This window comes from Castor canadensis, chromosome 13 (genome assembly GCF_047511655.1).
Source record: "Castor canadensis chromosome 13, mCasCan1.hap1v2, whole genome shotgun sequence".
In the NCBI taxonomy this organism is placed as follows: Eukaryota; Metazoa; Chordata; class Mammalia; order Rodentia; family Castoridae; genus Castor; species Castor canadensis.
The window spans coordinates 98,686,106-98,758,194 of NC_133398.1; the positions used below are offsets into that span (position 1 = coordinate 98,686,106).

Consider the following 72,089-nt stretch of genomic DNA (forward strand, 5'->3'; position numbering starts at 1 on the left):
TCAATTCACAATCTCTGGGATAGTGTCATCCTTGCCAACCTGCTGCTCTGCTCATCTCTCCACCTCTGATCCACAGGAGAGGAATTAAAATATGTTACAGGACCACAGGGTCAAGTGCTTCCCCTTTCTTAAATATTAGTTCTTCCATCTTTCTTGAACTAAATGAGGTCATTAATCAAATGTTATTAAACTTGAAGACATAAAATTTTTAAGTTTAAGCTGACCTAACCAAGAAAACATATGGAGTTTTCTTCATCACAAATTTCCAGTAGTTAGTAAATTAATGATGTGCTTTGTTTTTCCTCTTTAAATATTAGAAGAAGCATAATCCCAGTGTATATGGAACAATTTATATGGCTAATGTATTAATATTTTATTTATTCACAATTTTTCCACCATTACCTTTACTTTAGTGATGAATGTTTTGATGCTAAACCCCTTTATAAATAAGAAAAATTACTAATGAGAAAATTTTGTGCATTATCTACCCATGACAGTTTCAGAAACTGATCTTTTATGTTGAAGAAATGGTCACTGACCAGATCCTCGTGGCACATTCGTTACTTCTCAACACATTCATCAATTTAAAGGCCTTGATGGTGACTGGATCTAAAGTACTGTGCCACTGCACTTTCTGAAAATGCATTACTGTATATAGACTACGTCTTCCCAAGCTTATCACTAGGGAAATCAATTGTCTTACCTGTAAGTATGTATGATAAAAAAAATGCAAATCCCTAGAACTGAAATATTATTGTAGGCAATCATTCAGGTTAAATATTTACTTCCTTAATAGAATTAATCTTAAACTACAATATAGGCAGGAACAGGTCCTGTTTTAAAATATTTCTGGGGAAAATCCTTAGTCCATTTAAATAATGCTGTATATGAATCCAATTCTTTTTCATGTCCAGCTCGTCTAATTTTCTCTGTGCTATTTGAATACAAAGTTAGTCATCTAAACTTGAAACTCCATAGAAACTAGTGTTCAGGAAAAATGGTTTCTCTGTCAATAGACTTTGGATTTATATTGCAGCATACCATATTCTTGCCACATTGCTATTTCACTGAAGTTCTATATGTCCAAATTGGGGGAGCATAGGCTCCTAGATCACAAGTATAATGCAGTCATGTTGCTTAATGATGAGGGACTATTCTGTGAAAGGTGTCATTAGCAACTTTGTCACTGTGCATGCATCATAGGCATCCTGGCCTACTGCACAACCGGAATATGTAGATGAACAGTCTCAAGACTGTAACAGACTTGAGAGTTGCTGAGGCCCTTAGGAGGGATTCATGCCTTTCTAGTGGGAGTAAGGTCCTGATCTTGTAGGACTGCTGGAATGTTACCATGGGAATAGGTTATTATGATACAACTCTGGAACCACCTTTTCAGTCTTTATAGAGTACATGCTTTTCTCATGTGTGCACGTCTAAACACTCTACTTTTCTGCATTTCCACCATGAATTGAACCTCCATGAGTCCCTCGCCAGTAGGTGACACCATGTCCTTGAACCTCCAGAAGTTTTAGATAAATAAATTTCTCTATAAAGTACCCAGTCTCAGATATTTTTCTTATAGCAAAATAAAGAAATGGAGACAATCACTGAACTCAGGGTACTCTTGGAAGTCTGTAAGTCTCTATTGTTTCAGAAGGAAAAGACAAGGGTGATAGAGATGCATTTGTTTTGATCAAGACAGTCACCTAGAACTTTAAGTGTAGATACCACTTTCTTCTGTCTTTCTTTCCTTTTATTTAGTGAACTTTAAAAATTCTCAGTTCTTCCCCTGGCTCTCTAAATTGCCCTTGCAATAATCTTAGGACTGTGTCCTTCAGATTGAAGAGTTAACTTTTTATAAAAGTTATTGGTAGACAGTTTTTCCATAGATACCATTTTAATGCCCGCAAGTTTTATTATTCTTTAGTGTGTGCTAGTAAGGAGGGCATAAATATAGTGGTCACTTTTAAATTCCCCAAATCATCTTCAGATACATTAAATATGGTGTATTGCTCTGAACCACACAACTGACTCCCTCAAAGACCGAATGCTGAGTGCTATGAAAAAATACTCATTTTAGAATTACTTAAGGATTGAACTCCTACAAAATCAATTGATATTATAAAGGATAGCCTGTCGTTGAATGCTTTTTATTTATATTTCGGTTCTTGTCCCAGTTTTGTTATTACATAAGCCACTTAAACACATCAAAGAAATTATTTCCTGATGGAGAAAATATGACTAACACCAGTTCTTTTTCCGAGTCATTTACACAAGTAATTATAGTGACTAGTTATACAAATCACAGTTATCAATTGATCCAATGGGTTATGTTGGGAAATATTCTGTCTTCATTAAAATATTGGCTTTGAAACATGTAAACCATCACAAATATAGCTTCTTATTCTTATTTAACTATGAAGAGACTAGGAAAGACATTATGGAAACCAGAAGGCAGAAAAAAAGAGAGAAATGGAATTGAAGAAATAAGAAATGAAGAAAACTTCCTGGGAAGAGCTGGCTTATCCAATATTCACTTCAGGAAACTTCTCTTAACTGCCTCATTGTACATCTCTGTTGCAATGTAATTGAGCAGTGTAATGGCTCTAATAAGTTAATGAAGAATGCAAAGAATCTTTTCCACAGGAAGATGAGCATATGCTCATATGTTACTTCACTTAAACATAAGAATTTTAGCATAATTATGAAAAATGAATGACTTAGTTTTGCTGCCTTGTATTGGAAACTATTAACCAGATGGAGGACATATAATATCTGTGAATTTTTCTTGAATTCCTTTCTTCAATCCTAATTCTTGTGTCCTTGTCCCAGTGATTCACTTTCTGTGACTTTCTTGTGAATCACTTAGGGATACTTTGGGATCCTTAAGAGTTTGGCATAACAACACCCTACAGAGTTGTCCACTCATTAAATTAATTTATCCAGTCTTTCCATTTTCCACAAATATAAAATGGCAGTGTAGTCAGTGTAGTTATGTTCATTTTGTTATGCAGTTGTTTATTAAAGAACAGAATATGTGCATACTTTGTTTTAATTTCCAGCTCTATAATTTACTAATTTTGTGAACTTGGCAATGTATTTTACCTTGTCCCTCACATTATTCATCTATTGTGTTGGTATAATATATAGTGGCAACTTTAAAGCCTTCTTAAGGGTTAGTAAATGAGATGTTATATTGCAACTGATTACTATAGTGCCCTTCATTGCTACTGCAGTTCCACTACTATTATGTAGTTCTTGTTGACTGCTAGAAACTCTACCAAATATTTTTCCATGAAGGATATTTGCCAGAAAATTTATAAAAATCTCAAGAATATAGATTTTTTGTGAGTCTCATTTTACGCTTTGTAAAGGAGGTATTCTTATATTGATCTGATTGTTCATTTGTTATTTGTTCATTCATCCAGTAGGTAATTATGAAGATATTATACATTCTAGATGAAGTGGTAGTTCACCTGCACTTCTGATGTTTTATGTCTTTCATCTGTAATCAACTAAACAAACCTAGGAAATCCACATCTTCCCAATCCAAAGATTTAATTTCATATGGCATTAGTCAAATGGAAATGGTAGCTATAGTTTAGACTTACAGTTTTCAAGTGAATTTTACATAACCAAATGTCTTTGGATTTCACTATTGTTTTTGGTATATTTATTATGAAATTAAAACGTTGAAATCACTTTGTATTGGAAAAAGTATCATTATAGGAAGCAAATTAATGTGTTTCCTACCATCTGTTAGAAAACCCAATGCTACCAGGGGCACGGCCTGGAAGATTATATAAATTGATGACATGAGTATATGTAGTGACAATGGTTAGGAATTTGCTTGAGTTGTGACCCAGCATGATGTCAGCCTAGTTACATGGCTTTTTTGTTTATCCCAAAGCAAACTTGTCTGGATGATCTATCAGGACAGAAGATCAACAGTTTGCAGCCCATGAGTTGAGTTACAGACCTGTAAGAACTCTTAGAAGTTATCTAATCTTGCATCTCTTAAGAAAAAAGTGAGTTTATTAAACTTTCAGCTTTGAAGACATGAATATTTATGAAGACCACTAGTATATTCGTTCAATTTAGCATATGTGTATGACTCTCCATTCCTGAAGTTAGACTCTAGTGCTTTAAATATACCAAGCCTTCTTTTCTAACCGTCAGACACACTGGGATCTACCAATGAAGAAAATACCAGCTAAAAAGACAATGCAGTACCTCCCTTCTAATCTCTGTGCATTGCTATGAACCTAACATCTAGTTTTCTAGGTAAAACCAATGACCTTTTTGAGGGTTTTAACCAAGAGGGGAAATACATGCCAGAAGGAAACTCCTCAGAGTGACATTTTCATGAAGTTATTGGAGCTTTAGAATGAAGGGCTGAATCTACCACAACTTTTCCAATCAGGATTGAGATTAAAAATTTGTATAGTTTTTATAGTTACATTCCTTAAACAAATCACATACTTCTTTTGATATCAAGCATTTTGGTCACTTTTCTGGTGATATATTAAATACCTGAGATAATCAAATTAGAAAGAGAACAAATTTATTTTGACTCATAACTTTGGAATTTCCAGTCTATGATTTGGTGGACCCATTGCTTTCAAATCCTCCAGTAGAAGGGCAATACATCATGGCAGGAGTGTGCTGCACAGCAAATCTGCTCACTTGATGGTCCTTGGCTGGGGTGGAAAGAAGAAAGAGGAAGAGAGAGCATGGTTCCTTTCAAGGTTATGCCCACAATGACCTAAAATCTCCCACTGGGGCCCATGTCTTTAAGTTTCCACCAAGTCCCCATGAGGCCAAGCTTGACACCAGGCATTTGGGAAACATTGGAGATCCAAACTGTATCATCAAGTGTTTTGTAAAAAAAAGGAGATGTAGTTTGCTAAAAGATGAAGTAACAACTAAATTTATTACAGCACGAATAGCTATGATCTAGTATAAAAAAGAACAATAACAACAATAACACTGGCCTTTCTACTAATAAATAGAGGACTAAATCTGCTATATTAATTAAAAGACTCTTTTTAACATTGAAGAAAATGTAGTGGATTTTTTGGGGGTGGAGATAAAAGCATACAAAAAATCATCTGGTCTAAGAAATTATTTGAAGCTATTTCCCTTAAAACACCATTACAGTTTGCAGATAAGTGCTAAGGAATGTAAGTCCATAACTGAAGAATCTCATGTTCATTGTAATTTTGGTTTCATTGCAAATTTTGTTACAGAAGTAATTTGACAGAGGTGCCTTCAGAAGATCATCAGCATCTTCCTTGGCTTGTGAAGAGAAGTTTTGATTATTATTGAAGAGTTAGGTATTGAAGTATTTCCTTTTAAAAGTAACAATTTATAAAAGGAGTACATTATCATATTTTTTATGAAGGAAAAACTTATTTGGATACATTCATGAAGCCTACATATTTCTAACTCTCATTGAGTTTATGGAAGAAAAGGCTTTCATTTTTATTATTAGAAAACAATTATTGCAAGACCAGTAATTATACTACGCAAATGTATTAGAGTAGATTCCATGCTTCTACATTATCCCCAATTTTAAGAATTTAAACTAGATTTAGATGCCATATTGGCAAATAACTTATAGAGCTCAAGGCTGTCACTGTGACATTAGTGGTTAGGAAGGGCTAACATCACATAAAGTATAGATCATGAAGCTATGATTAATTAGTTCATTTGAATCAACATACAGAACTAGAGGGAACCAGACACATTTTCCAAAAATGTCAAAAAACAAACGAAAACCTTTAAGTCAACATTTACAGAACCATGCCCTTCTTTGAAGAAATAACTTTCAATTTCCATAGACTACATGATCATCTTATTTAACCTCATAAGATATGAGGATAAACAAACTGATCAATTTTCTTGATAATGCCACTCAGGCCAGCAGATTAGGGTGACTTACGCAGGTAACCTGTGAGGAAAGTGTAGTACAGAGTATGGTTAAATTGGCCTTGATATCAGCATGGCTTGAGCTCATGCCTTGGTATGAGCCTACATATTGAGGTAAAGAAGGCTCTCTCTTCTTATCATTTGACACATCTGATTAGATACAAGCATGTGAGATGATTTGATCCTTTAAACTGGGCTTAAAAAGACTCATCTGCTCCTATTTATGAAAAAGAGAGAGAAAGAAATCATTCTCCCAAAAGTATTTGATAAACTTAAGGAGTTTATTGGACTCATGACAGCTGATTTGTTATTATTATACAAAATTCAAAATGAGTTGATTCTGGTTGCTATTGTGCTCTACCAAATAGTTTCTGTTTATAGTTCATTTAAATGTCATGTTATATTATATTTCAAACAATTTCCTGGCAGCAATACTTTACAAGGTGTCATTTAAGTATCTGACTTGTATCTTAAAATGTCCAAGCACCAATTAACCTATCCCATTATGCTTTCATGAGTGGAAAATAGTGTTTTACAGATTTTGAGATTTGTGTTACTCATTTGTAAACATCAACATCAACCAAGATGCAACTGTATATTTTACTTTGTTGAATTACAAAAAGGAGATTAAGTTACATTGATAGGCATAACCTAGTGTGTCTCTGCTTGTTTTTCCAAGAACACAGATGAACTCATTTAAATGTAGCAGTACCAAGGAATCATCAGCCAGAGAGAAAACCATGGCAGAGAATGTTTTCCCTCACAGATAAATGAATCACTGTGGCTTTTAAATAGATTTTTCTCTGATGTTGAATGAGACATTATTTTCTTTGCATCAATAGAGTAGAAGTAGTTATATTTTTGTTTTTGTTTTATACTTGCATTTCTATTCTTAAGTCAAACTTCATTTCTTACTGTCATGGTCTGATACTGTGCCGAGTAAAAAGCAAATTTAGTTTGTTATAATGTATTTAATTTTACAAGAGTCAGAAGAGAGTATGCTTTTTTAACTTATTACTACTGGAAGCATGCCAAATGTTGTACTAAGTGTTTTGCATGTACTATTTTATTTATCATCAAATAACCTGAAATAGATACTACTAATTTATTTATATTCTACAGTATTCATTTAATAGTCACAACTAAAACTTATTAGTATGATGTTTCACAATGAGAAAGTAAAGAAGCTGGCCCTAGCATGTGTTCTAAATTTCATATGATAATCAATTAGGATACATTCTTTCACTCAAGGGGAAAAATGGGCACACACATACACACACAAATAGAAAGATAAGCTCTGCTTTATTTTATCCATGGATTTTTAAATTATTTATTTTCATTATTTCTATACTGGGAGTGCATTGTGATATTTACCAAATTTCTTACAATAATTGTAATTGAATTCACCCCCTCCATCATTCTCCTTTATCCTCCTCCCTCCATTCATAAAAGAAAATACATAGTAGAGAAGAAATTTATTCAGCTGATGATAGAAGTAACAAGATAGAAGTTGAAACCATAAATGTAAAATCTGTATGAATTTTAATTTTAGCCGTTGTATATTTTCTGGAACCTCAAGTACCTATGATAAAATATGAGCACACATTACTTTGCTAAACTGCATCATATACAATTTATTTGTATGCCACTTTAAAACTTTATTTCTCATATTTTTCCTGCCCCCTCCTAATAAAAATAATTTACAAAACTGAAAGTACAGCCTCTAAAGTATGGGGGCTTAGAGACTCTCATACTGATAAGTGACATTTCCATAAAATGAGAGCTACCTATGTAGTTATCATACAAAATTCAAAATGAATTGATTCTGGTTGCTATTGTGCTCCACCAAAATCATAGCTACTGTTTAAAGGTAGTTTAAATGTCATTTTACATGACGTTGCAAATAACAAATCAGCTGTCAGGAGTCCAATAAATTCCTTAATTTTGTCAAATACTTTCTGGAGAATGTCTTCTTTCTCTCTTGTTCATAAATAAGAGCAGATGAGTCTTTTTAAGCCCTGTTTCAAAGGATCAAGTCATCTAGTGTCCTTGTTTTTAATCAGATGTCTTAAACAATAAGAAGAGACAGAGATCTTTATCTTAATATGAAGGTTCATATCAAGGCATGAGCTCATCAGGCTTATATCATTATCAAAATTAAACCCCTTTGTACTATTAAATGTATGCTAACAAAAAAAGAGAATCTTCCTAGAAAAAAACATTCTAATGTATATTTTCCACTTATGTTTATGAAAGGGGTTATTTTCAGATGTAATTATATGCCTGAATGCAATTGGATGTAATAATCAACAGAGAATAACTTTGCCTGGACCTACAGCCAGTGTCCCCCCACTACACAGTTCATTCATTAGCTGTAAGAAGAGACATTTGCCAGTATTTTAAAATAATATTCTACTTTCTGTCTCGGCTATGAAAATTAGTTGGAGTGATTTCAATGTTTATTCAGTTAGTACTTATTTATCCACATTATCTTTCTTTTTGTAAATTGTTTGAGTGTAATGTTCAATTGAGAAAACCCTATAGAAATCAGTGAAACCAGACTTGGGAGGCATCTTTATGGAGAGTGCATTTTCATCTGTGGCTCTCAATTTTGCATGGGCTGTAGAAGACCTTGATCCAATTCTCCTAGTTTATCCTGCTTTGTCTGGGTTTTGTCAGAAATTTTGTAACATTAGGGAAACAAGATTAATTATTTGTGAGTTGCAAATTAATAGTCAAGATTTTTAACTACATTATTTATCCACATTACATTCACCATCTTCTCAAACTTGATTGCTGATTGATCTGTCATCTATCCATCTCTATCTATCTTTCTATCTCTATCTATCATCTATCTATCATCTATCTTGGCAACTATAATTGAAAAGTTGTCATTTAAGCATCTGCCTGTGTCTTAAAATGTCTTTTGTATATTTGCCCTTGGTTTTCTGGAAGGGGATATTTTAATATTTAATTATATACCTGAATGCAATTTGATATAATAATCAACAGAGAATTCCTTTGCCAGGACCTATAACCAGTGTACCCCCACTACAGACTTCATTCATTAAATATAAGAGGAGACATTTAACAGTATTTTAAAATAAATAGTATTCCATTTTCCATCTTGGCTATGGAAAATGAAAATTTAGCTGGAGCAATTCCAATGTTTATTCAGTGATTACGTATTTATCTGCATTATTTTCCTGTTTTTAAATTGTTTAATTGAGTGTAACAATGTACTCTTCATCTTTGCTGAATTCATTAATTGTGGATTACTTGAGTTTTTATAGAAAGAATCATGCCATATGCTGACAGAAGGGTTTATTTTCTTCATTTCTAAGTTGACTGACTTTTTAAGAGTTTTCTTACCAATTACTCTGGTTAGAACTTTAAGTACAACATTGTGTAGCCGTGGTTATAGTGAGCATCCTTGTTTTGTTCTGATCACGGGAAAAGTTTCAGTATTTTACTATAGAGTATTCTTGGCTGTGAGTAATCATGTTGGGGAAGTTTTCTTCCATTCCTCATTTTAAACTCTTTTTATAAAGCAAAGGTGTTGAATTTTTTCAAATGCATTTATCAATGTTTTCAAATGTGGTATATCAGCTTAGGTGATAATCTATTTTTTCCCTTCCTTTTCTATTAGTGTGTTACAATATATTGATTTTCTTTAGTTAAACCACCTCACATTCCTGGGATAAATCCCACTTGTTCATGCTGTAAGTACATTTAATATATTGAACAATTTGATTTGCTAAAATTCAGTTAGTATTTTTATGTCTGTATTAATAAGGATTATTGGTTAATTTTTTGTGCTGCTTTTTGCTTTGGTATCAGAATAAACTCTCACCTCATAAAATGAATTAATAAGCAATTTCATATTGTAGAGTTTTTGGAAGAATTTGTGAAAGATTGGTGTTAATACTTTTTAAAATGTTTAACTCAGAAGCAAAGTCACTTAGTTCTAAAGTTTTCTTTTTTGGGAGGTTTTTGATTACTGATGAATTTTTGTTGCTATGTACTTGTTATAGGTCTGTACAGACTATCTTTTTTTTTATTTTGGTGAGACTGGGGCTTGAACTCAGGGCTTCATGCTTATAAAGCAGGTAGTCTACCACTTGAGACAGACCTCCATTCCATTTTGCTCTGGTTATTTGCCCAAGTTTGCATTGAATCATAGTTCTCCTGATCTCAGTCTTCCTAGTAATTACAAGTACAAGCATGAGCCACCTGTGCCTGTCTATATTTTCTTATCCTAAAATTGTTTAAGTTTGTGAGATTCTAGAAATTTGTCCATTTCATATTGGCTATCCAGCCATTGGCATGCAGTTTTCATAGTTTCCCTCATAATCCTTGGTTCTGTAAGGTTGTATTCATTTCCCTAATTTTGTTTCTAATTTATGTCCAACCACTTTTTCTTCTTAGGTAGTTGAGATAAAGATTTGTTAATTTTGTTGATCATTCTAAGCAAATAATATACTCTACTGAATGTGTATCCCGCCATTGATTTATTACTACTTTAATCTTTATTATTTCCTTCTTGCTTTTAGCTGTCATCTCATTTTCATTTTTTTGTTTTCTGAAGATATAAATTTAAGGTTTTGAATTGACATCTTTTCCCATTAAATTGGAGGTTTTTCCATCCATGACTTTCCTTTTGATTAATACTTGTAGTAAATTCTATAATCTTTGGTATTTTTTATTTTATTTGTTCCAAAACTATTTTTTCTTTATCCCTTTGTTACTCTTCTCACCCATTAATTTATTGAAAGCATGTAATTTAAATTCCACATTTAGTCAAGTTTTCTCCTTTCATTCTATTATTTATTTGTATCTGTATTTCATACCATTAAAAATACTATGTACTATTTCAATATTTTAAAATTAACTGAGAGTAGTACTCAGGAGGCAGAGACAGGAAAATCAAAAGTTTCAGCCAGTCCTGGGCTACATAGTGAGTCCTAAGTCCAGGTCATATACTGAGAAAAAAGGATTACTGAGACTATTTTGGGGAACTAATTATTGGTGTATTCTGGAGAATTTTAACCTATACATGAAAAACGTGTGCATTCTTCTATTATATGGTGAACTGTTCTGAATTTATCAGTGTTTTAACTACTTCTTTACATGTTCATACAGTATTATTGATCTTCTATTCATTCTTGTAAGTAGAATATTACAGTTTCTAATATATACTTGGCCATTTCTCCCTTCAATTTTGTCCATATTAGACACATATACTTCTTTTGTTCATTTGTGTTGCTCTCACAAATTACCATGGACTGGGTGAATAATTTATAAATAATAGCAACTTATTTATCAGAGGGTCTGGAGTCCAAAATTACAGTTTCAGCAGAGTGAGAGACTGGTTAGGGCTGCTTTCTGCTTCTAAGATGGTACTTTGTTACTACAACTTCTGAGGGTGAGGAATAGTGTGTCCTTCATTGGTGGAAGTTTTAGAAGAACAAGAAAATCCTGCTTTAGCCTCAAAAGCCTTCCTAAGAAAGCAAATCCCGATCATGAGGGGCAGAGCACTCATGACTTTACTCCTTATCAGAGGCCACACTTCTTAACACTGTTTGCACTGAGGATTTATTTTCAATAAGAATTTAGAGGGAACACCATTATTCAAACTTTAGCATATAATTGTGGCTTTAGTGTTTGTTGCTTCCATGATGACCATTGTTATATCTCATTTATTGTACTTTTTTGCCTTTTGTAACTTTTTTTATTTAAAGTTTATTTTGTTTTACATTAGTATAGCCAACTCTGCTCTCCTTTAGTTATTATTTGTATGGAATATATTTTTACCTTCATTCATCCTCTATATATTTGTGCCTTTGGATGTTAAATAATGTATTATTTCTATTCAAATGTATTACCATTTTGGGCCATTTTATTAATTAGAGCCTAATCCATTCACATTTAATGTTGCTTACGACTAGATTTTTTTTCATTTTTACATTTTTATATTTCTTTTACCTTCTTTAATTCCTTAAGTTCACATAGTGTTGCCTTCTTTGATGTTTCTTTTTTGCATATATACTTTTGTTGATTCTTTTTTATTTCCTTTTTGTATTTTGTGTATAAATCAGACATTGTAATTAATATATTAAAATGACAGCTACCCTCTTATGATGTTTTTGGCACACAGAACCTCTGGGTTCATTGTATGACTTTTCACATAAATTTATAATTACTTATTTATATGTTTGTCTTTTAAATCAAATAGAAAAAGAGAATTATAAAATAAATATAAAATAATACACTTTATATTTGCCTACATAGTTATCTTTAATGCAGTTCTTTGTTTTATCACATGGTTTCAATTGATTGTCTAGTGTCCTCTGACTTAATTCTGGAGAACTCCATTTAACATTGTTTTGAAGGGCATGTCCAAGGGTAATTTTGCTGGATATAATGGTTTTGGCTAACAACATTATTTCAGTATTTTTAAAATGCTCTTTCATTTCCTTCTCACTTCCATAATTATTGATGTGAAATCTGTTAAACTTATGATTGATTCCTTTTTTATGTTAAGTAGCTTTTGTCTTTCTACTTTTAAGATCATTCATTTGTCCTTAGTTTATGATAATATGATTAAAATGTGTCTCAGAATATATCTCTGTATCTCCATATTGAAGTTTACTGAGCTTCATGAATATATGAATCTATGTTTATCAACTTCAGAAACATTTAGCTTATCATTTCTCCAAATACTCATTCTTCCTTTTCCACCCATTCCTGTGTTTTTTATTCTTGTATGAATACCCTTACAGTTAGGCTGACTTATTTGAAGATTTATTACAAGTGGTTTTTAATAACAGTATTAAAAAAAAAAACCCTCCCATGTGTGCCTTATGCAGCTCACATGATGTGAAGAAGCTGTGTCAGTCCTGCCTTAATGTCAGTGGTGTGAGTGTTCATGGTGCTTTCTCATGGTGTCATTGGAACTGTTCACCCACAGACACCAAGGGCCAACTCTGTCCTTATGTTTGTATGCTTAATGCTCCACATGTACCTTCGGTTCATTGCATGTTCTTTTGTTCCTTTTACTCTTTTCTCGTTCCTGGTAATTTCTGTCATCATTGGCTCTAACTTCTGTCTACACAAATCTGATATTTTAATCCTAGAGTGAGTTTTCTAATTAGTCAGTATACATTTTGTTCCCAAAATTTTTTAAATAACGTCTGTTTTCTCCAGTTTTCCTTGCTTTGTTTTCCAAGTTTTCTGCAGCTCTATATTCATGGCTTCCTTTAAATCTGTGAGTATATTTAGCAAAATTGTTTAAAAAATCTTAATGTAGTGAATAAAATGTCTGCTTCCTTTGGCAGATTTTTGTTAGTTTTTTCTTAGGACCTACCATACTTTCTCTTTCTTTTGCATGCATTCCAAGTTTTCATTGAAAATTATACATTTTAACATTATGATGTGTAACACTGGCAAGCAGTTTCTTATTCCTCTAAGTGTAGCTGTTTTTTATTTAGTAGACTGTTGAACTAGTTTTGGTTAAAAGATACACTTTTTTCTCATGTGTAATCTCTAAAGTCTCTGTTTCTTTACCTTGTATTTGACTGATTTCTGCATTTGGTTTTCTTTCCTTTTGTTTTTGTTTTTGACAAATATTTGCTTGAACATTAGTATCCCATTGTGGCCAGAAGGAGAATCAAAAAATAACAAATGCAAACACAAAGAGAAATGTATCTTTCATTCTTATCAGATTAGGTTTCTGCCATGGTTTTTAGTCTTCACTTAGCCAGACAATTATGACTCTGTCATAAACATCATCTCCTGCTTTTACTGAGTGTAGACTTAAACCAGGGTCTTCACCTTGAGCCACTCCACCAGCCCTTTTTTGTGATGGGTTTTTTTCTAGATAAAGTCTCATGAACTATTTGCCTGGGCTGGCTTCGAGCTTCAATCCTCCTGATCTCTGCCCCCTAAATAGCTAGGATTACAGGTGTGAACCACTGGCGCCCAACCATTTGTGTGTGTGTGTGTGGTACTGGGCTTGAACTCAGGGCCTTCACTTTTAGCCATTGCACCAGCCCATTTTGTGATGGATATTTTCGAGATAGGGTCCCTCAAACTATTTGCTTGGGCTTCAAATCTCGATCTTCCTGATTTCTGCCTCTTGAGTAGCTAGGATTATAGGCGTGAGCCACTGGTGCCCAACCATATATATATATATATATTTTGAAACAAGGTCTCACTATGTAACTCAGGCTGACCTCAGACTTGTACTGTCTCAGTTTCGCTAGTGCTGGGATTACAGGCATGTATCACCATGAGTGACACACAATAAGATATTTTGAGAGAAAGAGAGGCCATATTCATATAACTTTTACTATAGTGTATTATTATAAATGTTCTATTTATTATTAGTTATTGTGATTAATCTCATTCCGTGCCTAATTTATAAATTAGACTTTATTACAAGCACATATATATATATATATGAAAAGCACTGTACATGTAGGACTCAGTACAATTCACAGTCCTGAACAATACCCCCTGTGAATGGAGAAGACCCCTGTGTCTGTCTCCCATCATAACCTCACTGATTTTGTTCCTAGCTTCCCCTGTGGTCCACTCTGTCTGGCTATGCCTTCTGTTCTTCAGATACACACCAGGGATACCTCCACCTCAAGGCCTTTGACCTTACTGTCTTGCCTGCCTGCAATGCTCTTCTACCCAACCCCCACCCCACCCCCACCCCCACCCCTCCTCCGCCACCACCTTCATGGCTTGATGTCCCCTACGTTTTTGGTCTGCACCCATGTCTCTGAACCCTTCCTAGGCCACCATATGAAAATGTCAGCACTCCAACACTTCATCTCCTCCTTGCTTGCTTTGTTTTTTGTCATTCTCACATACCACTACCTAATATGATATTTGTTTTATTTATTTTGCTTATTTTCAATCTTCATTTGGTTTTTGGTGGCATTGGGGTTTGAACTCAGGGCCTCACACTTGCTAGACAGGTGTTCTTACCACTTGAGCCATTCCACCAGCCCTTTTTTGTGATGGGTTTTTAATGATAGGGTCTTGAGAACTATTTGCCCAGGCTGGCTTCGAACCACAATCCTTCTGATCTCTGCCTCCTGAGTAGCTAGGATTACAGCTGTGAGCCACTGACACCTGGCTTTGTTTTAAATCTTACCTACTAAAATATATGACGTTTAAGAAAGGAATTTTCTAAAAAATCTCCTATGTTCTCTGTTTTTTTCCTGCAGTAGCAAGCAAGATCAACACATGACATGCACTCGGCACTCAGTAAATTCTTGCTAAATTAATGAAAGTATCCAGTCACCTAGGGAATTGCTCAGGCAGAGGCCATTGCTTTCAGGAAACATTGATTGAAGTGTGAGTGTCCTCGCCTCTTGCACATGTTCAATCTACTAACAGCGTTTCTAGAAGGTTGGTCTGAATTTCCTTGAACTCAGTGTTTCTCAGTGGAGTATGATTTTTGCCCCCTCAGAGGAAACCTGGCAATAAATAGAGACATTCGGATTCGTTTCAAGGGAAGAAGGGCTGTGGTGTCTGTGGGTCGAGCTCTCATTAGTGCCCTTCATAACACACAGGATAAACCTTGTTGCAAAGAATTATCTGGACAGAATATCAGCTGTGCTAAAGGTGAGAGACCCCGATTTTACCTGATTGCATTAGGAGTCATTGGTCTGTGTTTAATAGGAGGTAAGTTTCTTGTGGGTTGTTATGGGTTGACTTTTGTCCCTGCAAAATTGTTATGTCAAAGTGAAGTCCTAACCCAGTGCCAGAGAATGTGGCTGTATTTAGAATTGGGGCATTTGAAGTAATTAAGTTAAAATGAGGTTATTAGGGTGGGTCTTCATCTAATATGACTGGTGTCCTTATTTAAATAAAAAGAAGTCTGGACACAGACACATACCGAGGGAATATGGCATGAAGACACAGGGAGAAGATAGCCACATGATAGAAGTGATGTAATGATAAGCCAAGGGACACCGGGTGACCACCAGAAGCTAGAAGGAGCCTCCCTCAGACCCTCCCCTAGAGCCAGGGAGAGCGCAGCCCTGACACCACTTGGAATTTGGATATGTAGTCTCCAGAACTGGGAGAGAACACATTTCTATTCTTTAAACTCTGAGTTTCGGGTACTTTGTGATGGCAACCCAGGCAAATTGATACAAGGACACGGCTATTGACACCAGTGGGCTCTATGCTCTAGTTTCAAAATAAGATGTTTTACCAAGATGGTGCTTAGCCCTTTTGTGGGAGGGGGAACCAGGATATTTAGTCTTATGAGCATCGTGAAACTCAGCAAGTGCTGGAATCAGCTAAGAACACGTGTATAGTAAGTGTTCAAAGCCACCAGTCACCAAAGCCTTTCATGGGAAGATGACCCCAGCACAAAGTGGTTTTTGCTAGTATTAACTTTGGTACTATTTCAGATCAATGAAGGTAAAAAACCAGTAGAGCCCATAAATCCTGCCAAGCCTGTCTTTGCTGTCAAATTATGCCCTGACAAAGCTGCTGGTGGCTACTGACATGGTCGTCACCCAGCCCGGATTTGGGCAGGAGGGGCTTTCGAGAGCATCTGGCCCCCCATGCACACACTTGTCATGCAGTATCACCTGGACGTTCTGTGGCTGTAATGAAGGGTGGTGCTTTGAACCTGATTATCTCTTTAAGAAAAAACAATAATAAGGACAATTTAAAAATAAACAAAGACCTGGGCTTAGAGGCTACTTACTGTCCTGGGACCAAGATTAATGGTGAATGGCAAGTTTTGTGACGGTCTTCTGTAGTCCGATTAGCTGTGTGGGAGTCCAGAGAGATAATGTCTTTTCACATATAAAAGAGCCTATTGATTTCCTGTTAGTATTATCCTGAAAATGTGCAGAATATATCTATGGAGGAGAGACTATCTTCCATCACTTGCTTTATGGGAAAAGAATGGTTATTGTATATTTTCCCATAAAATATAATCTCTTTTTCTCTTCCAAAATCTACTCATCCCTCTGGGAATTTCCAGCTGTAATCTGTGGAAGTGAATTGATTTTTTAATTTTACTTATTTATTTATTTTTTTACATGTGCTGGTATTTTTATATTTGGCTTCTCTACATTTTCTCATTGTTCTCTAGAGTCTGGTTTTCTAGATTGTTATTTGAGCTTGTCTAAAAATAAATTTTAAAGAACTTAGTCCCATAAAACATATGCATAAACGGTATTTATATGATGGTGGATCAGACTGGGGCAACCCTTCTTGTACCCCCTTTGTGAGGTCACCTCATGTATTCCAACAGGATTAAAAAGGAAAAACAAGTCACCGAGTGAAGGGAGGGCTCTTCCTGCTGACTGGGGTTCTCAGCATTGTGTGTAGGCATTCTTTCAGGATCAGAGAAGATACAGGGGCAGAATCCTGCATACTTAAATATCATGTTTGGCCAGGTGGCTCATGTCTGTAATCCTAGCTACTCAGGAGGCAGAGATCAGGAAGATCACGGTTTGAAGCCAGCCTAGGGAAGTAGTTCGTGAGACCTTATCTCAAAAAACCCATCACACATACACAAAAAAGGCTGGTGGAGTGGGTCAATGTGTAGGCTCTGAGTTCAAGCCCCAATACTGCAAAAAATAAATGAATAAATGAAATATCATGTCTGGAGCCACAGCTTGCTAAGCTGATGAGTTTGGCGGAGGAGACCCCAGCAATGCTGTCTTATCCAGATCTTCTATAGAGAGGTTCACCCACCAGAGCTCCAGCTATGAAGCCTGTTTTGGGGGTTCTGCCTCCTTTTCCATTATTGGAGAGCTCCCCTCATTTCTCCTGTCTACAACCTTATCACCCTTCTTGCTCCAACCCCTTGTCACCTTTTATCTTTGTCCCCTCTGTGTTGGTTTCTTTCTTTCCCAAACTCTTGTGGTACTTACAGATTTCACTGTCTGAGCCAGCATTTAACCACAGCCATGTTGTGTTTTTTGCATGTGTGCTATTCTTCATTCCCTGTCCCCAGGTCTCACCCTCTCCACTTCCACATGGCCAGATTTACTTCCCACTATTTCTAGTTGAAATATATTGTAATATAAATACACTATAACAATATATAACACATGTGTTAGAACACGTATGTAATAGCAGAATGATATATATTTATGTATCATATTTATATCTATATTTGTGCTATAAATAAAATGTTATAAATATAGCACATAGCACAAATATATAAGTATAAATGTCAATGTTTAGGCTACCAAAATTCATGTTGAAATTTAGACCTACCCCCCAATACCTCAGAATGTGACTGTATTTGGAGATAGGGTCTTTAAAGAGGTAATTGAGGTGGGCTTTTATCCATCTAGGGCTTATCCATATAGGGCCTCTATCCTTCTAAGGAATGGTTTCCTTATAAAAAGGGATTCACACAAACAAGCACAGATGTAACTCAGTTTACTATGGGATGACATCCAGTAAACACATCATACGTTGAAAATATCCAAAGTCGAAAATGCATTTCATACACCAAACCTACTAAACATCCTTGCTCAACCACATAGCACATGAGAATCATTCACCTTTGTAACCACAGGCCTGGCTGGGATCTGCAACTCACTGCCATGGCTCAGCATCAAAAGGATGGACTCCAGGACTGGTCCCTAGGCAGCTGGAAAGATCCAAAGTCAAAATGTGGAGGATGGTTTCTTTTGGATGTGTACCTCTTTCACACCATGGTAAAGTTGAAAAATCCTAAGTGAGCTGAGTGTGGTACATGTATGTAATCCCAGCACTCAGGAGGCTGACACAGATCATGAGTTTGAGGATAACCTGGACTACTTAGTGAGACTCTGTCTCAAAAACCAAAAAACCCAAGAAAACAAAAACACACACACAACACACAAAAAAGGAAACTCTTAAGTGGAGCCATTGGAGGTTGGGGGCCCTCAGTGCAAAAGACCAGTGAAGACAGAGCAGCTGTCCAAAAGCAAAGGATGTAGAGAGATTCCAGAGGGAAACCCAACCTACTCCCTTGATCTCAGACTTTGAGAAAGCACATTTTGGTTGTGTAGCTGCCCAGCCTGTGGTACTTGTTGTGTCACTGTTAGCAAGCCAACAAATTTACCAATTGCAGAGCCCAGAGACACAGGAGGAAGACCAGCTCTCTTAACTTGATATTCCAGAGCTGCCATGTCTTTGTCCTCCCACACTCTCCCAGTCCTCCTTCTTCCTCCCCAGCTGGAGTCCCTGTCACCCAACCTGGTGGGCGCTCCTCATCTCCCACCTGCTTCATCCCACCCTATGTCCTTGCTGTGTTTTTGTCTTGGATGGCTTTCACCTTCTTCCCTTCCCATATAGATCCCAGCAAAGGCCAGCCCAAGTCCAAGTGTTCCCCACACTCCCATTCTCCTCAAACTCCCATGCTATTTCATTAATCAGGAGACATGAGCTTTTTTGTGGATCAAACAGTGGTTTTCAAACCATGGCCCCCAAGACCCACCCATTAAGCAGTGTCACTTGGTTTTTTCCTGTGTGATTTCCTTATTTTTCCATGTAGGGTTTTAAAATGGGTTCTTGAGGTAGGGGTGAGGCAAGAGAATCCCACCAAAGTTCTATCCTGGGTGTAGTGACACATACATCCAAAAAGTCTCAGGAAGCTAATGGTCCTTGCTCAGGAAACACTTAAGCAAACAAAGCCCATAATGCTTTTATGTAGATTTCCTAGCATTGCACCCATTGCTAGGGATAAATCGATTATCAGAAAGCATTGACGCTGACCACTACATACATTCATGCCCATTCCAGTCCATCAGTCAGGCAGCTGTTGCATTGTTGGTGTAATTGCCGCTCCCTGCTTTGTAATCTGTTTTCTAAGTATGAAAGGATTCTCTGATGGCGATGTGGACATTTGTCAAGTCACATCTGGCCAGGAGTTTGTTGCACAATGACTTCATGAAGAAGTCAATTCCTGGCTCCCCTTCAGCTGACCTTAGGGCCGTCTTTGCCAACTTGCTTTTCTCTATTGTAATATAAAAATTAAATTTCACTCAATGATTTATGCAGTGCGATTTCTTTCAGAAGTTCATAGCACATCGTGCCTGTCTTCAAGGTCCCAATGAGGCAAAGAGGGAAAGGTCGATAATTATGTCCAGGACAGGGATGGAACTAGAAAGGGACTGTCTGGCCATCGAGTCCTGTCTATGCAGTAGGGTTGTGGATTACCCTCCAGGTCACATTAGAAACTCCAAGAACAGAAATGGGACTGGAGGTGTAGCTGAAGAGGTAGAGCACTTGCCTGGCAAGCTTGAGGCCATGAATTCAAACCCCAGGATGACAAAAACAAAATAAAACACAGAAATGTCAGTAGGTCAGGGGCCAAATTCACCCCAGCCTTTGCTGAGGCTGTGTGTATGGATGTATGCCTCTCAAAGTGTCTGATATTCATCAACATTTTTCTTTTGGCAGTATTGGGGTTTGAACTCAGGGCTTTGTACTTGCTAGACAGGTGCTCTACCATTTGAGCCACAGTTTCTGCCCTCTCATAAGTCTCTGAGAAATAAGTTATAGTCTTTCTCCAATGTTTGAAGCAAATTTGCTCAGACCCTGCTTGCTTCAGAGGCCTAACCAAAGGGTTCCTCAACCACATGACCTTCCTGCTTTTTTTTTTGGCAGTACTGGGGTTTGAGCTCAGGGCTTAATGATTGCTAGGCAGGTGCTCTACTGCTTTATCCACTCCAACAGTCCATTTTTTGTGTTGGATATTTTTGAGATAGGGTCTTGTGAACTATTTGCCCAGGCTGGCTTTGAACCAGGATCCTCCTGATCCCTGCCTCCTGAGTATCTAGGATTACAAAGCTCCTGGTGCCCAGCTTTGTTTGTTTGGTTTTTGGCCTCCAACTCATGATCCTCCTAACTCATCCTCCTGTGTGCAACCATGCCTGACCAACCTAATTGCCTTCTTCAATTAGCCTTCCAATGGTATCAATCAGTCAGTCTACAGTGATTTCACTCCTTGCCCTGGGGATAAGTGAACCAGGAAGGTGTGGGCAAATCTTCCTCATCCAAACATTCAGGTTTTCCCTCATTTCCTGTGCACCCTGACTATCTCAGCCTGCCAGGATACACACAGGCTTTGAATCCCGGATCCTTGACTATTTTCTGAGGAAAAAAGCTGTTCCCTTGAAATCTTGGTGTGGATGCACATTGTGTTGAAATGTGAACCCCGGTTCTGTCTGCAGGCATAATTCTTTTTCTCTTAGGTTTCTGCAACTAGAGTCATAAGTCAGTATCATCTAGCCTGATTATCCGTCTCATCGCAGATCTGTCTTAGACTTCCTGTTTCTCTGATCAGTTTCCATGGATATCACTCTTGTTATCCGTTTCTGCAAGTGGAAGCTGCACTTTAGTCGGCTTTGCTCACTGTTAGAATTAATCTGTGTAGAGCTCTCAGAATAAACCTTGTGTTTGTTTATTTTAAATTCTTTTTAATGGCGGTAGAAGGAGTACAGATCCAGGGGAAGCAGTGGAGAGGGAACGGAAATAAATTTGCCATATGCTTGTTTATTATCAAACATTTGCATCTCATTTTCACATAAACCACAAATTTCCAGTGGGGTTTAAACTTGACTCTGAGGTTGCTGGGGTTTGGGACACTCTCAATCACTTCCTTCCAGCCCACAGCATAACTACTTGTCTGTCTGTCTGTCATTCTTTCCCCCACCCACAACCCCATGCAGCTGCAGATTTTGGTTAATGGCTGCATTCTCTTATTCATCTGAAAGAAGCAATTAAATCTAAGATGCCTTGTTTAAGACAGAGTTCCTTTTGGTTGTAAGAAGGAAGGGAGGAGGGAAGCAAGGAAGAAAGAAAGGAAGGAAGGAGGGAAGCAAGCAAGGAAGGTCAGTGCTTGGGCTGGTGTAGAAATGTACACGTCTGTGGGTTGATGAGTGAATACAGAGGGAGGCAGCTGAACTGAAGGCTGGCACAGTGCTGAGGGATGCTGGGCCCAACCCAGCCTTCAAGGCCCACCTTGGCCATCTCCTTTGTTTTCCTCGGCATTTGGCATAGGTATTTCTTGCATTACTCAGGGTGTCACTGAGTGGTTACCCTTGGTTTCTCTGCTTTGGAGGGCAGCTGGGGATTCCTTCTCTGAGCCTCGTCACCAGCACATCCTTAGAGGATGTTGTGAAGGAAGGAGGACAGCTGAGGGAGCAGAGATGGGCATTAAGAACTTGGATAGCATTTCTCCTTCTCAATCATGAGCTCCAATGGGTGGCTGTAGTCTTGGGCCACCCAGTGTTATTTATTAGTCTGATATCTACTCTTTACCAAGAGTTAATGTGTATAAGGTCTGCATTTTTCCCTTGCTTTCAGAACCCAGAACAAAAGCAGACTAGTTCTATGAGTTTGGCATAGCTGCTTAAATAAGCTTTGTGAACAGAAACAAGTAACATAGAAAAAAATATAAGCAAATAAGATGTATGTATGTGTTTAAGTCTCCATGTTAAGTCACCAGAACTTGCTTTCATATTTCCTACGACCTCAGTCAAGTATACTGCAACTTAAAATGAAAATGAGTTGCCAGGCATGGTGGTTCATGTCTGTAATCACAGCTATTTGGGAAGCAGAGGTAAGATGATCAAGATCCAAGGCTAACTTGAGCAAAAGAAATCAAGATCTTATCTGAAAAGTAATCTAAGAGTGAAAAGGGCTGGTGGAGTGGCTCAAGTGGTAGGGTGCCTGCCTAGCAAGCACAGGGCCCTGAGTTCAAACCCCAGTACCCCAGAGAGAAAAAGAGAAAAGAAAATGAATGGATAGACACAAGAGAGGTGCAACAGTTGTAGAGGATAAAGAGAAAACAACAACGGGGATTATATACTTACTTTTTTGTCATTTGTTTTTTTGAGACAGGGTCTTGCTGTGTTTCCCAGGCTGGCCTTAAACTCATGATCCTCCTTCCTTAGCCTCTCAAGTAGCAGGGATTACAGGCACGTGCCACTTCACCTAGCTCACAAACAATTTTAGATGGGGAAAACAAAGCTCCCAGAAGCTGTGTGAGTTGCCCATTTGCCCCCATCTGACATCTGCAGAGGAATCCAGGCCCGGGTAGTTGTCTAATGTCTTGCCTTGAATGCTCCCTAATGACAACGTCAAGTTGGAAACCGCAGTGAAGGAAGTTAAGGAGTTTCTGCTGATTCCATGGTACCAACTGCCAAATAGGAGTTTAGAGACAAACTCCCTTGCCTCCTCTCTCTGATTTCCTGTCCCCTATTGTGCAATTTACTGCTGACTGGGATGGCCTGGAGAATTAGGCTAGGTAGTGGCGTAATCCTGTTGTCATGAACATGGCATGAGGATCCCAGCTCTTGTTCGCTAGCCCTCTGTAGCATTTAATGGTGTTTCTGTGGAGGCCTGGTTGCGGGGAGCCAAGTGCAGGGTCCTGGGGGCAAGTGGAAGGAGGCGCTGCTTCTTGAGGCTGTGCATGTGCAGGGTGGGTGCCTCTGCTGTACCCTGGCTTCCTGGCTTTTGCCCCTGAAGTCCTGGCTCTAGTCTTGGTGCCCACAAAGCCAGCCACTGGGGAGGGAGGATGTGGTAGATAGAGGCACTGGGGTGTCACTGGTGGGGCAGAGTCTCTTTGCTCTTCTTTTATTTATTTATTTTTGGCATTACTGGGGTTTGAACTCAGCACCTCATGCTTGCTAGGCAGACACTCTACCACTTGAGCCACTCCATCAGCCCTTTTTTGTGTTGGGTATTTTCAAGAAAGGATCTCAAGAGCTATTTGCCCAGGCTGGCTTTGAACCACAATCCCCTGATCTCTGCCTCATGAGTAGCTAGGATTATAGGCGTGAGCCACCAGAAAACGGCTGAGCCTCATTGCTCTTTAGACCTGAGGCCCTCTTCTCTGCCCTGTGCCATCTGGGGTTTGTCCCCAGATGAGAGATCTCTGAGGCAGGCATTGTCATCCCCTGTCCAGGGACTGTCACTGTGACTCCAGAGAAAGTGGGTAGAACTTGAGGGAACTCTCTCTCCCTGCCCTTGACATGGACTCCACACTCACCTGGCTAAGCACTTTCCCCTTCCCATGCAGGTCTCCAGCTCTGGACCGTGGAAAGCCAAAAGGGACCTGTCTCCTTGGGCCTGTGAGACAACCTGAAATGCTTGGTCAGGACTGACTCAGTGCTCACTGCTCATAGGAAATTCCTGGCCGTTGTTGCTTCCCTTCAATTTGTAGGAACATACCAAGGAGTGGCAAGACGTGCACATTAGATGGATAGACCTCCAGCCCATGGGACTGGAGGAAGGCACTTTGCATTTGGTGGTCGTGGTAGCATCTTATTAAGCATACAGCTGGATCATGGTAATGACTCAAAAACTTTTATTACAATAAGAAAGAGGGTTGGGTTTTTATGCATCTCAAGCTGTCCAGTGGGCTGGCTTTGAGAAGGGTTTCCTCCACATCCTATTTAGAAAGAAGCATCATGGGTACTTTAAAAGATGTCACGCCAAAAGAACAGTTGGTTTTTATCTCAGACACACAAACATTGAAAGAGCCAGCTTCGTATTTGACTAGGGTTTAAAAACCAAAAACACTTGGTGTCTATGCCAAGGTTTTCCTCTACAGAGCAACTTTGTATGAGAGGAAATGAGCTTCAGTATTGCCATGGAGCCATCAGAGGCTGTGTAAGTCAGCTGGTTTGGGATGCTGGCCAGAGCAAGTGCACATTTTATGCCAGCCATGGCACACTCCCTGCTTGTGCGTGTGCATGTGAAATAAACAAGACCAATTTTGTCACCTCTACCTCTATTATCAAGAGTGAAAATTAGAACTACACAGTGCGGAGATCTAGTTTATGAAGGAGTCACTGAGGTGAGGCGAGGTGCCTCACGCCTGTATTCCTGGCTACACCCAATCTATGAGTGGGTGTGGTGGTGTGCACAACTGTGTCATCCCCACTATGGAGGAGGCTGAGATCGGGAGGGTTGTGGCTCCAGTTCTTGAGATCCGATCTCAACAGAAAGAAGCTGGTTGTGATGGTGTGCACCTGTCATCCTGGCTATGTGGGAAGTATAAATAGAAGGAACGAGGTCCTGGCCAGCCCCAGGTGTAAAGCCAAAGACTATCTCTAAAATAACCAATGCAAAAAAGGGCCAGTGGAGTGGCCCAAGTGGTAGAGCTCCTCTCTAGCAAGTGTGGGGTCCTGAGTTCAAACCCTAGAACCAAAAAAAAAAGCCCATGATAAAGACAGCATATTTATAACTTCTAAGTATATTTCCTTTAAGTAGTGCATTTTCTGGAGCATTCTACACAAGTTATTTTTCACTGGGCTGTTTATGTTAATCACCTTCAGGATTCCCCTGCATGAAGAATTTTCAAAGGACTTTGAAAGTCTTTGTTGGAACTGACAGGTTTCTTGTCTTTTTCACCTTCACAGGTTTTGATCCAGTGTGCAACATGGCCAATTTTTTAAATTAAGGAAGCTCTAGACAAGGTGTCGAGAAGCTCCCTTCCCATCCCACCATGCAGCTGTCTAGTGTTCATCTCTCAGTGGTAAAGATTGGAAGGGAAGCTGAGAACCAGGTCCGGTGACTCTCAGCTCTAATGAAGCATATGGCAGTGCCATCTGCAGAGCGGGGACCACTGACGGCCCCCTGTCCAGGCATTTTTCCTTCTTTAGGGCTCAAGCAAGACCCCAGAATCTGCATGTCTAACAAGTTCCAGGAGACAAGCCTGTGGCATCTCCTGCTAAAGAGTGTGCAGTACTCACTTAGGGAAGCCTATGATTTCTCAACCTTCTGAAGGTAGGCAGGTATTTATAGAACTGCTCATATTTGACAACAACCAAAAAAACCCAAGAAAAAGAAGAAACCAACCCTAAAACGAGCCCCCGATTCTCCCCTCGGGCACCTAAGCCACCTTGATGTGAACGCTGCTAACTGAGGATGGAGAGGGCCATGTTTTGGGTGCATTTTAGTCTCTAATAGAAGTCACTGGCCGCCCAATCATTACCATTCACAGATGTGTCAGTCAGTGTTCAGTCTCTGTGACAAAATGCCTGAGGAAACCAATGTACAGGAGGAAAGGTTTATTTTTTCTCAGAAGTTTCACCCCAGTCTGCTGGCTCCATTGCTTTTAGGCCATGGTAACACCAAACATCATGGCAGTGAACGTGTGGAAGAGCAAAGCTGTTCCCCTCTTGGTGGCCAGGAAGCAGGGGAGGGGGGAGAGAGAGTGGCAGAGGGGCCAGGGACAAGACTCAGCTTCCAGAACAGCCCCAGTGACCCACTTCCTCAGGAGGCCCACCTCTGTTGTGTCCACCCCTCCTAATAATGCCATCAGGTGGCAACCTAGCCTTTAGCATGTGGCCTTCAGGGGCTTTTCAGAGCCAAACCCTAACACCAGGTGTATCCTTGATCTACCAACAGGTGGATAAATAAGAAGTAAACTCTTGATTGTGAGCCTGTGACATAGGAGAGAAATTCCAAGTTCGTGTTTTTCTGAGCACAGGCAGAAGAAGTGTTTTTTGAGTCAGCTTTCCTAAGAGGGAGCTGCACCAGGGGACCAGGCAGCCACTGAATCTGGGTTTAGTCTTCCCCTGCAAACATGCCTTCCTGGCTTTTTTTTTTTTGGTGGGATTGAAGTTTGAACTCAGGGCTTTGCACTTGCAAAACAGGCTCTCTACTACTTGAGTCACACTTTCAGTCCATTTTGTTCTGGTTATTTTGGAGATGGGGTATCATGAGCTATTTGCCTGGGTTGCAGTCTTCTGATCTCATCTTCTCAAGTAGCTAGGATTACAGGCATGAGCCACTGGTGCCTGGTTGCTTCCCTATCTTGGAATTGGTCTTGGTTCCCCTCTCTCTCTCTCTCTCTCTCTCTCTCTCTCTCTCTCTCTCTCTCTCTCTCTCTCTCTTGCATTCCACATCCATGTACTGACAATTTCTGGCTGTTCTGCATTCCCAATTGATCCACTACCCCACTGATCCCACTCTGGGGCACCCCAGTGGCACTGCCTGCCTGGATTCTACACTTGTTCCATAACTGGCCTTTTCCCCTTTTCCTTCAGTCACCTCACCTCTCCCTGAAACTGTCCATGCTCTACACTGTGGCCCAATTGGAGATTTCAGATCTATGTCAGATCACATCAGTATGACCCCTCTGATGAACAACCCCTCCCCATCCATTGCCTGGGCTGACTTTGAACCATGATCCTCCTGATCTCTGCCTCCCTGGTAGCTAGGATTACAGGTGTGAGCCACCATTGCCTGGATTTGGCATGTATGTTTTTAAACTTTACTATCTACCCCCCATCGTGAGAAGGTGAGAAAACCCAAGAGGGCAGGAGTTTCCATCTGGTTGTACCCCAGGGCCTGTCCTCTGGTAGGTGCCTGGAGGTTCAGATATAAGACTTGGCCCAGAGTGCTGGAATCTCTATTTTTATCAAGGGCTGTAGGTCACCTTAATGATTGAGCAAATTTAGGAGATCCTGCACAAACTATATTGTTTCTTTACTATAAGATCCCCCCCAAAAGAGTTCTCCCAATCACTAAATTCCTAGAGTCTCCCCAAGAAAGACAGAAATCAAGCCAGCATATGTGATCTCATTTGTAAGAAGGGGCAAAAGCTTTGATTCTGAAACATAAAACAAACACCTAATTAAAACCTCTTTCCATTCAGCCTATAAACAGAACCATGTGCCTGCCTGCCGTCCTTGAAAACAAAGCCAGGCATGGTGGCTTGTGACTGCAATCCCAGCACTTGGGATGCTGAGACAGGATGGAAATGTCCAGGCCAGTTTGAGCTACACAGTGAGACTCTGTCTCATCAGCAACACAAAAGGAAAACCCTTGCTTTGCCTCTGTCCTCCACACCTTTCTCATCCCATCACTTTTGTGGTTTCTACACCAGGGCTTCACTTCCTTCCTTCCCAGTGGTTCCTCGGTCCCCTGAGGTTCAGCTCCTGCCCTTTTATTTCCACAGAACCATTTACCAAAATCCCCAGTACCTCCCAGATTGCATTCACATCTGTTCTCTAACTTGATGTCTTAAAAATTGTGCTAAAATATACATAACGGAAAATTTACCTTTTTGATCACTTTTATGTGTACTGGTTTGGTGCCATTGATTACACTGAAGTTCAAATGTCACTGCCTTCTATCCCCAAAGCCTCTTCCTCTTCCCAAATTGAAACTCTTCTCCCTGCCCCCTAAGCCCTTAGTACCCACCACTCTTTCTTTCTTGTGACTCCTTCAAGTACCTCATGTCAGTGGGATCATACACTCACTAGTTGTCCTTTGTGACTGGCTCCTGTCACAACTTTCACCCCTGCTGGGACATGTCAGAATTTCGTTCCTTCCCACGTGGAATGTAATACATGTGTGTGTAGACCACATTTTCTTTATCCCTTTGTCCATTCATGGGCACTGTTTGATTCCACCTTTTGGTGACTGTGAACGAGACCCTGTTTTCAATGCCTTGGGGTGATACCCAGAAGTGGAATTGAGGGTTCATGTGGCTTCTCTGTTAAATTGTCAAAAGAATGGTCCAGATTGTCATCTGCTGTCCACAGCAGCACTGTTGTCCTTTCTAACCAGCAATGCTCAGATCCTCTGTATCCTTTCCAGCACTCATTATTTAGTTGTACTTGTTTTCTTTCTTTTTTTGGTGGTTACTGGGGTTTGAACTCAGAGCCTTACACTTGCAAGACAGGCGTTCTACCGCTTGAGCTACTCCACCAGCCCTGCAGTTACTTTCTTTTTGATAATAGTCATCCTTGTGGGTATGAAGTGGCTGTAAGTTAAATTTTCTGAGGTGATAATTCTATGAACACTCCTTCTCTAAACTCTTCTTTCCAGCCGGGCGCTGTAATCCTAGCTACTCAAGGAGTGTCGTGCTTTGAAGCCAGCCTGGACAAATAGTTTGAGGCAAGGGCCGGGAGGGGCGGCGCGGCAGACGGCGGGACTCGGCCCCGCCAGACATCCCGGGCATTGGCGGCGCCTGGCGGGGGCGCCGCGGACTGGCGCCCTGGCCTGGGAGAGGGCCGGTGAGGTGGGAGGGAGGTGCGCGGCCGCGTCTTGAGGTGACTCGCGGGGTAGCGGAGCGCGGCGCCCCACACCCCCGGGGGCGGGCTGGGCTGGGGGGAGCAGGGGGCGCGCGGGGCGGGGCGGGTGCGCGGGGGCTGGCTGGGAAAGCGGGGGAGGGGGGGGCGCGCGGGGCGGGGCCAGGGCGGGTGCGCGGCGGCAGCAGTAGGAGGCGTGCGCTCGGGGTCCCGGTCGCCAGATGGAGGAGGAGGATGTGGCGCGCAAAAGGGAAGTGCGTGCCGGATACAAGCTGGGAGGTAAGAGCCGGAGGGCGAGGGCCGGGAGGGGCGGCGCGGCAGACGGCGGGACTCGGCCCCGCCGGACATCCCGGGCATTGGCGGCGCCTGGCGGGGGCGCGGCGGGCGGGCGCCCCGGCCGGGGAGAGGGCCGGTGAGGTGGGGGTGCAGAGCGCGGCCGCCTCCTGAGGTGACTCGCGGGGTGGCGGAGCGCGGAGCCCCCCATCCCCGGGGGCGGGCTGGGCTGGGGGAGCAGGGGGCGCGCGGGGTGGGGCGGGTGCGCGGGGGCTGGCTGGGGAAGCGGGGGGGCGCGCCTGGCGGGGCCAAGGAGGGTGCGCGGCGGTGGTGGCAGCAGTAGGAGGCGTGCACTCGGGGTCCAGGTCGCGAGGAGGAGGAGGGTGTGGTGCGCAAAGGGGAAGTGGCTGCCGAAAATAGCCGGGAGGTAAGAGCAGGAGGGCGAGGGCCAGGAGGGGCGGCGCGGCAGATGGCGTGACTCGGCCCCTCTGGACATCCCGGGCATTGGCTTGTATCTGATTAGATACAAGCACGTGAGATGATTTGATCCTTTAAACTGGGCTTAAAAAGACTCATCTGCTCCTATTTATGAAAAAGAGAGAGAAAGAAATCATTCTCCCAAAAGTATTTGATAAACTTAAGGAGTTTATTGGACTCATGACAGCTGATTTGTTATTATTATGCAAAATTCAAAATGAGTTGATTCTGGTTGCTATTGTGCTCTACCAAATAGTTTCTGTTTATAGTTCATTTAAATGTCATGTTATATTACATTTCAAACAATTTCCTGTCAGCTATACTTTACAAGGTGTCATTTAAGTATCTGACTTGTGTCTTAAAATGTCCAAGCAACAATTAAACTATCCCATTATGCTTTCATGAGTGGAAAATAGTGTTTTATAAATTTTGAGATTTGCATTACTCACTTGTAAACATCAACATCAACCAAGATGCAAATTGTATATTTTACTTTGTTGAATTACAAAAAGGATATTAAGTTACATTGATAGGCATAACTTAGCTTGTCTCTGCTTGTTTTTCCAAGAACACAGATGAACTCATTTAAATGTAGCAGTACCAAGGAATCATCAGCCAGAGAGAAAACCATGGCAGAGAAAGTTTTCCCTCACAGATAAATGAATCACTGTGTCTTTTAAATAGATTTTTCTCTGATGTTGAATGAGTCATTATTTTCTTTGCATCAATAGAGTAGAAGTAGTTATATTTTTGTTTTTGTTTTATACTTGCATTTCTATTCTTAAGTCAAACTTCTTTTCTTACTGTCATGGTCTGATACTGTGCCGAGTAAAAAGCAAATTTAGTTTGTTATAATGTATTTAATTTTACAAGAGTCAGAAGAGAGTATGCTTTTTTTATTTATTACTACTGGAAGCATTACAAATATTGTGCTAAGTGTTTTGCATGTACTATTTTATTTATCATCGAATAACCTGAAATAGGTACTATTAATTTATTTATAGTCTACAGTATTCATTTAATAGTCACAACTAAAACTTATTAGTCTGATGTTCCACAATGAGAACGTAAAGAAGCTGGCTCTAGTATGTGTTCTAACTTTCATATGCTGATCGATTAGGATACATTCTTTCACTCAAGGGGAAAAATGGGCACACACATACACACACAAATAGAAAGATAAGCTCTGCTTTATTTTATCCATGGATTTTTAAAATATTTATTTTCATTATTTCTATACTGAGAGTGCATTGTGATATTTGCCAAATTTCTTACAATAAATTGTAGTTGAATTCACCCCCTACATCACTCTCCTTTATCCTCCTCCCTCCATTCATAAAAGAAAGTACATAGTAGAGAAGAAATTCATTCAGCTGATGATAGAAGTAACAAGATAGAAGTTGAAACCATAAATGTAAAATCTGTATGAATTTTAATTTTAGCTGTTGTTTATTTTCTGGAACCTCAAGTACCTATGATAAAATATGAGCACACATTACTTTGCTAAACTGCATCATATACAATTTATTTGTATGCCACTTTAAAACTTTATTTCTCATATTTTTCCTGCCCCCTCCTAATAAAAATAATTTACAAAACTGAAAGTACAGCCTCTAAAGTATGGGGGCTTAGAGACTCTCATACTGATAAGTGACATTTCCATAAAATGAGAGCTACCTATGTAGTGATCATACGAAATTCAAAATGAATTGATTCTGGTTGCTATTGTGCTCCACCAAAATCATAGCTACTGTTTAAAGGTAGTTTAAATGTCATTTTACATGACGTTGCAAATAACAAATCAGCTGTCAGGAGTCCAATAAATTCCTTAATTTTGTCAAATACTTTCTGGAGAATGTCTTCTTTCTTGTTCATAAATAAGAGCAGATGAGTCTTTTTAAGCCCTGTTTCAAAGGATCAAATCATCTAGTGTCCTTGTTTTTAATCGGATGTCTTAAGCAATAAGAAGAGACAGAGATCTTTATCTTAATATGAAGGCTCATATCAAGGCATGAGCTCATCAGGCTTATATCATTATCAAAATTAAACCCCTTTGTACTATTAAATGTATGCTAACAAAAAAGGATCTTCCTAGAAAAAAACATTCTAATGTATATTTTCCACTTATGTTTATGAAAGGGGTTATTTTCAGATGTAATTATATGCCTGAATGCAATTGGATGTAATAATCAACAGAGAATAACTTTCCTTGGCCTACAGCCAGTGTCCCCCCACTACAGAGTTCATTCATTAGCTGTAAGAAGAGACATTTGCCAGTATTTTAAAATAATATTCTACTTTCTGTCTCGGCTATGAAAATTAGTTGGAGTGATTTCAATGTTTATTCAGTTAGTACTTATTTATCCACATTATTTTTCTTTTTGTAAATTGTTTGAGTGTAATGTTCAATTGAGAAAACCCTATAGAAATCGGTGAAACCAGACTTGGGAGGCATCTTTATGGAGAGTGCATTTTCATCTGTTGCTCTCAATTTTGCATGGGCTGTAGACGACCTTGATCCAGTTCTCCCAGTTTATCCTGCTTTGTCTGGGTTTTATCAGCAATTTTGTAACATTAGGGAAACAAGGTTAATTATTTGTGAGTTGCAAATTAACAGTCAAGATTTTTAACTACATTATTTATCCACATTACATTCATCATCTTCTCAGACTTGATTGCTGATTGATCTGTCATCTATCCATCTCTATCTACCTATCTATATCTATCTATCATCTATCTATCATCTATCTATCATCTATCTTGGGGTGGGGTGGAGGAGTGGGGGGGAAGGGGGGGCTCGCGGGGCGGGGCCAGGACGGGTGCGCAGCAGCGAAGGCGGCAGTGGCAGCAGAATGAGGTGTGTGCTCAGGGACATGGTCGCATGGAGGAGGAGGATGTGGTGCGCGAAGGGGAAGTGGTTGCCGAAAACAGCCGGGAGGTAAGAGCAGGAGCAGGAGCAGGAGGGGTGGCGCGGCAAATGGCGGGACTCGGCCCTGCTGGACATCCCGGGCATTGGTGGTGCTGGGCGGGGGCGGTGGCAGCAGGAGCAGCAGCAGTATGAGGCGTGCGCTCTGGGTCCTGATTTCAAGGGGCCAGGCAGAAGGAGGAGGAGGAGGACCCGTGAAGGGCCTCTATTTGTATGCAAATATTGTATAATAGTCAAGTGAAAATCTATTTGGCTCTTACCACTTCACTTCTGCCCTTCTAGAATTTTATTTAGTCACCAACAAAGTCCTACCACAGTCTAAGATCACATGATCTTTTACAAAAAAGTAATAATACACAACAGTTTAATTAAAGTAACGTGCACATAGTTTAAATAGACAAATAATGCATAGTTCTTCTAAAATGCAATCATTCCCCCTATGAGTTATACAGAAAAATATATTGATGTACTTTGTATTAAGATCTTCCTTCCTAGGGCCAGTGGCTCACACCCTGCCACTCCAATTACTTGGAAACTGGATATAAGAGAATTGTGGTAAGAGGGCAGCTCAGGCATATATTTATCAAGACCCACATCTCAATAAACAAGCCAGGTGTGGTTATGAGGATATGGAATCCCAGCTACAGGGAGACTTAGGTAGGAGTATTGTGATCCCCAGCAAAAATTAACAAAGCAAAACAGATCAAAGGTGTGGCTCAAGTGGTATAGCAATTGCCTAGCAAGCACAGGACATGAGTTCCAACACCAGGACCTCTAAAAAAAAAACACAAACAAAAAAGACGTTCCTTATATTTTACAGAAACTTAGATCATCGATAAATTTAGAAAGATAATTCAAGACTGGTTTGGATATTGAGAGAATTCCAGAGAAATTTTCCCCTGAGGTTGAAGGATGGAGACAAGGTATGAAAAGCTACCCATCTCTTAAGAGATGCAAATTCCAGATAGTCAGTTTACATCTCATTTTGAGGAAATACAATATAGAATCACTTTTCTAAAGCACAAATGAAGAAGTTAGAATGTTTTCATCCTTCTGATATTTTAACTTTATCTTTCTCATCATATACCTGATTGTGCATCAAACAGACATATGTGATTACAGTAAGGTTCAGAAACCATCTTTCCTACTCCTTAGTTGATTTTTCTCCTGTGCTATTTTCAACAGTCAGAATTATTTTTTTTATTCATATTATATTCCTAATATTTTGTTCTTGTGCCATTGTTATGTCTTTCTTTTCTAGAATCAATTGTAGTTTTCAAATTATTTTGTTGCTTCTTCAATTATTGCTGTTGTTTTACATATTCCTCACTGGTCTGTTATTTTTGTTTGCTTGTATTTTCAAGTATTTTGTCAAATATCTGGAGAACTTGATTTGTTTGTCTTTGAGAATAAGGTATTATAAAGTAAATCAGAAGTTCTATCTGTGCACATGGCAGAAATTGTCAGCTTGTTTAAAAATAATATTCTAGCAAGCAGAATTTATTTGTGGACCACCAAGTTTTAGAATCCTACATATTTTCTCTGTAAGCTGTTTTAATAATTTTCTGTCTAAGTATGGGCTGAGAAAAGGAAAACATTGAATTATGAAAATTCTAAGACATGCAGAAGCAGATTTTCACTTAATTTACTTATTTTCAGCCATCAAATTACTTTTTTATTTGTGTGTATTAATTATGCAAAAAGACTTCTTTGTGATATTTCCATGCATGCACATAATGCACCTTCAGAAAATTTGTCCCCTCAATTATTCTTCCTTATGACCTTTTAAAACACATTTAATGTGGTTCATTACTTTATTTTCATACATGCATATAAAGCATTTTGATCCAATGTACCCTTTATCTCTTCTTCTCCTTCCTCACTCCTCCTGGTCCCCCTAGCAGTCACCTTTTTTTCTCATGTCATTCTTTTTTTCCTTATTAAAGGTTCAGAATCTTCACATGAGAGAGAACATGCAATATACAATATTTATGTTTATGATTTGGGTTTGTTTTGCTTAATATGTTGATCTCTAGCTCCATTCCTTTTCCTACAAATGACAGAATTTCATTCTTCGTTTTGGCTAGATAATACCCTACTGTATGTATGTATGTATGTATGTATATACAAGTATACATGTGGGTGTACAAAAAAGAAAATGAAAAATATATACCATATGTACATATATTTATATCACATTTCATTTTTCTTTATCCATTTATTGATTTATAGGTACCTAAGCTGATTTTCTACCTGGTCACTATGAATATTGCTGCTATAAACATGAGTGTGCAGGTATTTCTATTGTATGATGACTTACATTCCTTAAGATACATGTCAAGGAGTAGTACAGCAGAATCACATTATGGTTCTGTTTTTAGTTTCTTTGTTTATTATTGTCATGCTGCATGGGGGTACACTGAAGTATTTACAAAGGTTGTTATAATATATCATATATGTGTATATATATATATATATGTATATATATATATACACATATATATATATAATACGTGAATTCACCCCATATAGCCTCTGTACTTATATCCATAGTAGCCACACTAAATTACATCCCCATCAACAATGTAAAATGGTTCCACACACACATCCACAGTCATTGTCATTTGATATGGTTTATTTCCTTGATGAAAGCCATTTTGAGTGACGAAAGATGGAATATCAATGTCATTTTTATTTGCATTTCCTTTATAGCTATGAATGTTGAATATTTCTTCATGTTTTAATTGGCCATGTATAATTGGATTATTTGGCTTTTGTGTGTTTAATTTTTTGGAACAATTGTTTTTTATGGACATTAATCCTTTATCTGAAGAATAGTTTACAAAGTTTTTTCTCCCTTTCTATGGATTTTTCTCCCGATTGTGAAGTTATTTCCTTTGAAGAATTTTAATTTGAAAAATCTACACATCAAAGGAAATAATTACCAGAATGAAGAGACAACCCACAGAAAGGGAACACTGGATAAAGAATTAATATCCAGCATATACAAAGAGCTCCAAAAGTTAAATAACAAAAGAACAAACGGTATAGTTAATGAATGGGCATATACATTTAACAGTTCTCAGAAGAAGTTCAAATGTCTAATAAACACATGAGCAATGTTCAATATTCTTAGACCTAAAGGAAATTCAAATCAAACTGTGTTGACATCTCATCACAATTAAGAGTGGTAATCAACAAGAAAACAAAACACAACAAATGCTAGTAAGGATGGGGAAAAAGGAACTAATATACTGTTGGTGGGAATGTAAACTAGTGCAACTCCTATAAATGTCAGCATGGACACCCTTGAAACAGCTAAAATTACACCTACCTTGTGATCCCTCCATACACTATGGACCCCTCCATAAACTCTATTCAAAGGAGTTTAAATGAACATACAAGGCAGACACATGCACACCCATGTTCATCACAGCACTATTCACAATAGGCAAGCTGTAGAATCAGCTCAGGTGCCTAATAACTAATGAATGCATAGAGAAAATGTGGTGTACATACACGACGAGGTGTTATTCAGCCATAAAGAAGAATAACAGTGCTGTTTACAAGAAAATGGATAGAACTGGAGACCATCATATTGAACAAAATAAGCCAAACTCAAAAAAACACATTATAGCATTAATATATTCATTTGATGTTGAAATAAGCTGACTAGTCAATTAAAATATTTTGCTTCTCCAAACAGGCACATGAGAAAATAAAATACAAGCCACAGTGTGGGAAGCATTGCATATACATTATAAATATGATAAAGAATATATATTTAGATTATGTAGAGAATTGACTGCAAAATACAGTAAGAAAAAGACACAGTATTTTAAATAAAGATTTGACAATCATTTCACTAGAGAAGAAAAAGGCAAAAAATATACAGACAAATATTCAACATAATTATTTATTAGGAACCACCAATTAAAGCCACAATGAGATTCAATTAGTCACTGTTTGTATTACTAAAGCTAAAAATACTAAACAACAAATTTTGGCTGTAATAGAAGCTAGAGGTTTCATGTATTATTGTTAGGAATATAAAATGGTAAAGCCATTCTGGAAAATACTATGGTGATTTCTTTGTAAGTAAGGGATGCTCAATTCTGCTCCTACTTATTTACCTTAGAGGAATTTAAATTTATGTACCTACAAAGAAATTACACACAATAAAAATGCTCACAGCAGACTTGTTTCATTTATTTTCCTTTTTGTTTTGGGATAATCTCTCACTATGTCACTATATAACCCAAGGTTCAGATTCTCCCACCTCAGCCTTCAGAGTCCTGGGATTACAGTCAAGGACCATCATGCTCCTCTCTGTAAGTTTTAATAATCCAAAATTAGATAAAATTGAAATGACAATTAACATGTAAATGGAGGAACAACCTACAGTAAACTTGCAATGAAATTCTACTCGAGAGTAAACAGAAGTTGTTCAAAAAAACCAATGAACATTAAAATAATTATGCTGAGTGAAAGGGGCTAGAAAAAGGAGTTACTCTATGATTTCCTTTGTACAAATTTCAAAGTGTGAATGCAGACTAAGGAATAGAGATGGAAAGTGTTTTGAAAATAACTCAGGAAATGGGAGTAGATGAAGGGAGGCAGAGGAGGAATTGATTACAGAGGCATAGGCGAACACTTGATGATTGACGTGTTCATCCTTTTGCGTGTGGGCATCCATACACACCATAAATTATTAAAATACACACTTTAAAAGTGGAACATGTCCTGTGCCAGTTGCACCTTAATAAAATTACTCATGAAAACATATGCAAACTAAACCAGTTAATAAAGTAAAATCAATGTAATTTTAATTTTTAGTTGCAATGTATTAATAACTAATATATTGGAGGATATATGTAAAATGTTCAAAATAATAGTATTAGTATTACCAATTGTAGATGTAGAAAATGAAGGTCAAACAATTAAATAATTTTCCAGTAGTTATGCAGCTTTTCAGAGAAATGTTGTTTTAACTTTTTTATAACATTTATTGAAATTTGTTAACTATGGCACCAAACAAATGTTGCATATTTAAATCATCTTACTCATTCTATTAGGTTATTTTTCTTTTTATGGTACGTTTTCTTTCTTCTTGATTTGAATCATTAGTTTAGTTGTTTTCATTCTTTCCTACATACAATTTTTTCCCTTTGGCTAATAGTTCCTTTAACAATATTATTCACATTGGTCCACCTACTATACATAAATGTTCGCTAAGTATAAATCGCTTTGGAAATCATTTTAATGGCATTATCATAGTTAACCTTGATAAGAATCCTATGATGAAGATCAACATTCCTTTCTTTTGTCAACAAATAATTTTGGGGCTCATCTATAGACTATATGAATGGAGTACAATGGTAAACAAAAGTAGAGATAGTCAGTGCTCAAATTGAGCTTATGTGTGTAAGATGAGTTATATTTAATGCTAGGAGACTCTCTGTACAGCTATCCTTACCTCAATGAGCAAAACTGCTTTGTGTTTCTTATTATTGCTTATGTCTTCTCTTCAACAAAATTAATGATAAGGGCAGAACAGGTTCTGCCTGGAAGCGACAGGGGTGGGAGGAGAGGGAGTGAGTGGGGAGCAGAGGGGAGAAATGACCCAAACAATGTATGCACATGTGAATAAATGAATAAAAATTTTTTTAAATATCGCAAAAATGAATGTGAAGAATCATAAACACACATTACTTACTTCCTTGAATTATTTCCTTCAAATAGTGGCTATTTGTACATTATACTAAAATAAATCAGGCTGTGTTAATAAAAAGTTTAGAAAGTGCATTAATGTTCACATGTGTGATTCTCTGTGCTTGTGTGTAAATTCATTTACGTTTATCATTTTTCAGGACAAGATACCTTACCCTTTATTTCTCCTTTCTATGCACAGTAGAGAGAACATTGGGGAAATTAGACAGAATTTACCAGTGAGATGTCTTTCATAGAATATCAAGCAGTAAATATTCATAAAAATGTATAACCACTGTGTGTTTTGAAATTATAATTGATTTTTAGGTTGGGTCCTATTGTTAAATTTTATTTTCTCTTTATTTTGTTTATTCTAATATTCTTGCTGCTGCTTTATTGGGAGAGCTTCAAGAATAAAGCAAAATATAGCTTATTTTTTTAACACAAAAGTTGAAAATAATTGAAAAGTGGGAAGATGGAAGCATCTGAGGAGGAGTGGATATAACTATAAGTGCATAAGTGAATCATGTTACCTTTACATCTGAAGAGAATGATTATTTCCATGGAATTATGGCCTACAAAGTATGTGTAGAAAATTGTTTGCTTTTGTTATATAATAATCTACATATAAAGGAACAGCAGACATAAAGTTTATACTACATCTCCTCAAAGAAATATTGAGAAGTTAAGTATCTATTAACCTGATGCAACGTGAAAATCTCATTTCAAAGAAATTTTTAGTTAACTGAGAACACTCCAAACTGAATTATCATTTTTGTGCATAAAACTGCATTTACATTAAGTTTAGAAAGGCAAGATTTGGCCATCATATAACAAATGTGATTAAAATGTGGCAAAGCTGGCCTAGTTAGACATAAGTGTTCTAAACCACAGCAACAGAATTTTAATTCAGGATCTACACATCACCTACCTCCCTTCCCTTATGTTACAGGTGAGAAAGTAGAGCAAGATATTTACACACACTGCATAATGTCATGTGAAGAGAAAAGAGCAAGACAGGGCAGGCATCTCAGTTTCTGCAGGGCATTATTAAGCCTAAAGAGCTAAACAAAATAAATAATTACAAGAAAAAAGTTCAAAAGGTAAAGGCATTCAGAATCTAAAAAAAAATTTGATGGATATAATGGTCTTTATTTATCAGTTAGGCTTTGCTAATGCAAAATAAAGAGTAGAAATGGAACATTTCCTAATTGTAAATATTAATTTCTGTAGTCTTATGTCCATTTCACAAAAGAGCTACAGAAAGTTATAGAATATTTAATTAGCACAACACCTCTGCCCTAATTATCTAAGTAATATAGGACATGAATTCTTGTGAACACTACAAACCTCTCAGTATAATTTACAGTAATTATTATTTCAATCATCACTTTTTCTATAAATGCACTTAGTTATAAGATATGTTATTAACTATCATGGAATATTATTTAATGTGGACCTGGTTTGTGTGGACTTTAATGTTATAGTTTGTTTTTACATCATGTAAATTATTTCCTGTAAATATCCTTGAAGGACAACACCAAATCTGTAGCAAATTCTGCAAAGGTAAAGAAAAATTTAGTTGCAATCACTCCATCGTTTCTCTAGCTGTGTTTTGCATTTGTCTTGTGAAATAGAGTGCTACCTCCCTATTGCTGGTAGATTTCTTTTTTTATTTATTTTATTATTCATATGTGGATACAAGGCTTGGGTCATTTCTCCCCCCTGCCCCCATCCCCTCCCTTACCACCCACTCTGTCCCCTCCATTTCCCCCCCACCCCCTCAATACCCAGCAGAAACTATTTTGCCCTTATCTCTAATTTTGTTGTAGAGAGAGTATAAGCAATAATAGGAAGGAAGAAGGGGTTTTGCTGATTGAGATAAGGATAGCTGCACAGGGAGTTGACTCACATTAATTTCCTGTGCATGTGTGTTACCTTCTAGGTTAATTCTTTTTGATCTACCCTTTTCTCTAGTGTTAGTACTGATAGGTATGTGGTGATTCCTGTCATTTATTTGTCTTAGTTGTTTGAAGGTTTGATTGTGTGTACCTAAGTTGAGGTTACTCTCTACTGTCTTGCTTTTTCTTTTCCTGTGGTTTGGTGCTGCCTGTCTTTTCATGGTTAAGTTGGGTTTCACTTTCAAGACTGCACTGCAGATGCAAAGGAGTTTTCAATGAAATCACTGATATTTTATCTTTATGACCTTAACTTTGGCAGAGTAATGTGATTCCACACTTACATTAACTAATCCTTCGCTCAGTGTTACTTTGTAGTTCTGCGACAAAGAAAATGACACTGAAGAGTAGTGACTTGCCTAAACCTAAACTAGCCTAGGAACATTATTGAAAGTCAAATATTTTATTATGTATGATGTAACAGATGTCAAAAGTATCTTGTCCTCCAAGAACATGACCATATATATGGGTGAGTTGATAAATTCAACTCTCCTCTGTCTGTTATGTGAGACCTACATATTACATACTTTTAGTTCTTTTAATTTTCTACCCCAAAATATCTTTGAAGGAAAATTACTTCCCTCCCGAAACATATTCCCACTTCTGCCAAAGATCAGTGTCTACATTTTCATTTGCAAACTGATCTATTTAATGCTTGAATATAGAATATTTAATGAAGTTCTTATCCAGCTTTCACCACTAACCTACTGCATACAAAAGTCTCAGACAAAGCATTGGCAAAGTTTAAGGAAATCGAATATGAAAATCGTATTTTCAACATTGAAGCATATATGTGGTTTTAAAGTATGAAGTATGCTGCCTGTGTTCTGTATGATACTTTAGATCCACTCTTCATGCTCCTGTTTCTTCTGTGTTTCAGGAGGCAGAGAAGAGAGAGTGGTTTTGTGATTTATTCCCTCAGAAATGTGCCTTTACAACCACCACTCATTTGTCTGTGCTTGTCTCACCCATATTAAACATCTCAGCTTTTTTGGGGAGTTCCATTGTTTAGAATCTTCTGAGCTTCCTGTATTACAAGTCTTCTCTTTGTCAGCAGTTGGAATATAAATAGCTTTATACTCTTACTAAGTTCTGAGTGCATCATCAAACGTTTCTGGCTTTCTTATATGTATGTGGTATATGCACATTAGCAATGAATACATATGTGCATATACACCTATATAAACACATACATACATATATTGATATTAAGTTTATTTTAACTGATATGGGAAGACATAAAATGATTGTAAATATTAATGGGTTTCCATGTGATGTATGATATATATATATATACATATATATACATATATATGTATATATATATACGTATATATATATATATATGTATATATACGTATATATATATATATACACACACACATACACAATGTGTAACATTTATATTAGTTTGAACATATCTGTCACTGAAATTATTTATCATTTCTTTTAATGAGAAAAGATTGTTGCTACCTACACAGTTCTCATAACATTTTGCTCATTTTTGTGAGTGAATGATAGGAAGTAATGACTGGGAAAAAAAGTGAAAATAAGGACTCCCTTTCACAGGAAGTTTTAAAATCCTTTCCTTTAGCTTTTGGAAAAACACAGTACAATATATATTTTTTGTCTACCGTCACCCCCAAGGAATAGCACACCAAACCTTACTTCTATCTAACTCTAACTAATACTCATGGATAAACATTGGCTCTTTCCTCCCTCCCCACTACCTTCCCCAGTCTATGGTAACCACTGTTCTGTTCTTCACTCCATTCATTGAATCATTCAGGTATTTATTTTTTCATTGATGTATTAATGCACTCATTTATTTATTTATATATTTATGTGTTTATGTATTAAGTATTTGTTCACCAGTTCATTTTTAATTTATTCCTTGATAATTAATGTATAAATTGATATATTTATGTATCTATGTATTTATTAGTTTATTTTCATTCATTTATTCAATTGAGTTAATTTGTTTCATTTGCTCATTTATTCCTCTACGTATCTCTGTGCTTGTGTGTGTATTCCTTCATTCAGCCATTTATTTATTCATTTATGTTTTTATGTGTCTAGTTTTGCATCCATGTATTTGTTACTTCCTTCACGTGTTTGTTTCTTTCTATTCATTCATTCACTTATGTATTTTTTAAATCACTCATTCATTTATTGATTTACATATTCATGTGATTATGCATTTGTGTATTTATGTATTTCTCTGTTTATTTATTTATCTGTTTTTGTGGAAGTGGAGATGGAACTCTGGGCTTCAAAATGAACAACAGTACTTATTACAACCCTTTTTAGTGGTGTGTTTGTTGAGATGCGGACCCGCCCATTATTTGCCAGTGTACAACCATAGCACAATCTCCCTGTTCGTGTCCTTATTTTCTAGCAAAGCAGGGGAGAGCCCGTGGAGTCTAGATGGAAGAAAGGGGAAATAATGCATTCACATCATAATGGGATTTGAACTTGGGCCTGCCCAACTGAGTGGGATTCACGGGTGTGAATGCAATCCCCCTTGTCTCTGTCTTGATTTTTCTAGCAAAGCAGGGGTGAGCCCCTGGAATCCAGGTGGAAAGAGGAAAAGAACAAAGTTCTTTTCAGGTGGCGCGGGTGTTCAAACCCTGGCCCTCCCGCCCTACAGCCAGTGCAGCACCCTAGGGCTTAAGTACCCCACTGGTGCAATTCCTACCTTAGAAGTTGAGCGCAACCACCACCAGGTGCGATCGTCAAGGCTCTCTTGGAGTGGGCGAGAAAGGCGGGTGAGAGAGATCTCGGAAGCGGCTGTGGGCTGTCAACCGCAGGCCGTGCTCTGCAAGATGCAAGGGGAAGGGAGTTTCCCAAGGCCGCCAGCGCGCCGCGTTTGCGGTTGTGCAGGAGTGGGAGGAAGAGGAAGATGCATGAATGCAGGGCAGGAGGAATAGGAAGATGGAACAATGCAGGGAAGCCGAGGGGGAGGAGGAGGTGGAGGAGGAAGGCTGCGTCCTGGGGAGCCATCTAGGATGAGGGACAGCTGGGGCAAGGTGGTAGTGCTGGAGGGAGGCCAGATCTGAGGATCGCTGCAGTTGGCCGCCTGGCAGGAGAGCCCTGCTTCCCGCTGCTCACAGCCGGGCCACCACTCTTGCTCCCAGAGGCTCTCCCTCCCCTCCCTTTCTGTCAAATCCAGGTTCCCAGCCCTGCCAAGGCTGCTCACTTCCCTGTGCTGATCCCACCAGCAATGGTCTTGGTCGTGAGACATGATTCAAATTAAGAACAATCCAGAATTTTATCTAGAACTATTGTCATAGTCTAATATTAAAAATCAGAATGTTAAAAGTGACCACTTTAGCTAAGTTCCATTTAAATTAATATCAAAGCACTAAAACAGTTTTTATATTAGATGTGCTTTTTCAGAAGTAGGAATAAAATAACATTAAAAACACAACAGAGAGTTTTAATACTAAACTATGGCAGATTTTTATTTTAGTTTATAAGTTGAATTTTTGAATTCTTTCCTTGGCACTATTAATTTTACATTCTATTAATCAGAAATATTCTTCAAAGTTGTAGACATTTTTACTATACTGATTATACATGGTTTGGGAGCTAATTTTTAGCCTAAATCATGATGTATTAGATTTGAGCTGGCCAACCACCTTTGGCTATGTGAGGGGAAAGTAGACGGAGAAATATCACTGGAGATGACCAAGTAAAACGTCAACCTGGTAAGATTTGCTTATACAACCTATCTTTTCCTATGTGCACCAGATTTTCCCAACAGAACAACTTGTGATTTCCTTTCTTGTGATTAACTTGTCTGAGTAGTTATTCACACTTTTGCTTATCTTAATAAATGACACAGAGTATATATCATACATACATTTCCTGAAATTGTTTTATGAAATTAACTCTTGCAAAAGTTTTAAGGAATATTTTTATATGATTATTGTGTCTACTGATGGTTCATGATATATTACTCATATCTTTCCATAACTTTTTTTTCCAAGACAATTTAGTCTGTGTATTTACTTCAACAATGTATGTACTTCATTAAAGATCAACTTCATGAAGATCAACAATTCCAAGTGTGCACATATTTATACTTGGACATAGCTCTGGAAATTCCCTAATCGTTTTCACTAATACATTTCCTATTTGATTTCATTATATCATTGTATCTACCATTCCTGTTTTTTTAAGTCAATAGCAACAAAATGTTGAATAAAATCATTTCAATATCATCCCATCATATTTTTATATATATATGTATATACATATACATCTATATATTTATATAAATTATCATTTCATATCTAAAGTAATTAATTTACATCTAATATTTAAAATAATTTCATAAGTGTAGGATAACATACAACTCTGAATATTTAAAATGAACACTAAGTTGGAACAACACCACTACCCATGAAGTAATATTTGAAATCTAAACAAAGGAGTGTATAGGTACATCTGCATACAAATTTTTTCCAATGGTTACTAATTGAATTATTACTTCAATTCAAAATGAGTGGTGGAACCTTCAACTCACTCCCCTCATGTGAACAAAACTATTGCAAAAAAAATTTGACAAAGTAAAGAAGATACTTATCTAATCCTGAACAGGAGTCTCTGGTCCTGTTTATATCTTTGACTACCAGCAGCCATCATAGAAATTAGGCTACAATCCTCTGTAATAAATACAAAGAAAAAATTAAGGTTTATTCAACATTTATGATATATAAGAAAAGAACCCAAGTGCTTGTATGTTTATGTTTAGATAATATTTACAACAACGTATATATGGATAACAATATATATTCAGACCTAAAATAAAAAATAAACTTGCAAATATTATGTAGTAGATAAAGAAGCCTTAGTTTATAACTACAAAGGAACACTAGAATTTATGAACAAAGTGGTATGCAAGTCTGCAAAATACAAGTGAGCAGAAAAATGGAGAGAAGTGAATAGTGCACATCTAGCTTCATGGGTCAGTAAAACACCCATCTGATTTCCTCGGTATTGGTCTTTAAGAATATGTACTTCTGAGATTAGAATGATAGTAAAATAGCTGGTCTAATGACAGCCTGTGGTTATTGATCTCCATAGGGATATAGAGATGTAGGAATCAACATGAGACGTAATCCAGCATTCCTGCCCCATTCTGGAAGCAAAACCTGAGACACAACCCAGAGATGATGCTCTTTCACCTGGTTGTTCCCATTCCCCCCATGTAGTCTAACCATCCTCAAATTCAAGTAAGATGTTCACATGATCCTCTTGATGCCAGAGAGAGAGCACAAAGCCCTTTAGTTAATTCTTATTGAGAAATAAGAATTAATTCTTAATTAATTCTTAATTCTTAATTAATTCTTTAGTTAATTCTTATTGAGAAATTAAATTTTGGGGAGTTCATTTTGCAGAAATAGGAAGGAGGTAACATGAAAAAGGTAATAAGGAACCCCTTGCCTCTTTGGTGAACACTCTGTCATCCTATTGACACATTCACATACATGCTTGTACTCTTTCTCTTCCTGCTCTCATTCTTCCAGTCTATACTTTCACAATGACAGGCTTAGTCAGAGAAGATCTAACCCTTCTCAAACATGATGAGTGTTACAAAATTTTCTGATAAGTAATTGTGTTCTTTTGCTGGTGTTGTGTAGAGAGAGTGGTGAGAGTCTCCAGTGACATGGCCACCATAACCAATACAAATTCTATGAATTAAGAACAGAAATAGATTGCTTTAGAGTTCTGGAGGCTAAATTACAAAGATCAATGAGTCCAGAAGGGTATTTTCTAAAACATCCCATGTTGTACTGCTAATACTATTGTGTACCATCACCAAAATCATCATCATTACTAGTCTTACTAAGTTATTCATGATTTCTTTTCCATAAGATTCATCCACAATGTGGAAAGTATAAACAATACAGATCACTCATAATTCATTCTTCTTGCAGTGACAGTGGATCCAGAACTTCAGCTGCCCATCTTCAGCTTGTTCCTGTGCACATACCTGATCACCATCCTGGGAAACCTTCTTATCATACTTGTGATCAGCTCTGACTCTCATCTCCACACACCTATGTACATCTTTCTCTCCAATCTATCCTTCAATGACATCTGTATGAGCACAACCAGAGTCCCTGGATAAAAAGCAGTCACTAATCTTTATGTTTAGGTGATACTCTGATCCTTTGTTTGAATATTCATCAGCATCTTTGGGACTGTGCCAACAAAGGAATTGAAAACTGGAAGACTGAAATACCCTGGTGAGATCTTAGAGCTGGAGAGGCAAGCACCAAGTGGAAAATGCACCTAATGATAGAAAATGATGTGTCAGTCATGCTTCCAATTGCTTCTTCTTCTGTTTGAGTGCTGTGTGTGTAGGGGTGGGTGAGAGAGGGTGTGTGTGGTGGGGGCAGTGTGGGAATCCCCATTAAATATGTAAGATAGTAAACAATGCCTAGGACAGTGAATCAGGTCTACACAATTAAGACATCCATTACTGAGTGTCATCTCACAAATCATGACACTACCAGTAAAAACAAACACAAAACAATCTTCAAAGTAAGAATATACAACTTGTTCCAAAGGAACACAGTATAAGAGGAAAGCTGTAAAAATTCTGTAAACTCATCAAACAAATTTTTAAAACACCACTAGTTATACTTTCCCCCCATTTCTCAGACTAAGGCAGTTTAATTAATTATAATGTGCACAAAGTTAAGTTTTTAGAGACAAAAATTAATAATCTGCAGAGGGTTATTTGGCAATAATCTAATAATAGCTTTCAAGATAAGTGAACACAGCAGGTACAACTCTTTTATTAACACTGCAGAGAAGGAAGAAGGGGTAAGAACCACTATACACAGATCCGTCATTTTTTAAAATTCAAAATACTTTAGAAGTGTGTCTATTACATTAAGCATCAACTTTACTTTAGAGTTTCAATCTGGAATCAATTTCTATTTCTGAAAAATAGCTGCAAAGTGTACTTTTAAACCCAAACAAGGGTGATATCTGTAAGAATAAAAACAAATCTATCTTCTTCATTCTTGCAGACTTTTAAAAGGCTTTCTGTCTTCCTTCAAACAGCCAGTTCCACACTTCCTCTGATGAAGCTGAAGTGAGGTTACAAAGAGATAACTTTGCTCCAACTTGACAAACCCCATCTTTTACTTTTCTTTACTTTGGGATACCTGTCCACATTCTTGCCAATGGCTCTCTCACTGGCTCATTTGCTCCCTCTTCAATCCTTGCTTTCTCTGGATTCACATTTACTGGAATCGTTTCTGGTGCCCAAAATCAAAAGAAAAGAGGCAACAAACAGGGGGAGAAGAGAGGAGACAAGGAGAGGGCCATCCCTGGAGAGGCCATAGGTTCCCTAAATGCCAGCAGAATATTTCATTCTTTTCTGTTTCTGCCTCTGGTTTCATAACCACATGCGCACCACGTTTTTCTTAAAGTCCAGCTGCTGGGCGATGGCTGCGATCTTCTCCAGGAAGGACTGTGGCTGGATAGCAAAGGAAGCTTCCAGCTAGTGCTTCCTGGATGCTGAGATGGACCTGTGCTTGCGCTTTTTCTGGCCACCCTTGAAGAGCACTGGCTTCCTAAGTTTCTCCCGGTGAGACTTCTTGGTCTCCTCCAACCATGCCTGCAGCAAGGGTTTGAGCACAGTCATGTCCTTATGTTATAGTGTGAGTGATTCCAACTTGCAGATGGTGCTCTGGGGAAGCAAGCCCACTCTGGGGATTTGAGGTTGGCCAGCGCCAAACTGACATCAGCTGTGTCACCCCAGCTTGATTCTTTGCTACTTGAAGCACTTGGAGAACACCTCCAGGTCCCACAAGTTGGCATCCCCATTGCTCATGCAGCCCAGGTGCATTGACAGCCGGTGAGCAAGGGCCATGCTGAGTGCTGCTTCGTGCATAGGGCTGATGGTTGCCATGTGCGGCCAGTGAGCCAGCATGGACACCATGGCACCATAGGGTCTTGCCATGGCTTCCAGAGTCAGCCCGGGACTCAGGTGCTCCAGCAACTCACCCTAGATCTCCTGGTGCGGCTGGTGGTGATGGTGGTGGTGATGATGATGATGACGATGGTGGTGGTGGTGGTGGGTGCCCGGTCAGCCCTGAGTGGTGCGAGATAGACTCTCATCCAGTGCGCTGACTATATTGCTCTGCAATTGCAAGTAGAAACCACAGATTACACCCAGCAGGGAACTGTGCACGCTCTCTCCAGAAGTCCCAGCCCAGTGCTCCACACTGCCACTGGGCCTACCACATTGCTAGAACATTAAAATAATAAGGGTGAAGAGTCCTGAAAATGGAGCAGCTCAGAGCACAGAAGGAGTTGGAAAGTGAGCTTGCAGACGACACAACACAACACGTGAACAAGCAAGCAACAGCCCAGGTCATAAATATTAATATAAAAGGCAAGACCCGCTGAATACTTAAGAGAGGTGGGGGAATTTGCTATGCAGACAATGAAAAACACATCAAGCAGATAATGGGGCTTTCAAAATGTGCCTTTAAAGAGTGATCATGCATAAATACAGGTGTGGTTGGAAGACAAGCTCTCTGCATAGCCTCCCAGTCCTTTGCCATGCTGCTGCTGCCACCACTGCTAATGGAGCTGCTGCTCGGGCCCACAGCCACCACCACTGCCCCCAGCATTGTTGGAGCTGCTGGGGAGCTGGCGGAGGGCACCTTTTGGCGAGGCACTGTGCAGTGCCAAGTACTTGGGCTCTACATGCAGGCAGTCATCATGAATGCCTGTTTGCTGTTCAGGGACATCATCTTCTTGCCTGCCAGGTTGATCAGCTGCAGTAGCTTCCGGGATCCTCCTGAGAAGTGACACTCCAGAGCGAGAGAAGGCACCCGCAGTGGAAAGTTGTGCTATCCCAAACTGGGCTCCCAGTCGCCAAAAGCGCTTTGCTCCCAGCTGCCTCCGCAGTCAGTCTGAATGGATGCTCATCTCCTGGAGGAGCTGGCTACAGACCTCAGCACCCAAAACTGCCCCAGCTTCCAGTAATACTCCTGTCTACCTGCGCCTGCCCCAGGCGCCCCCCCCCACCCTCTCGCATGCCTCCCTCTCCTATCGGGAAGCACAGGTCCCTGTGTTGTTTCTCCTGTCCTCCTTTCTTCTTGCTCCTACTGTCTCAGGTCTCTTCTGGTCTCTCAGCACCCACTTCTTGGTCCCCTACAGTATCCACCACCTGCCTAGGCCCCTGAAATACTCCTATGTAGCCTTCCCTTCGCGGCGCTGGTGACTCCTACTTACATTCGCACCCCTGCTCAACCCACCCAAATAGCTAGGTCGGTGCTTCAGTCAACAGGTAATGCTTACCTAAGGGCCAGCGTCCAGCCCCTGTAGCCTCTTCTGCCAGTTTTTCAACTCTCTGGGAAAAGAAACTCCCAAATAAAGTTATAGCCCAAGCCAACCTTGGGTAGGGTTTTCCATGGATTACTCTAAGCACCGCTTACTGGCTGCTTCCCTCACACAGCCTCTAGTCCCATTTACCAGTAAGTTTCCGGTGTCCCCCTGGACTTTATCCACCTCCCACCCCCTTCAATTCAAGTGACCCAGATCCCTGGCTCCCCACCACTGCTGAAGATGTGGACGCTGTGGCCGACCTTGGTTCTGGCGCTGCTCTGAGCTCCAGCCTTCTGGGGCGCTGAGGTCCCTGCTCCACTTCGTGTCCCCTGGGCCCGTTGGGTGCCTAGTGCAGAAAAGACAAGAGTCAGTGGAGCTGCAGGGCTTGCTGTCCCTTAACTTCTCTCAGCTCTCAGTGGATTGAGCAGCCACAGAGCTGATTCGTGCTGCCTTTGAGCATAAGACTCCCCACCTCCCACGCACAAATACCCACACTCTCTTTGCCTTCCCTTTCTGGTCCTCCTCCTCCTCCTTCCTGTGTCCAATACACTGTGAGTTGGGTCTTGGGAGGATCCACTGGCAAACCCCTCCTCTGGATTTTATTCTTCATTAGCTACAATCAAAGGAGTAATTGATAAACAGAGGACCAGAAATTACAGACCACTTGTGCTGCAGAATTAGTACCCCACCCTCCCACCACCAACACTCACGCACACACACATGCCTCAGAGGCTGGAACAAACATCACTTGTGTTCATTTCCACAACCTCACTACACCTGAAAGATTATTTTTATTTTACACTTTGTACATACTTTTGTCCCAATACAGATCAGTTTTTCTAGAAGATACTGACTCTTAGTTCCACTCACAAAACAAGGAAGTAGTGGTACCCCTCCGCACACACACACACTCATACACACACACACATGCACCTCTTCTTCACTAGCCCATCTCTGCCTACTTCCTGTGGTGTTTGGGGCTGCTTTCACCTCCCCCAGAGCACGGAAGACATGGGGTGCAAGCAAAAGTGAAAAGGCCCCAAGACCCCAAAGCGGGAAGCCAAGGGTGTCCAACCAGGAGCATGTCCAACCAGGAGCATGTCCAACCAGGAGCATGTGCAAGCACTGGGGGCCTGGGGAGAGCAAGCAGGTGTGAGAGCAGGCCTCAGGCCTGAGATGCACTGGTGCATGCCAGAGGGAAAACAAACTAGGAAGCAGTGTGTAAAGGGGTGGGGGGAGCCTCTCTGCACCTGGAAGCCCCATGGCCATAGAAGCAAGGAGGGGGCCGCCTGTTCACCCCTAACCTCCTCCAGGAGGGATGGCAGGGTCAAGTTGGGAACACTCTTCTGGAGTCACCAGAGCACTGTATTGGCAGCTAGCTCTGGACTTTGTCCTTTGGGCAGAAATCCCTTCCGCTTTCCTTCCCCACTCTCAGGCTTGCCTTTCTCTTCCCGTGGGTGAGGGAAAATAATAAATAGTAGACAAAGAGGTTCTTATGATCAACGTTCCAGACTGTAAGCCTGGAGAAGCCTGGGCATGAGACTTGGAGAGGTGAGAGTTGACATGCATGAACTTGGTTCCTGCCAGATGGTTCAAGTAAGTGCTTAAGTGTTTAATTTTTACCTCAAGAACAGCCAGGGCAATGTTCAAGTAAATAACAAAAATAACATTGTTTACCTCTCACTGTCTCAAGCTTCCTGATATAAAATAAATCAAAATTAAAAGCTTGAGTATCATTTAATGACAGTGTGAATAGTGCTTTGAAAGAAGTAGAACAACATCTCTAAACAAATTATGACTGGACTAGGAAGAAATTATTAAATTGAAATTTCATTTAGACTCAGGAGACACTGCGCTTTACTCTGTAATCTGTTATTCCTCATCTGATTTATATGCTTAATTCATCTTGACAAATTTATTAGTTCTCTGATCATGAAAAAAATTGAACAGCACTATGGGCTAATATATTGTGTGCACTATAAATTTATGTCATTGTGGAAAGGCTGACATCTATAGAAATCTTTTGTTATTGTCAGTATAGGGGAGAGAATTTTCATGCAAGCGTTGGAGGGGTTCAGTCCAAACTGCACAGCCCATGTATCTCACTAGTCCATTAACATATCATCATGCTAATTAGAACACTTCATCTGTGATATAATTTCAAACTTCCAATTAGGTTCTAATTTACAGAGGTTGTCTTAATCTTCAAAAGTCTTTAGATGGTCTCATTAGTATAAACTGTTGAGCATCTCAAAAGTCTAATAAAATTCCATAAGAACATTTTAGTGTGTTTTCTATCAATAAGAGCTGAAGTGAAAGTGAAATAAATGGAAAGAAAATAACAGGATGACAAATGCTTTCACCTACCCAGTATCCCCAGATTATTATAGCAAGTGAATCACAGAAGAAACTTTTAGATATTGCAAGTCTTAAATGGTGTGTTTATGTACTTACATACAAGTACTAGAATATCAAGGAGAAAACCCACGGGGAAACATTCTTCTCTCCCATTAGGTGTGACCTGGTAGACAGAAGAACAAAACACTACTTGGAGTTAGATGTAAAGAAAAAAAACAAGCATGAGGATTTTTCAAAGCATTAATTGTGAAAACAGTTTGCTGAAATTCAATTGCAGTATCAAATATGTGGGGTGTTTTGGACTTCTTGTCCTCTCCTCCTTCATTGAGCTTAATCACTTGCAATAGTTGTATTAATGTGTGTTGTCACCTGGGAGTATTGAGAAATGCATATCATTAATACGATTTAATTTTGATTTTGATGGAAACTGACCACTGATCTACAAAATGTTAAATATTTGTCAGCACATCATATGGTAAATAAACTAGTATAAAAAATTCATGAAATAGAGAGGACACTATTGAAATAAGTGGACAAACTTTGATTTGGAATTTATTGAGTAGATGTGTTCTTTACGGGAGAAAATTCCCATGAGAATATTTTCATGATGGTTAAAATCCAAAGTCCCTTAATTAACCTGAAAATAGCTGTTTTTTTCCTCTGAGCTATTTTCTCAGTGATAGCTCCTACTCCAGATGGACAAATTCTAATTATCAACTTGAGGCAAATTGATATGTGGTTGAAGACTGTCTCACAAGTTTATTTACCTGTATTTCCTTCCCCTTAGAAAACACACACTTTTTAAAAAACTTGAGTCAAAGTTAGACTTCTTCTCCCCCTCAAAGTGACAAATGAATGTCAGTGACTGTGTTGCATTAGAGAGAAAATGCAATTCTTCCTTTATCACCAAGACTTGTACTCTTCTTGCAATCTCTCCTTTCAGGAGTGTCCAGAATACCAACTTCCTTATGATAATATAAATAAAAACCCATTTCAGTTTTGCCCACAGGTATTGCTGAAAATTACTTCAGCAAGTGTGGAATATGGAAGATGCTCTTGGGGGGAAGAAGAGGGCCAGCTTTCTTCCATCACTACCACCTCCCCAGCTAGCAGGGGCCATCTAAATATCTGGAAGTTGGCAGTAAACCCAAGGTGGGGTGGGGGACCAAATGGCCCCACCATCACAGGAGACTGCTTACTATGATTTCAATATGTCCTGGTCTGCCCAAGCCCAGATCCTCACCCTGCCTTTGCAAACTTACAAACCTACCTGAGGAAACAGAAAATGGAGAGCTGGTTTTTAAAAAGTGAAGGATGAGAAATTATCATCTGTGTGATTACATGAAGACTGTCTTTCTTCTTCCTAAGCCATTTTGTTTGACAATAGCTTCTGTCCCATCTGCCTGCAGATGCACACAGATGTGAACCTTCTCCCTCCCAGGGACTGAGGAGGAATCTACCAAGCTTTTCTGGCAGCCTGGGCCCCACAGCAGATACCACCCACCTTGAAATCAATCCACGCCCAAGCTATCCCATGTGGAGAAATTACTGTGTCCTCCTTAGCTCTGGGACCTAATTGACTATTACAATTATAACCAGTCCATTCATATTGTACCATACCTAATGTGTTTTATTAAAATTTAATCTATTAAGGGCAGTGTGATTTCTTTGTATTTCAAACAGAATTGAATTGGACTACAACAAAGATTTCTCAAAGGTCAGATCTGGCCCTATTCCTGCACCAATTCGCTCTTGATTTAGACAGGGATTAGGGGAGAAGAGAGGGAGAGGATGGATTCCCTTATCCCATTTTCTGTGTTGTAGGAAATTAAAGGAGATCAGTTCATCTGTTTCAGATTCTGAGTAGAAGATGAATGCTTAGAGCACTCACCTAGAACTCTGTGGCTGGAGGTGGTAGGATGAGAATTAAACTCCTCCAAGGACTTTGTCCTTGGGATGAAAAAAATGAGAAGAGGAAAGGAATGATCCCTGAAACCAGACTTCTGGGGACACCAGGACCTGGCTGAGAACTGGGGAAAGAGCATGCTACTGGCCTGATGGGTTGAGATAGGGGTCTGTGATTTTGCTGAAGTATCTTTTCTCTTCTGAGTAGATGCACTACTCTCCATCACTCTTGCTCTCCACTGGCTCTCTGTGAGCCCCAAGTCCCCCTCATTTAGAATTTGAAGGAGCCCCTCTTTCACCCAAAGATGCTAGACATCCATACCAGCCTCTCCTCTATGCTTTCCCAGCTAACCCTCACTTCCAACCTTCCAATGAAAGAACTCAGAAGAGTGTCTCCAGAGATCTCCACAACCAGCATTTCCCAGGTCCTTCTTGATGGAAATTGGAGTTCACAGGTTCCCTCTTTCCCATGGAGGCCTGGCATGGACAAAATGTAGTGGCTACCAGCACTGCAGAGAGCATGTGCTGGGGGATGGGGGAGACTCGGACTGGGCTCGGTTTGAAGTTGGCCAAACAGGCCCCATAGGACCCTGTCAAGGTTATCCTGGATAAAGGATAGCCTCCTGGTAGGGGACATGATATGGAGGGAGGCAGGGTATGAAGGAAAACATGGGTTCCCTCTGTTCTAGGTGGAGGAGAAGATCAGGGCTCAGGTTCAAAAAAAACAGACTGTGAGATGGGGAACACAGAAGCTGGCAACCCCAGGACAGCTGAGGCTCTTAGGTGCCATCATAGTTCAGCCTAGTGGGTTTGCTGAGGCTAAGTGGAGCCCAGATCTCACAGGTGAAGAAAGTCAGTTAGACCCATTAAGGACAACAAGCATTTGGAGCAAACATGACAGGCACCAAGAAACTAAATTTGCCCAGGGGAAAGGAGTCATGTTCTCTGTTCTCAAATCTAAACTCTCCAGGGAGCAGGGATGAGAATCCACACATTTATGCAGACAGAAGCTCTGCTATGAACACACACATACACACTTGCCAACACTCATACACACTCATTTGAATGCACTCATTTGCTTTTCTCCTCCTCTTCCCGTGCCCACTTGGGGGAAGGAGACAGACCTCATCCTTCTGTCCACCTGCAGGCTCACCTGTGTTTACTTGCCCAGAGAAAACTTCTTTTCTTGTTGCACTGAATTTTCTTGGTCTGTATATTTACCTCTTCTTAAAGTTAAGCCCAGTCATGAAATCAAACGTAAAAGCATTGGAACAATCAGTGAAGACATCTGCAATCCATGGCTCCTTGAGCTTCCTGGACCTTAAATAAATGCAACAAATCAAAACTTAATTATTTGAAATAAATCCAGAAATCCCTCTGCAGAATTTGTCCAGTCATTTTTAGCAGCTTTTGTGTTCGGGTGCAGTGTTTGTGAAGTCTATACTTTTGGCCATGCTCTGGCTTCCTTAAGACTCAGGAAGCTTTCCTGATGCTTGCTGCCCTTCACCTTGGCTTGGGAATTTTGTCCTGGACTTTTACCTCCTGCCACTCATCATGGCAAGTAACATTTCTCTTCACTCAAGAATTCTCACAAAGTGGTGTGTGTACTTAAACTTTTAGAAATCGCATCCACTCTCTCTTCATTGTCTTGCAGTTCACTAGGGCTCTATTTGCGTCTGTGCAAGTTGCTTAATATTCCATCTGAAACCAGGCCTCCTAGTAAACACAAGCACAGATGGTTTGAAGGAAGGGAAGAATGCCGTTTTGCTGGTGATGGAAAATTTGATTAAGTGATGACTTTTCTCTTCTTTGCAGAGAAGGTTTTCTTCTTTTATTCTTTTTCTCCCCCTTTTGACGTCATTGTCTTCCTAATAACTAGGTATTAAGTTCTTGTTCTGACTAAATTACTTTTCTAGGAGAAAATACTAATAGGTTAATTGCAAGGATTATAAATACTTCTTAGCTATGTAAGTAAGAATTGAGTGCATAAAACATGCTGAATTCCTTGTGGACATTCTCTCTCTCTGTCTCTTTCTATCTCTCTTTCAACTGCAGCAAAAGGACATTACAATTACAATGACAACAAAGTCACCTTTAAACTTTTATTCTTTTTGAAATATTACATATGGTCCAAAATTTGCCTGTAAATCTTATATATGCAAAAGTGTGTGAACCAAACACAGAAATTATAATATTTGTACCCCAAAATGTGTTAATGTGTCCCTCTGCCTTTCTGTCCATGATATGCATATACAGATCCCCCAAAATGTATTTAGATCACATATGCTTTGGTGGATGCTGTAGCTTTGTACCTTTACTAGTATTTCATGATAAGCATATGAGACAACAATTCACCCTAGAACATGGGAAGAATTCTGTACTTTGAAAACAGTAAGAACCTTCTTTCTCAACGAACAAATAGTGCATACTTTGTGATGTATGTGCCTACTGCACCCCTTCATTGGCATTCAAGACCGAAGTTGGCATTATCAGTATTACGCTCATCTCATGTATTTCTAGCTTCATATTTCATTGACTCTCCTGGCTACCACTTAATACTTAGGCTAGAATTTACAAGCAATCATTTCATAGTGACTCTGCCAGATGCCTTGATCTTTTTGCCCTTAACTTCCACATCAAGCTACCCATTTTCTTCACTTCTGTCCATCAACTGCTGATTTCACCAGAAAGAGTAAAGAACATGAGCTAATTTCTCTTTAAATTGTACCTTACTATATATTTATGCCATTCTTCTGTAATAAATACAATAGCTTCACTTTCAACGCCCTGCACATTCTCCTGGTATGGTTTCCATAGAGCAGTCTGTGAAACTAAGAATTATATCTCCCAGTCTACAGCTCAGATGCTGGCTGTGACCAAAAGACAGAAGTGTCGGTTATTGATGCTGAGCTGGTGTGAGTCTAAGAGGAGTGGCATTTCTCTAGGCCCACAGTTGTGTATGCTGAGATGGTATACTCCTGAAGTCTGTGATTTTCCTGGTGTCTTCCTTTCTCCACTCCTTCCTGATTGCATAGAGCTCACAGCTTTCTTGGCAAGCTAATACTGCAGTGTGGTTCTGGGAGTCATTCCCAGAAGTTCAACTTTTCCAAAGATTTAAATCATCCACCTGTATTCAGTCTCTTTCCTTTAATATCTCCTCCAATGTCTCTCTTCTTTCAACATCATATTTTGGAAATGACAGTTGCACATACTGTTTTCATTTTCTTATCACCCATCATTTCTTAACTTCTGCCAAGATTATTTCAGTCCTTAAATTTCTGCTAATGGTGCTCCTTCTTTGGAGACCAATGACCTTCTCGTTTACAAATTTTGTGGTACTTTTTTCAAAGGTACAGGCCTTCAACTTGGAATTTTGTATTTGCTCTACCAGTTCTCAACTCCATTTCTCATGTTGTCTGAAAGTTCTGAATAATTTCATATTCTTTCCCCAGGCTATTGAATGGATTAAGGAACCTTTTGAACCCAAAGGGTTTAGCATATTTTCTTATGTGTAATAAGCCCTTTTTAAACATTAGCTAATAATACAACAATATCAACAAAAACCTCTGCAGACTGTGAGAACTGGAAATTCTCTCATTCTACAAATCAATTAGCATATCTCAGCGTAGGTAGATAGATAGATAGACAGATAGATACACATCTATATCCATCTTTGAATCAGATAGGTAGATGATATATCTATATCTATTTATTTAGCAAAGATAGATAGATGGTATGATGTGTTTAGCTCATTAGAGTGTTATGTTAGTGTATGCTACTGTTTTAAAATACCTGAGATTGGGTAACATATAAAGAGCAGAAAGTTATTTCCCACAGTTCTAGGGCTGGAAGTACATGATCAAGGTGCACATGATGGCCTACTCTATTTCTTTTAGGATGGAGCCTTGTTGCTGCATCCCTGTCCTCGCATGGCAGGAGAGCAGAAGTGAACCCACTTTCTCCAGCTCTTCTATAAGGACTTAAATCACATCATGAGGGCTCTGTCCTCATTACTTAATCAACTCAATCATCTTAAGCTCTTCACCTCTTAATATTGCTACATTAGTTATTAAATTTCAATGCATGGACTTTTGGGGGTAGAAACCATCATTCAAACCATAGCAAGTACTACTGGCTAGTGGGTAGGAAACTGGGAAGAATATTCATTGACATACTATAGGCTTTAAAAGAGTTCATTGTGTCTTGTGATCACTACTTATAGTAGTACTGAGATAAAAGAGAAAGATGTTTATAATAGTTAAAATTGAGACAGTCTAAATGTCTAAAAATATATAAGTAGGTGAATAAACTGTAGCACAACCATACTATTACAAAGCTACCATAATTACCTTTTCAGAGGAAATTTAATGACATGGGAAATTCTTTAAGGTGAGACAAATGTGATACAAAACAATGATTCTTTTTGTTCAAAGTAAGTACAAAGATGGAAAATAGCAAAAAAAATTTTCAATTAGCATGTTGCATTGTGGTTTGAATTTTCCAAATTGTTGACAATGAGTATTTACTCTTCTTAGTATCAGACTTATAAACAGGTTGAGATACAGAGCTTCCAGGCTGCACACTTTCCATGTAAGATTCTTTGCACCTCTCATTTACAGTGTTAAACTAAGTGATCCATCAGCTGAACTCACCATCACTAGATGCCCCAAATATATAGATTAGAGATTATATTTAATTGACATCAGATAGTACTTTCCATCTAAATTTTATAGTACATCTCTGAAGTATGGAAAGCTCATAGACATATATAAAGGAGCCAGTCTTGACTATCACACACTTAGCTGAGCATCCCACAAATGACCCTTTATAGATGGGCTAAGTCATTTTCAACTGCAATTCATATGGCCCCTCTTTGCCTCGTGCTGGACCAAGATGCTTCCAAAGAGTAAGAAATATGATAAGAAATGGAATACTATCAGACTCCTTTTTTCACCCTTTATAATTTTTAATTTTTATAGTGTTGAGGCTTGAACCCAGAGTCTACACCTTGAGACACTCCACCAGGCTTTTTGTTGTGATGGGCTTTTTCAAGGTAGGTTCTCACAAACTATTTGCCTTGGCTGGCTTTAAACCAAGATTCTCCTAATTCCTGCCTCCTCAGTAGCTAGGATTGCAGGCATGAGCAACCAGCACCTGGCTCCCTTTATAATTTTTTATTGCAGAAATGATGCACATTTGGTCAAAGGTAGTCTTAAAAAGTTAAAACAGCATCTCTCTTCTCATAAGCAAGATTATTCTACCTTGGACTCCCTAGATAATATATACTTGGAGAATGTCTGCACACTCCAATTTTTAATTTACAAACCAATAACCAATAAAGATCGGATTTATGCTCAAGATGGTACAGTATTTTTAATCTTTGACCACCCCATTAGTTGCAGACACATAAAAAAGTAAAATAAAATATGAGAAAAAAGATCCCATAGCAGCATAAGAAAGGACGATCACTGGTTCCACCGTACCTTACATACCAGAGACAAGGAGATAACATAGACAGTATTTTCACTTTTAAGCAAAACACTCAAGATTTGATGTCCATGAGTATCTGGGCAAACAGTTTCTGGATGGGTGATTAGAAACAAGGATTCAGTTGCACACATATCACATCACTTCTCAAGACAAAGATTCAAGTCTAAATTAATGTCAATATGTGAACTTATACTTCTGTCAATCGAAGAACATATGGAAAGGGGACCATACACAGAAGGTTGGTTGGTTTTAATGTAAGGCAAGAGTTATATGAACCATATATTTCTCTTTAACATCTCATAGTGTCCTTTACTTAATAATTAACTACTAGTTACTAATTTAAATTCAAATATTTCTTCAATTGAAACTCATATGGAGAACCCTAAAAAACTAAAAGGTCTCCTTACTCTTCTTATAACCAAATGGTCACATAGACTCTTTAGGGGAAAATGCAGTAAAATTAATTTCATTATGAAATTAATTTGTAACTGAATTTGTTGAATCAACACAAATTATTTTCTCAGATTATCAACCTAATTTTCCAAATTAGGTTTTCTCTATGATTTCCCTGACGACTATGCTTTATATTGATTCTTGGGTAAAGATAATATTCAATGTTAAACCAAATAGGCTAAATTGAGGTAAAGTATAAAATTAGATGATCATAGTTGAAGTTTCATTTCATTGCCAATGCAATTGGCACACAAATGAACCAATTTTCTTCATTCACATTCATCGTTTAGTTTTTTTTTTTTTTTACATTTTTAAGTTTATGAATTTGTTTTTTTTTTCTTTTATTATTCATATGTGCATACAAGACTTGGGTCATTTCTCCCCCTTGCCCCCACCCCTTCCCTTACCACCCACTCCACCCACCCCCTTCCTCTCCCCCCCCACCCCCTCAATACCCAGCAGAAACTATTTTGCCCTTATTTCTAATTTTGTTGTAGAGAGAGTATAAGCATTAATAGGAAGGAAGAAGGGTTTTTGCTGGTTGAGATAAGGATAGCTATACAGGAAGTTGACTCACATTAGTTTCCTGTGCGTGTGAGTTACCTTCTAGGTTAATTCTTTTTGAACTAACCTTTTCTCTAGTTCCTGGTCCCCTTTTCCTATTGGCCTCAGTTGCTTTTAAGGTATCTGCTTTAGTTTATGGAGGGTCTATATGCACTAGACTCTATGCTACAGTAGCTGATTGATAGTAAGTATATGACTGTGACATTGTCAAGATAGATTGCTAGGCTTGGGGTGAAGGAGAAAAGTTCCTAAGGAATCACCCATTGCTACCTTCGGTGTCTACAGTAAGGAGGGGGCTTGATGTCTCACAACTTGCTGCATACTTGCTAAGTCTTACAATATTCAGGCCTAAAGAGAAAAATCATAGTGAGGGAGTTTTAAGAGATTGGTGAATTTGGATGGGACACTTAAACATAAAGGTTAGTGACCGTTTTCATCCAGGGACTTCAGAAGACAAGAAGCTTGCTGGGAGATCCCATAGGAGTAGTTTGTGAAATAATGTGGCTATTTTTAACAGTCTATAATTGTATAAAATATCCTGTTGAGTAGCCCGTTGCTTCTGTGAAAGCAACTAAAACAAAAAAATGCATATTTAGAAAGTGAAAATTCATAAGACATTGGGAAACTGTGGAAGCAATGAACTTTGGAAGAACTAAAATTTTAGGTAATAAGGAGCCTTTCTTAGTTGAAGATTAAAAGCTCTTGTTCCTCCCCTTGGGGGGCATTTGTCGATTCAGGGACTGAGCTGCAAACCACACATGGTGCAGGTAAAGGCGCTTCACTGGGAAAGAGAAGTCAGAGGAACTTCCATGGCTGCCTGTGCTAGCATGACATATTGAAACTCAAGAACACCAAATCTATGGTGTGTTTTCTACATAACATATTTTCTGGTTGCTGGGACAGTCAGGAAGGCAGAGTAGCTGGGCCATGAAAGAAGAATGAAATTCTCTACTATCATCTAAACCTCAGGGACCAAAGGAAGGCCAAAGAGCTGAGTTAAACTTCCCTGAAAGGTAGGGCTGTGAGTGCTAAGGAGAGTGAAACCTGCCTGGATCTCAATCAAAACCCTGGCAATGGGACCATCTTTGAGATATGGGGTCACTAGCAAATATTGCATGGAGCTTTACCTACATAATCAATCCGATTAGGAAATGTACTTACTATAAAATCCATAGACCTATGTGAGAAGCAGTGATTTATTGATGATGACTTAGAATGATGGATAGAGAAGAGGTCTTTATTTTCTTATCTATTATGTGTGTGTGGTAAATATTGTTTCTTCACGGTATGCAGACACCACCTTTTACTGTTCGTGTCCAGGAGCCATCTCTTCATGCTCTTTATTGTTAAATATACCGTTCTGGACTGGTTTACATTTCTCACTGCAAGGAAAATGTAGCTCCTTGGAACCTGATAATGTTGAAACAGCATACATGTTCCTCCTAGTGCAGTTTATTTAATGCAATGTTTGTTTAATGTAGATTGCATCATTGTTCACGATGCCACATCATCCATCCTGCTGCCATGAATACTGGCTTCCATTGACCCGTCAATGTTATTATGCTTTGTTGATGATGACATAAAAAGCAACTTTTACCCACAATATGTAGAAAAATGTGAGTTACAATTTTTTCTGGTAATATTAAATTTACTGCTTATAATTTTGTAGAATAGGCATAGAACAACATATTCTGTCTCCATTTTCTCTTGAACATTTTAGGATAAGTGCCTTTTTGGATTGTGATCTTTTTCAACATTGCTCATACCTCTGCCCTCCATACCCTACCACTGGCAGGGAGGATACGTGAGGCCCATATCAGAAGGAAAAAGAATGGTCTCACCTCACTCACGTATACATATTCCTCTTTCATCACAGATAAAAGCAGTCCAGGAGATCACGACATCACCATATCTGTCTGTCTAGGAACAGAAGCAAGAGAAGATTCCATTGCCATGCTGGAGCCAGGTCTCAAAAACTCTCAGAGGACAAATGCATGGCCACCTAAGATAGCTGGCATGTGGTATCTTAGATGCGAAGAGGATGGGGCAACCATCAATGGCATCAGAGCTGGAAGCAAATAGGAAAAGATTGGTCCTCCATTTCTTCCTGCCCCAGTTCCTTTGAGTGCAGTGGACTTGAGGTAACATTGGTCAAAAGGCAGATCAGCAAAAGTCAATGAACAGGTGCAGACACTTGGCTCAAGTACAAAGGTTGGCAGTGGGCCACTGATGGTCCATAACACTGAACTCCTGTTGTGTCTAATACAATGAAAGTAACCCAAAATCAGAGTGACAGCAGAATTCTGAGGATCTAATCTTGTTTTATTCTGTGAAAGAAATTCTACAGTGGTCAGCAGTAGTGATCCAATTGTCAGGCTGCCCTCCTAGAACAAGTGTCTGGCCAAGAACCAATGATGACCCTTTAGGCTCAAATCATGGAGCTCTCTGGGGTATCTGGCTGAACCTGTGTATAAGAGTAGAGGGTCTAAAAACAAGCTGAGAACAGAAACAGGGCCAAAGGTCCACAGAGTCTCAGTGTAGACATGGTAGCACTGCCCAAACAGTCCTGCTGGCAATAGAAGAGGAACTGGAAAACCGAAGGTAGTGCTTCTAGCAACTAGAACCCATCCCAGACCAGGTTTGGGCTCAGCAAGACCTGCCTGGATTGCAGTAATATTTCTGGCAAACTTAAAGGACAAGTTAGAAAATTTTAAGGAAGATAATTCAAAGCACAAGGTTCCACAAAAGTTGGTAGAGTGTCCAATTTGTCCTGGTTTAAGAACATGCTGCCTAGATGAAGCATGCTAGAAGGGGAGAGTTTTTAAACAATGTATGGCATTTATGGAAAACTTAGCAGCCATGCCAGGGAATAAGACCAAATGACAAAGGAGAGGGTTAGGAATAATATGATGAAATGTACCCTATAAGTGGTCCAGATATTTAAGTGTTCTGACATTATGATTAATATCGCTTTAAAAACTAGATGATAGTCTAATCCCTAAAACTACAAATGGAAATTCTAGAAGTGAATGAAGTCATAATTGCTTTTAAGAACTCGGAGTCAGGAACAACATCACCCAATGTAACTCTAGCACTTGGGAGGCTGAGGCAAGAGGATAAAGGGTTTGAGGCCATCATGGACTGTATTGTGAGATCCTGTATCAAAACTCTCCCACTTTTTATGTGTGTTTGTTATCACATTAGATACAGAAGAAGATAGGATTGTTGAAATATGAATCTGAACTTGTCATGGAGTAAAGAGGATGAAGACACAAAAAGAACCATGGCTTCAAAAAAGCCTGAAAAACACCCAGAAGGATGAAACATAGAACACAGATTTTAGGTAATCATAGCAACACTTCTGAAAGTAAAGAGAAAGTTTTAACCTACCAGAGGAAAAACATGTAAACTTCAAAGGAACAACAAGACATTAAGCAGACTTTCCAAAACAATGTGGAATAAGATCGTTAAAATGCTGTAAGATATCTGCCAATCTATAACTCAATAACTAAGAAAAAATATGCTTTAAAATGAAGATATAATACTTTTCAGACAAATGCTGAAAGAATGGTGAAAGAATTTTTTACCAATCAAACTATATCCAAAGAAATTCTAAAGTGAGTCATTCAAGAACAAGGAAAATGACGAGACAGATATTGAAATTCATGAAAAAAAAAGAGGTATAGAAGATTACCATGGGATAGATATAAAAATATACAGATTTAAATACGACAAATACTATGGAAAGATGTGAGGAGTTAATTAGTGTTAAGGTGTTTTGAGATCCTTGTGTTATAGAAGCAATGACCAAATACTAATGTATAGCAAAGTCTAGGCTATACACGTATTTTGTCATCCTGTTTGTTTGTTTGAGACAGGGTTTTGCTATGCATTCCAGGCTGGCCTCAAAATCACAATCCTCCTAGGCTACCCACCTCAGTGCTGAAGTTACAAGTGTGTGTTACCACACCCAGCTTAATCTTGAGGTAACTACTAAAATAATAAAAGCAAAGGGGGTAAATGAAATTTTTGAAAGTCCTGACTAATGTAAAAGAAGACCTGAAAGTAAATAAAGGGGGCAGTGACCAGAGGCAAAAACAGTAATATGAATTATTGAAACAATATATTCCAGTAATTACACTAAATGTGAATGGACTAAATATTCCAATTAAATAATCACCCTGTAGTCAAGGTGATGACAAACTTTTTATGTCAATTGGTCAGTTTTTAGCCTTACAGGCCAACCATGTATGTCTCTGCTGCCTATTCTTTAAAGGGTTTATAACCCACTGAAGATATTAAAAACATTCTTAGCTTGAAGATTGTACAAATCAGATAAACCAGATTTGGCTCAAGAGTCACAGTTTGCCAATCTCTGCTCTACACAATGATGAGGATGGCAGTCAGTGACAATGCCTATTCTGTAACAGACATACTTATAAAACATCATATGTATATTCATCTGAGCCTCAAGTCAACAATATGAAGTGAATACAGCTCTGAAATCCAGCTGACTGAAGGGGAACCAGAGGCACAGAGAAGTAGTTTGTTCAAATCTTACCATAAGAAACAAAGATGAACAGTTTAGCCCCAGTCACCAATACTGAGCAATCTAGCTAATGTGTAGCTCACAGGAAATCTGCAGCAATATATATGTGTAGAAGAATCTCCCACCTAAAGTCTAGAAAATAGGTTTAGTCAGCAACTCAAAATATGACAAGGTCCAGCTTCTAGTCAGAACCATTGGCTCTATTCATTCCTATTGCAAAAACCAGGGTTACTGGTTTATGCCATATCTCACTATAGCTTGGAAGCCATTTTCCTTTATCAAGTCTCAATTTCTTCAGTCTTCATGAAAGGACATTTCTAGGAAATCTGTTGTCAAGTATGAGTTGGTTTTAAAGACTACTCAGTCAACTGCCAATATCACTTCTACAATCTTACAGATATGCATGGAGCAATTGTAGCCTGTCCAACCTATTCGCCTGTCAGACCAATTGCAACAAGAAGGTTGCAACAACCTGAAAATAACTTTCAAGTTCACGAAAAGCAGCCTAAATTTTTCTAGTAATATTTTTGTATGCTTTAATGAAAATATGATTTTTTTTCTTGCTCAAATAATGGGGCAAACATCCTTTTTAGATAGTGTGTGCATTGTTTATATGTCTGTCAAAAATATTAAACAAATGATCATTTTCAAAAATTTAAGTGTATTTTTTGTAAATTGTATATTTATAAAATATTTTGTAAATATTTTATAGAGGAAAAATGGAAGCAATTGAGATATATGGTTTATGAATAATTATGGGTGTAACCACTAATTTTACCCTTCCTTCAGAAAAAAAGCCAATGATGGAAAAACTTTTAAAAATAATGATATAATGAGGTGAGAAATTTTATTTGAGGCTCAAATGTCAGGTAAGCATTTTATGAATCATTATTTGGATATCGAAATATGTTGTCCTAGATTTATAATTTACACAAAAATGATGTAAAAGTGTCATCATAGAAATTCTAGAATAAGGTTATTTACAGGGTTAATTTTACCAATGAAATTAAAATATATCTGACAATACCTTTAGGTTCTTAATTGTTTCCCCTGAAAATTATTTTATTTCCTTAATGGTCAGTAGTGTTGTATTTTAAAGAGAAATAATTCTGAAAAAGTGCAAACATCAGAATAATATACAAAATACTTTTTCCATTAAATTTCATTTCATTTTGCGCAACAGTGTTGTGATCCCATTAAGTCACTAACGTTTAACCTCAGCGAAACTAAGAAAAATAGTTTGATTGCAGTTGGGGCTAGATATTTAACTACAACTTTATCACTTGCTTCTCTTTATGGGTGGGATATTAGAAAAAAACCTCAGATGTAGATTCATTTTAACATTTCCTGATTTCATTTTCCTTCCTCTGGCAACTTGAGATTCTTGCCAAATAACTATCCCTGTCATTTGGCCTGGGTTTTCTGGCAACACAAAAAGAGACAGGAAAGCATTGGAGATGTTCTTTCCTTCTGAGACCAAACATGTTGGGGTTATAGCAGTTGACAGATTTTGATTATTCTGTACTAAGAAAAGCCCTGCAAGTTGTGTCACAGGTGGTACATTTGTTCACTGAAAATTTCCCTGTAAAGACATTTTCAGGCCAGGTGTCACTGGCTCACACCTGTAATCCTAGCTTCTCAGGAGGCAGAGATCAGGAGGATTGTGGTTCCAAGCCATGCTGGGCAAGTAGTTAATGAGACCCTATCTTGAAAAAAACTCATCACCAAAAAGGGCTGGTGTAGTTCCTCAAATCTAGGCCCTGAGTTCAAGCCACTTTATCACCAAAAAATAAATAAATAAAATAAGACATTTTCAGTAGAAAAGCATCTTGAATGTCTTTTCTTTTTCTTGACACTGGGGATTTGAACTCAGGATCTTGTGCTTGTCTCTACCATTTAATCCATGCCTCCAGACCTTTTTGCTTTAGGTTACTTTTCCAATAATCTTGTGCATATTGTGCAGGTTGGCCTCAAACTACAATCCTCCTGATCTCCCCTTCCTGAGTACCAGGACTCCCTGGATTCTCTGCCTTTTTTCATTAGTGTTCCTGATTACTCCACTCCCTCTTTCTTCCAGGCTCCTTCTTTCAGCCTTTTCAAAACCATCTCTCTGGAAAATGCTCTGACACAGTCATTCAAGCAAAGTGCAATTAACTGATGTATCAAGCAGTTATTAAAAATAACCTTTTGTGGGCTAGCAGAGTGGCTCAGGTGGTAAGAGCATCTACCTAGCAAATGTAAGGCCCTAAGTTCAAATGCCAGTGCTGGGGGAAGGAAGGGGGGTGGGGAAGATCCTTGGCCCTAAAGAAAATGACTAAAGTAAAAATAACCATTTGTGATGGTTACTTTTATGTATCAACTTGACTGAATTAAGAGATACCCATGTAGTTAGTGCTATAGTTTGAATTTAGAATGCAAGTGCCTATGTGTTGAAGTTTTAGTTCTTAGGTGATGGCAATATTAGGGGGTAATGGAACTTTTAAGAGGACGGGACTAGTGGGAGTTCATACATCACTGAAGGTATGTCCCTAAAGAGAGTATTGGGGATCCAGACCTTCCTATATCTCATTTGTTTTCTGGCCATAATAAGGTGAACATCTTGCTTTACCATGTACTCTCTGCCATGATGTTTTGCCTTGCCACAAACCCAAAGCAATGCGGCCAACCAGTCATGAAATGAAACCTCTAGTACTGTGAGCCAAAAAAGAACCTTTACTTTTTTAAGCTGATTTATCTCAGGCATTTGTTACAGTGATAGAAAGCAGATTAGGTTGGTAAAACATTATTTCTGTGTTTATCTGTGAAAGTGTTGCTGCACAAGGTTAGAATGTGAATGGGGGGGGTCTGAGTTTACTCTCACCAACATGGGCAGTGCACCATTCAATCCAATCATGGCCTGATAGCACAAAGAAGATGGAGGAGGGATGAATTCCCTGTCTGTGGATGAACTGGAACATCCATTTACTCCTGCTTCTGACATTGTAGCTCCTGGTTCTCAGGTCTTAAAACTCCAACATATATGTGTGTGTGTGTGTGTATACATATATGTACATGTTTGTATACACATATATATGTATATATATGTGTATATATATATATATATGTGTATATATATATACCATATGTGTGTGTAAACATATATATACACCAATATATATATATATATATACATATATATATATATATATATATATATGTATATATATAAACTTTTATTTATTATGAAGCAGTCTTGCAATCTTTTCCCCCCTTTTTTGGTGCTAGGGATTGAACCCTGGCTTTGCTCATATTTAGTAGATGTTCTACATTCAGCTACACTCTCAGCCCCATGAAGCAAGCTTTGATCACTGTCACTATGTAATGCTATCCCTTACCCTTTTTCTTCTCAGTCCCTTTCCCTTCATAATGATTCTTAAGTTAATGCCCCTTCTGTGTAATATTAATGTAGGAACATCAGATTTCTTTTCATTAACTCCTTCATCTTTTACTTTTTAAACATTTGCTTCAACTTTTTCTGTTTTCTACCCCCACTTTATATTAACTTTGTTTCTATTCTGTCAAAGGTATTCTTTGAAATTTTACTGAACAACTTGAAAATTTTTAGGCAATCAATATATTAAACCCTCTACCAAAACTAGAAGTGGCTTTAGAACCATTTTATTATAATTGTCCCCTCCACAATTATATTGACTTCTTTTTTAGGATTACTTTGGCTTCTGTGTGGAGAAAGGTAGGAAGGGCAAAAGTGGATATGAAGAAGCCTGTCACGGGGCATTAGCACTGGTCCAGGCAGGGGAAGACTTAGCCTAGAATGATGGATTAGATTCAGTAAAACAAATAGGCGAAATGGCTTCCCAGTACAAGATGAAGTCTAAAGTACTGTCTCATATGATGTAGCTCTTTCCAACATGGGTTAGAATAAATAACAGCTATTATTTATGGAGAGCATCAAGAGGCCAGGCACTGCAGTAGTACTTAAACTGGATTTCTCCTTTAATCCTTGTAAAAATCCTGTAAGATGGATTTTTCTGCTTCATCCAGAAAGAAACTCAAGAGCTAAGTGCGTCATCAGCAACACCACCAACAACAGGTGTTGGCGAGGATGCGGGGAAAAAGGAACCCTCTTACACTGTTGGTGGGAATGTAGACTAGTACAACCACTCTGGAAAAAAATTTGGAGGCTACTTAAAAAGCTGGACATCGATCTACCATTTGATCCAGCAATACCACTCTTGGGGATATACCCAAAAGACTGTTACTCCAGAGGCACCTGCACATCCATGTTTATTGCAGCACTATTCACAATAGCCAAGTTATGGAAACAGCCAAGATGCCCCAGCACTGACGAATGGATTAAGAAAATGTGGTATCTATACACAATGGAATTTTATGCAGCCATGAAGAAGAACGAAATGTTATCATTCGCTGGTAAATGGATGGAATTGGAGAACATCATTCTGAGTGAGGTTAGCCTGGCTCAAAAGACCAAAAATCATATGTTCTCCCTCATATGTGGACATTAGATCAAGGGCAAACACAACAAGGGGATTGGACTATGAGCACATGATAAAAGCGAGAGCACACAAGGGAGGGGTGAGGATAGGTAAGACACCTAAAAAACTAGCTAGTATTTGTTGCCCTTAATGCAGAGAAACTAAAGCAGATACCTTAAAGCAACTGAGGCCAATAGGAAAAGGGGACCAGGAACTAGAGAAAAGGTTAGATTAAAAAGAATTAACCTAGAAGGTAACACCCACGCACAGGAAATCAATGTGAGTCAATGCCCTGTATAGCTATCCTTATCTCAACCAGCAAAACCCCTTGTTCCTTCCTATTATTGCTTATACTCTCTCTACAACAAAATTAGAGATAAGGGCAAAATAGTTTCTGCTGGGTATTGAGGGGGGGAGCGGGAGGGGGTGGAGTGGGTGGTAAGGGAGGGGGTGGGGGCAGGGGGGAGAAATAAACCAAGCCTTGTATGCACATATGAATAATAAAAGAAAAATGAAAAAAAAAAAAAGAGCTAAGTGTGTGGCCATCTTAATGTGCATGAGAAAGATAAGAAACCAGACCCTGTTACTGCTGAGCTAAGTTGCCTTGATTCAGTACAGGAGAAAACTCACCTCATTGAGACCCATACCTAAAATCACCTTGCATTGTTTGCTTGCTTGTGTAACATTTCAAAGAGAGTTTAAATATTCTCCCTCTTTTTGTACTTGAGACTACAACGTATGTTGCAGAGTTGAAATAATTGTAAAAATGGAAAAATCCTTTTTTTTTCCTTATTTGCTGTCTCAGGCAGAGAAACAGTTGATGTCTCCATGACTATATCCCATTGCTGCATAAAATATATATTGCATTTTTGGATTCATGATTACCTCTAAATTAATAGTCATTGAAAATTACCCTTTGTATTAAACACTCATAAGTTTGAGAGCTGTTTACTGTCTGTCCCATATTAAAGGTGTTTTTTTGCTATTGTTTAAGAGTAATAAAGAAGTTAGTGAAGTATTGATTATGAGTGGTCTCTGATTTATAAATAAATGAGATTCTCAAAATCTTTTTGAATTTTCATTTCCACATGGCACAACAGTTGCAGTCAGCATTTGTAAAGTGCCTAATGTACATTTGGTGCTTTACAGATACACAGTCTTCCATACACTATGCAGTAGCTAAATGACCTCAGGTTTACAGATAAGCTAACAAAAGAGAAAGAGGTTAGGTAATTTTCTGCAGGTCACATAGCTTTGTGGATGGCACAGTCAGGGTTTTAACCCAGGCCAACTCAAAGTGTTGGCTCCACTACCAGAAAACTCAAAAGCTTATTGAAGTCAAAAATGCAGTGTCAAAAATATTTCTAAGAAATCAGAAGTACTAATTTCCCTTGATCTTTTCCAAACCCAGGGCATTGATTAAACACCAAGCCTTTTTCAGTCCTTCACCCAATTCCGTTTAAGACTGAACTAGAATTTCTCTACACTAGAGGTAATGTGGAACAGAGCGGGACAGGTTAAACAATCAGGATAGAATGCTGTGAGGCCAGAGGAACCCCCCAGTATGGGCAGAGGGAATGGAAGGATTGAGGCTGGGCTCAAGCTAGAACTTGGGGCTGGAAGGTGGAGGCAGGGATGTGGATCTGAGCAGAACAGTGGCGGACACTGGATGAGAAGGGCATTGATGACAAACAGGCCAAAAGTAGGTGACAAATGACATCAATAAGATGTTGAGTATGAGGCTGGTATGAGGGGTGGGACACAACAGTTTAACTTCAATTCCAATTTTCAAGTATTTTTCTTTTCCCTCCTCCATCCAAAGACTTCCTACATGAAATAACACATTTCAGCAAAGTGGAAAGCAAGTGAATCTTGGTAAAGACAATTTAGAACTGAGGCTTCTGTGTTCCACAACTTAATAGAATTTTGTTTATACTATCCTCACTGCCCTAGATTGTACAAATTATTATAATTTATTTTTCTACTTCTACAATGACTTCAACATACTAGGTTCAATAAACACGATGAAGGGAATTGAATTCTCACAAAATCAGCAACCTTTTTTCCAAACAGAAAATGTTTGAGAAGGTCAGGATTGGAAAGGTAATCATCATCCTTGACGGAGACAGGATTACAGAATCGACGTGTATTAGCAGGGTACATCTGTTAGCTTTCCACTTTAGGCAAAATAGTTCCAACTACTTTTATGTGCATTTTTGATGATACTGGGGTTTCATGCAGAGTTTCATGCTAGGCAAGTGCTGTACCACTGAGTCATGCTTCCAGCCCCCACCTCCTTTTAAAAGTAATCTTGTCACCTTTCAGCTGAAGCCTGTGTCACCCTTGCCTAAAGAAGAAAGTCCACGCTGCCAATCATGGCCCACCTGCCTCCCAAGGCCTGGGCTGTTACTTATCTCTCATCTTCCTTATCATTCAGCCTGTCCACACACCTCCATGCCTGTGTGACCACCATCATCTCTGCTGGTAAAAAGCCTTTCATCTGTCTTTCAGGAAACTTGAGGGCCATCTCCCTCAGAATGAAATTCTTGTGTTTTCTTTGTACCCTCCACCAACTTCAATAACATGCTTAACTTTTACTTC

General features: G+C 38.8%; 1 long non-coding RNA gene and 1 pseudogene across 1 annotated transcript; one reads left to right on the plus strand and one right to left on the minus strand.

The window, feature by feature from the left end:
* The first annotated feature begins 29,148 nt into the window (after positions 1 to 29,148).
* On the plus strand, positions 29,149 to 55,204 carry LOC141415537 (uncharacterized). The gene is made up of 3 exons (XR_012440505.1): positions 29,149 to 29,249; positions 46,259 to 46,570; positions 53,444 to 55,204. It is a non-coding gene; the product is annotated as an uncharacterized lncRNA (long non-coding RNA).
* Positions 47,686 to 48,907, minus strand: LOC141415676 (POU domain, class 4, transcription factor 2-like; annotated as a pseudogene).
* Positions 55,205 to 72,089: the final 16,885 nt, after the last annotated feature.